A 52,565-nucleotide genomic window follows, 5' to 3' on the forward strand; every position below is an offset into this window, starting at 1 on the left:
GCTCTGCTCCTCCCCATCCATCCTGGGGAGAGGGAGGCAGGTGTCTCCCTGGGGAGTTTGGATAAATCAGATTCCAGCAAACACAGCAGGACAAATACTTACAGATGATCAAATATTGGTTCAAAGAACCCCGGGTGGTAAACAACACCCCACACCAAGCCTTGCTTTCTAACAGAACAGCCATGCCCTACAGGGCCACAGTATGCAGCCAGCCTGGGCCAGGGGAATGGAGGTGGCTGCAGCCTGAGCTTATCCACCCTCTGTGCCCCCTGCTTGTCACATAGACAGATCCCTGGCTCACTGCTGGAGCCTGAGCGTCCCACACCACAAGCAGCAAGGTACCAGCAAGCAGTGCCTGGTGGGATGCCCATATAAGAGCAAACTCGAGCTCCAGATCATACGCAAAACTCCTCTTTCATTTACTCATTTAACCTGGCGGTGCTGGAGCTGATAGTGCTGGCTTCCTTTCAAGCAGACGCCAGTTATAAGTAAAATAAACCAGGCGAGCTTCGTGCTTCCACCGTGCCGCCTTTCATCCCGACTCCTCAAAGGGAAGAGGGAAGTCCCGATGAGGGAGCAGGAGGCCTTGGCCTCAGCTGCACTCCCACAGTGCATGGCACAGTGAGGAGTGGCACTGCCATGCACAGAGAGGCAGAGATTTGTGCCATCGCTCACGTACCTGCAAACAGGAGCTCATCATCAAGAGCTGCAGCCACACTGGAGGAGCACCACTTCCCTTCCCCAGACAAGAGGACCGTGGGACACACTGCCACTACGCCAAGGCACAGATAAACAGACACAGGGTGGGACCCAACACCTCAGCAGCTCGTTAGGGCCGGTGCTGGAGCTGACACTTCACAGGGCCGGGCACAGGCAGCGTGTGCCGGTGGGTGTGAACTTTCCCGTGTCTCCTGTCACCTTGCAGGGTGTGAAGTTTTTCTTTCCTTGTGATATTTGTAGGCTGAGCTCGCTCTGCAGGGCGCTTTCAGAGAGACAGCGGTCTCTTTAAGGAGTTGCAAGGAGAGGTACGGGCTGCAGAGCACAGCACACCCTGCAGCAGAGGCACAGAGGTGTTGCATCAGGCTGCGCTGGCATCAGACTCGTGCACTGTTTGTCTGACGGTTATCATCCATCTCAGGGATCTGCCCGGAGTCTCCAGCCCTCTTCTGGCAGGTCCTACAAATTGCAATGTGGAGAGAGCAGAAACACTGCGGTAGCAGAGGCTGTAAAGCAAGCAATAGGGTGGAGATGCTCTAAGCACAGTTATCCCCAACCACACGGCTGCCAGCACAGGGAGGACACAACCCCAGCCCTGACACGGCTACTGGCTCATTGGACAGAATAAGAAATGAAAAAGGAGACATGAGATGCTACCTATTTGGTGGAGCAAATATGGCCACACCTGGCCTGCTGCATCCACCCGTATCAAAAAATACACAATTCCTAGGTTAACTGTTGCTCATTCCTTAAGGCTTCAGGCCTGGAGGCCCCTGTGCTAATAACTTCATGGGAGTTACTAAGCTTGGCTCCCAACTTTCCCCATCCCTGAGCAGCAATGGGACAGAGGAGCACGGCTCTGGCTGCAGCCCAGCACCACATACCAAAGCAGCCCTGCATTCACCAGACCAGTGCATACACCTCGTTGGTGTATTTTGGACATGTGGGCTGATCTGCGAGCCACCAGTAGGTGTGTATCACTGAGGTTTCCCAGCTGCTATATATATATATGTGTGTGTGTGTGTGTATATATATATACATATATATATATATATGCATGAGTACACATAGAGTTGGATGTTAATAGGACATAGGGCCACACAATAGCAGTCGAGGGCATACACGCATTATAAGAGGTGTGGGCACAGCCAGGTCAGCATGATGCAGTTTCTGGCTGGCAGGACAAAGTAAATACAGAACAATCTCCATCACTGCAGGGAGAGTAGGCCTCATGTTGGGGCACAACTCAGTTAATCATGGGATGGACACCACAGTCCTACAGGAGCTGGCAGTAAAATCCAAGCAGGTATCAGAAACCAAAGCATCATCTGCAGGGCAGTCTGTGTGAGCAGAGGAAAATCGGTGTATGGAGCGTAGTGGCAAGGAATGCACTCAGGTCCTGAAAGTGCATCCTGTGCTTCTGGAGACCTCTACAGACTAATGTAGATAACTGCACCTGCAGACACGCAATCGGTTTCTCACAGGGGAGATTTGTGTGAAAATCCCCGTGGGAAGCACAGCGCAGGGCTCCACGCTGAGCACTTCTGTCACTCCATGAACAGCAGGAGAAGGGCCTGGGGACAAATGACCGAGAGCAGGACAAGGATTGTAACGGCTTAGGGATAGGTGCAAACACTGCCTGTTGTACAACCAAATGGCTGACAAATGCGTGAGCAGGTCTGCTAATAAGAGATTTGATAATCACCACAATGTCACGCTAACGAAGAGCCCCTGCAGCTAACCAAGCTGTCAGACCATCAGCTCACTGTCTGTGCCATGTTTTTCTTTGCCATAACCCAGCAGCACACAGTCAGTGTGCCTGGGAAAAGCGATGCCACTGAGGGCCAACCACCCACCTCCAACAGCTGGCTTTAGACGTGTTCCCACTCCCTTCCCCCTTGCTAAGCAGAGGTAATGATTGCTCCCAGGAATGGCACAACAGGCAGAAGGCAAACAAGGCACACCTGTACAACCAGCCCCTATTTGGGCATCATTTGCTGTGTTTGCTCTTTCCCAAAGCCTTTCCTGCTCTCACCAAAAGGAGTCAAACTGAATTTCAGGGAGCACTGAGCATCTCCAAAGTTGCTACCCCCAAAAGCAGAGCAGTCAGAACCCTCTCCATCCTCAAGAGTTCACCCATCTCTCCAAAAATATTTCTTCTGCTTTTTGTTCTCCTGCAGGGCAGCCCTGCAGAAAGCCACAACTCCAGCACTTCTTGGCCAAGCATCACTGTGAGCAGCAGGGCAGTGAGCTCAGCACTTGATGCTGCTGCTGCTAGCTTCAGCAGTTGCAGTGGGAGCTGTCACAGGGCTCAGCTGGGACATCACCCAGAACAGCTGCAGATCTGTGGGCAGTGCTTGGTTTCAAAAGACAAAACCAAAGCTTTGACTCATGCTGGTGCCTGAGCTGGAGGGATGAGGTGGGCACTGGGCACAGAAAGGAGCTGCTATTTGCTCTGCTGCTGTCTCTCTGTACAGCATCCTCTGCCTCCTCACCACTTCATTGAATCATAAAATAGAATCATTACGATTGGAAAACAACTCTAAGATTGCCAACTCCAAATCCAACCCATCCCCACTGTGACACCAAGCCATGTCCCTCAGCACTTCCCAGCGCTGCCATCTGAAGTGCAGAGCTCTGCTCCAGCACTGCCAGCACATTTCCTCACCACTAGCACTTTGCTTTTGCAGGAGACCAAAGGGGCAAAACAGCCTGAGACTTGGTTTTTCAGCCCCAGGAGAGGCTCTTGGCTTAGATGCCTGTTGGACTGAGTCTTAAGTCATCTGCCAAGGGCACTGGGGCCTGGGATAGCAGCTCTCATTCTGCTTATCTGCTGGAAACAAAGCAAACAGATTAAATAACATCAGCAACATGGCTGATAGCACGAGGAGTTTCAACCACAAAAGCCAGGGATTCCTGTAGGACCATCCAGGGAGAACCACAGCCTCCCAGGCTGGAAGGGGTGACCAAGACATGCTTTCGGTGCATTGACCCTGTGAAGATGGGTGCACAGCAACCCTTCCCTTCCCTGGCACAGCTTTGCCCAACCATACACTAACACATGCTGATGCAAACTCCCATCTCTACTATCTATCAACTTTCATTTCATTACAGCCTGCTTTTTGGTGCCTTTCCACATCAGGAAATATCCAACAAAAGCTCTCTCATCCCACTACCAGATCCCTACTTTGTTTTCAGCAGGGAACATCTCTGAGCTCAGCACAGTGGCATCCCAAACCTGCTGGCCCCACACAGGGTGGAACAGAGCTGCCACCAGCTCCTTTCAGCCTGGAGCTCTGGGGTGCAAATAAATAAAACAAAATAAAAGCTTAAAAAAGAAAAAGCTGGTACAGACTTCGCAGCAGACAGGGCTGCTGTTATCTCCTCCAGCTTTGGGACCCCCCACCCTATTCTTGCTTTGTGCCCTGTTGCTCCCACCCTGCCTCTTATCACGCCACAGCTCAGGATGCTCAGTGGATGAGTGGGGCTGGATAAGCCTTGCATGCCTGAGTGGGCTGACCCTGTCTGGGGAACAGGATTTGCTGCTCCCCATCACCCAGTACTAAAAAATGACCTCAGCCTGCTGCCTCCACTAATCCCTGGCTGACAGCCCTATATAGACACCCCCCCCCCTCCACCCGTGGCTGCACACTCACATCCGTGGCACGGATCAGGAGAGCAGGATGGCACTGCGGGTAAGTGCTGGGGATGTGCTTAACCTGCACAACCCAAAAATGCACTGGAAATGGAAAATGGCGACAGAGAAAGGGGAGGGGTGTGAAAGCTCTGAGCCATGGGAAGAGAAAGCCCACAAAGGAGCTGCCAAAGCTGGGGAGATTTTTTCTAGTGAGTTTAGGAGAGGACAATGCTCAGAAATGCAAGATCATAAGGAGTGCTAAGAAAAGTGGGATGAAATGGCAAGCCCTTCTTATTAAGATGAGTTATTAAATAAAACTATGAATTATTCAACAAGGAACATTTTCTAGCTCGGTTCTATGCACATTTAACATTGAAGGTTGGGGGGGGGGGGGGGAAGCTGGTGGGATGGGATCAGACAGATCTTGGGAAGTCGTCCATATAACACTGATGGGGATGGGCTGGATGCCACATTACCCTGCTCCTCTGTCAGTCCCTGCCTTTCACATGCTGCTTCAAAGCATCACAAAGTTTCCTGCTGAGGTTTCCACAGATGTCCAGGCAGGGAGAAGAAACAGGTGGCTTTGTGCCAGGTAGGATTTCTGCCCTGAGGTCTCCTATAAAGAGCTGGGTGGCAAATAGAAAAGAAAATCCTGAAAAGAAGGGAAGATCTTGAGGCTCAGAGCTCACTTAGGAGTGAAAAAAAAGGCTGGAGCAGAGGGTGTGTGAGAAGGGGGATGGAGGGGAAGAGGATAAGAGATATGGAGCAGTGGCTGGGAATAGGTTCTGATGTTCTATTCCCCACTGTGCCCTGCTTTGCTATCACCTCCGGGCTGCAGTTCGAGGCTCTGTACCCAGAGGGGATGTGTCCTGGCTGGAGCATCGTGGTCAAGGGTGAAACCAGCTCCAGCACCAGCATGTGAGTACAGCTATGCTCGCAGCCCCCCTAGGACAGCAGCACTGCTCCACGGCTCTCTGCATCCCTGTCTCTCACTGTTATAGGTTTGAAATTAATTTCCTCAGTCATCCTGGAGATCAGATCGCTTTCCACTTCAACCCCCGCTTCGCCAGCTCCAGAATTGTCTGCAACTCCTTCCTTGCCAACCACTGGGGGAAGGAGGAGGTGAACAAAACCTTCCCCTTCGAAGCCAAGGAACCCTTCCAGGTAGCCCTGGGTCACCCTATGGACATCCTTGGGTGGGGTAGGAATGTCCCAGCCAATATCAGGGTGGTCCTCAAGGATCTGCCTTCACCTTTCCAGCCATTACTGTACCAAGTGAGGTCCCCTTTCTGAATCTGCCTCCTGTCAGTATTTCTTTTGTCCCCATTATGTTGCTGATTTATAGCCAGCTCTGGTGCAGACACCCACAGCTCCAGCAGTAATCCCTGGTTTAAAGCATTGCATTGTCACCAATTTCTGCTATCACAAAGCAAAAAATTCCATTATTCTTTTCTTTCGCCCAAACAAAAGATGACCTGTGCATGTGTCGGCTGGGGGAGGATTTGGGTGCACACTGCTGGATCTGAGTGCTCACCAATGTGACAGCAGCGAGGTCTGGGAAGGATGTGTCCACCTCATGAATGTAACACAGTCTCTCCTTCAGGTTGAAATCTATTCTGACCAGGACTATTTCCACATTTTCATTGATGAAAACAAAATCCTGCAGTACAAGCATCGTCAAAAACAGCTTTCAGCCATCACCAAGCTGCAGATTCTCAATGATATTGACATTTCTTCAGTGGAAATCATCAAAAGAGGCCTTTACTAGCAAAGAGAGTTGGAACAGCCCCACCAGCAACCCCCCCTTAAGATCCTAGTCCAGCTGGGGGCCACATCCCCACCCACACCATGCCACCACCAGCCAGCCAGAGAGCTGCACATCCATGCAGTGGAAATGATGGTTACAGCCATTGCATGCCACAGCACTATAGCAGCACCCAGCCATGCTGTTAGCTGTAGCCCAGATCACTGAAGACCTGCCCCTATGCCCTAAAGTGCACAATATTCTTATCTTTGCTGTTAGAGAGACTGACAGATTACTGCTGCACATTGAAATCTGCCTCGAATAGCCTGGATATTTTAATACTGCCCTAGAAATTGCATTTGTCTAAGAGTAGGAGGCAAATTAGTGCTATTCCTCAGCTAGCCTCATGGCAAGGGATGCAATGAGTATGGATGTTACCAATGCAAAGGGACAGCTCGCTGCAGGAGCAGGGTTAAAATGACACTGTATTTGCCAATAAAATCCAACAAGGAAATCCCCGCTGAAACATCCCTCACTGGGCAGATCAATTGAGTTACTTATTCCCTGCAAACCTATAGGCGTGCAGTATGAACAACAGCTAGTGCCTGGGGCAGGAGGACACAGGTTGGGGGTTGGTTTACTCTGCGCTGGGAAAACACTGCCCTTTTGCTCTGAGGGCTAATGAAGTTCTAACTACGTAGGCCAAAGTGATAAGATGCAACTTGTAAGATATTTCCAGAAGATACGTTCCACAGGGATGCTTGCTCAGCCTGCGTCCTGCCAACCCCAGCCTTGTTAGACAGACCCTGGGAGTGGTGTAGTGAGTCAGAAAAGGGTAAAGCTCATCAGGACACTACAAGGAACATGGGCCTCTCAGCACGCAACAGAGACGCAGCTGGACTCCAAAAACAAAACAACACCCTCAGAAGCCAGTGTCTAGAAACCTGTGAGTTCACAATGAACAAACTGCCACTTTTCCTGTTGATGTTCTGATTTTTCCCTTTGCCCTGCCTTCATTTTCTCCTCTTTTTCAGTTGCCTTTCAATACAGTCCACTTCTGCCTTACACCCTGTTCTTTTTACTGTTCCCTCTTCCTAGAAAAGGGAAATATTCTGTTTTCTTGACCAAGCCACTGCGTGCAAAGATTATGTTATTTTTACTGTTTTAATTGCACACACTGAAAGCTTAATGTCACAGTGTTAAATCTGAACAGGAACTCGTTCCAAAAACGCAATTACAGCTGCCCCCAAATCTCTCCTTTGTTTCTCAGAAGCAAGACAGACCACATTCCTGATGGCAAGCAATAACACAGACGGTCCAACCTTGCCAGTCCCTTCCTTCAGGACAATGACACTAGGTAACAAAGCAGCCCTGACCCATCCTTGTCTTTGGATGGGATCACCAAAGGCCATAGATGCACTTCAGTGCTTAAATTGGCCATTCCCAACTCTTTCCTCTATTTATAGTCTCAAGGACTTAGAAAGAAGAGGTGACCACATAGCCAACCACAACACAGGATGCCACAAGGCTGACATTTATGAGTCTGCTGAAGAGTTCATAATTTTCTTCCAGACCATAAAAAAAGAACACCAACTGGAACTGGGCCTGTTCTCACGGTGGAGAGTACAATACTCTCCAACTCAAAATAGTCCCAGTCAGTACCTCTTCCCCCCAAAGAGAGCAGAAATTACCATCTGGAAATGACAAGTGTCTTGGTGGCAATTTGGGAGAGCTTGGAGATGGTGAGACTTCCTTTGGAATAAATCCATCACCACTGAGGCAAAATGGTTGCCAGGATCTGGTTTAAATTGTAGTTGTGATGCTGCTCAAGGGCTCTACACACTTCACTCCTACAGCCATCCCTTCAGTAAGACAGACACAAATGCAGGCAAAAATAGTCCTGTTGGGATCTCTGTGTCATACTTCTGATAATGCTGAACTGCAGTTGAAGGAAATTGTTCTTTTTATTCACACCTGTTTGGGGGTTGATAGACAGATCATTTTTCACAGAGGAAAAGTGATGAAACAATTTATGAGGCTAATACTTTGTTCCTACATAGCTGCAAAATCCATTTACAGCCACCGCTGCAGTAATACACCACAATTTCATTTCTCTCCCTAGAAGGAAGCACAAAGGACCTGGGACAAACAGAGCAAAAATATTTCAAGTACAAACAAATCAAGAGATGCCACACCAAATCAGGCGGCAGCAGCGACTGTGCCACATCTGCAAGCACCTTCCCCACAGCTGGTGCCGGCAGCAGCTCTCACTGTGTTACCATCCATACTGAACAAGACCAATCTCTCCTGACACATCCTCAGCACTACTGCAGGGCTTTTATCTGCTGCCTCCGCCAGTCATAACAGTCCCAAGGGCAAAGGGGTCTTTGGAGCAATGAGGTTCTAGGGAGATACAGAGCATCTCTGCGAGGAAAGCTGCAGGTTGGGGGAAGTGTTGTCCAGTTCCCTCACCCTCATCTGCCCCTTAAGAAAAAACTCCATGGGAAAAAAAAACAAAGCCACACCATTAGGATGATCAGTTAAACTCTTAGGAGGGGGTTGATACATCAGCACCACACAAAGGCACTGTTTGATGGGATTGAGCTGATCAGAGAGAACCAGCTCGTCCTCCTCCCACATCGTAACCTGGAGCCCAGTATAAAGTCCAAGCTCAGTACTTTTGTTTGGGCCAAGTAGCACAGGTTTATATGCTTCCAGAGAGAGAAGTTACTGCAGGAGGGGATGGGGACTGTCTTATTGGTGGTTCTTATAAAGCAGAAGCTGCTGCCCTTACTGCTTACAGCAACCAGGGAGGGCCACCGGGGAGAGATGCCCCTCAGGAGGCAAAGTCAGGAGAGGCTGTGACCCCATAGATGAGCTCTCCCATTCCCAATGATGTTCCTCATTTGGGCTGGATTTGCAGAGCTCAGTGAACTGCTCTGGCCTGTCCCCAGATCAATAGGAGGGAAAATAGGCTCATAATCCCTCGTGCTTGAGCTCCACCAGAACTCCCAGGGCCAAGGCCTCCTCTGGCAGCGTCTCAGGGCTGCAGATCTCCTGTGGAGCATCTGATGGTGCACAATTAGTGAGCACTCCTCAGTGCTGCTGACACTGTTGGCAATTGTCACATACCCTGGCAGCAGCACCAGTGATTTCCTCATGGGCTGGTGAGCAAAAGGCTCCCACGTCAGTGACAGTCACATTGAATCAGCAGGGCAGCAGCCTGGACACATCAGGCTGAGTGATGCTGTCTCTGTCAACCTTAGCAAAGGACACGCAAATATTAGACACTGAGTCCTGCCCCAGGATGAGGCAGAGTGCCAGTACAGCAAGAAAGATGTCTAGGAAAGAATGAAAAGGGAAAAAGCCGTGCAGGTTGCATCTGCTTCCCATTTGCTTTCTGACTTAATGCCCACGTTTATACAAAAACCAACTTCGGGGCTGGTGGTTTAACTATGTAGCTGTGGCTGGAGGGCAGCCCTAGTGAAGAGAGGCAGAAGGGTTGTTGAGAACTGTTTAGTTGACAGGTAAGTTTTCTGCCATTTCAGTGCTTCCATGAGCATCCCCTGAAGGAGGGCAGAGCTGTGCGGAGTGTTGCTCCTTGCCACTGATTCAGTGCAGTTGTGCAGTGGTGCAGCTCAATGACCAACCCACATCTACAGCACTTTTTACCTCCCCAAGGCATCAGTTCTCCCAGCATATTGCCACACATACAGCCGCTAGCAAGAGCAGAATTACGAGGCACGACTTTCTTCTTCACGTCTCTGAGCCCTTAACTAAGAGAGTGCTTATTCAACACGTGGGCTGTCAAACTCCTTGAACGCACAGGAATCATAGATGTGTGCCAGAAGGGCTGGGGAACACAGAGAGCAAGCATTCAGTTTTCCTGAAGAGTTCATAACAAATAAACAGAACAAGAAGAAAGGAGGAATAGCAGCTTTGTTCTAACTGGGAGAGAGAACTCTAATGCACTGTGCAGGCCCAGACCACAGGAAAACAGAGAAATGTTTCTTGTACCACATTAAAAGAGCTTCATGAAATCACTAACTCGCACCACCTCCATACAGAACCAGCTCAGACATGAGCGCATCTCAGCTCTGGATCTTGCACGCATAGCAGCAGGTATCGAGTTGCAGACATTAAATTCAGGCTGCAAAGAGTTTATTTCCTGGAAGAAAGGATCTGCTGTAGAGGTTAAAGTATAGGAAGATGATGGTATTGCTTTACTTGACAGATGTGTTATTGTATAACTTCTGCTGCATGAGAAAAGGGTGACAGAAATTAACCCTACTTATGAATTTGCTGACCTTCCTGTTCTGCAGTCTGTTCGAGACCCTCTTGCTAGAGCTGAATGCAATTTATCATGTTATGCCTTCAAGCTGCAAGAATATAGCCAGTCAAAACTCTGACTCCCCCAGAGCACAAGAGCCAATGGAGATCAGATGGCTTTCCCTGCAGCATCTCAACCTGTGTTGCATGGCTGGGTCTCATAGAGCACTTTGCAACTGTAGGGATTCAACTAGAAAGAGAATGATGTGTCATAACACCCTTATAGAGGTGAGGAAACCAAGGCATGTGGTGGGAAAAGAGCAGGGAGGTAAAGGGATCAACCAGGTGCTTTTGCCTCCAGCGAAGTGCTCTCACTCACAGCTCATGGCCTAGCCATGTAGCTTATGTCTTAGCTTGGCTGGGACTTTCTGTGACATGTGAGAATCTGCCTTAATACAGTAACAAACTCCACACTGGACCCCCCTATGATCCGCAGCACAGCCCAGGTTGTACAGACAAGCCAGCCCCTTGTCTTAATGAGTCTTCCATTCACCTGTATGTAGGTATCACTGCTATTGTCTAAGCTGCTAATCAGTATTTCTCTAACTTCTTTACTTCCTGCTTCATCCTAAACCATGGCCAAAGAGCCATAAGCATCCCTTCATTCTTCCCCCTCCTTGATAAGCCACCTCTCCTAAGCAAGGTTTAGCAATTGCTGTGTGATTTATTGCACATGAGCTTGCTGGTTTTGTAGAATGGGAGTAAGACTGAGGTGCAGCTATTTCACCTCCTGACCTCAGCCTCTGCACTAAGCTCCATCTACTGTCATAATTCATTTCCTGAAGTCACTTTGTGCTGTGAGCACGCACTGGAATCAGAGAGACAAACGTGGTCAGTGGTGGTGAGGGAGCAGTGAATTGCCCAAGTCGTTCCAGATGAGTCACTGCACAATGAAAGGTTATGCATTATTACTAGAGAGCAAAAAAGTATGCAGCTGATCCTGACAGAGCTTAACCAATGCTCAGAGCCTCTGACTGATTTTGCACGACTCTAGCAGTGATGTTCCTCTAAAAGGCTGCCCAAGATAAATAGAAGCTCGCAGATTTTTTTCTTACCTTGTCAGAATGTCAGAGCAGACTGCTGGAGAGGATTCAGAGCCACGACGTCACCTCTCCCCTCTTCCCAGCTCATCTCCCTCTGAATCCACACAGCAGGAATCCTAAGAGCTTCCTAGCTATGAACACAAAGTAGAGGAAAGCTTATTTTCACGCACACGACCTGATGGCCGAGCCCATATTGCGAAAGTGCTCAAGCTCTTAATCTCCCTGAAACCTGATCCCAGCCACACCAGCCAAGAGTGAATCCCCGTGCTCAGACAGACAAGCTCCCCGCTATTGTGCTCTCTAAAACCTGTACCTGCTCTGCTGGCAGCTGTGAGCCCTGCGAGTGCTTTTCTCAGTGCCTTTCCTTCCTGCCCCCATACTTTTCTCCTTTGCTTTTGTAAGCAGCTGCAGCTGAGAAAGGCAAACTGTGGCAAATTTAAAGCCTTTGTCAGACTTCTCCCAGCTGGCAATCAGCTGATGGGGCCAAGAAAGCTTTGTCATGTAAAGAGCTCTTTCTTATCTTGTTGTACCCAGCTACTGATCACTGGGAAAGCAGTGTTTTTGTGCAGCTCTGGCAGCATTCAGGTGTAAGGACAGACTGTCTCAGCAGCCTCTGCTCTGGTATGGTTTTTATCTGCCTATCCTCTCAGCAGCTGCACTGGCAAACTGCTTTGACCAAAACAGGCTGAAATGGAGACTCACAAACCTGATCAGATCAGCAGGTTTCCACAATTAGCCCAATCTGCTTAATTTGAGTTTTGCTTTCAGGCTGATCCTAATTTTTCCTAAGGACTGATGTTGTCTTTAATGAGCAAAAGAAAAAGACCTCAACAGAAAACGTGAGCAGGGAGAAAATTCCCTGGGCTATGAGATTCACTGCAATGATCTCCCATAAAAAACACTTTGCTGTGCAGTACTTAGAATCACAGAATCGTTTGAGCTGGAAGGGACCCTAAAGGCCATTTGGTCCTACTCCCTGCAATGCACAAGGACACCCACATCTCCAACAGTGCTCAGATCCCATCCCCTGACCTTGGGTGCCTGCAGAGATGGGGCACCACCACTGCTCTGGGGTAGCGGCAGCGCCTCACATCTCTTATCTCCATTCATTGGCACTCCTTTTAATGAGACAGGGTTTTATTTTAAACAGGGTCCCATCAGGGGTACATTCAGCTCTGTACTCCCCAGTTTGTTGCTTGTCTGTCCTTCTGTACAAATCAAAAGCAAAGATATCAGAAAGATGGATTTTCAGTCACACGCCAAAATGGTGTTTCATTGTTCCTGAGTGAGCACACATCATATCAGACAAATTCTTCTGTACAAAATTATCTTTTCATTTCAGCCACTACATTTCTGAAGCACTCAATCTAAGAGGCTTCCAATAACAAGAACAGAAGATAAAGAAGTTGGCACGTATCTGTTTATGAAAACAGACAGCAGTGAATATTCCCAGGCAGAAAAATGCACACATTCCTCATTTAAAATCCTCAAAAGGACCCTAGAAATAGCTTAAACATTTCATTCTTTGATTGAGGGGGGAAGAACAATGAGACAAGAAAGGTTTTCTCTCTCCTTAGAGTAATTACAAACAATAAACATCAATTCCCAGTTGTTCTTATTTGTTTTGCAATTGTAGTTTCAAACGTTCTGAAGTGCACTTGACACCTTTTGTGCCTTGTCTTGGTGCCTCTTATCTTTTCCTGCCTCTACACCCACGTCAACGCGCTGACACCAGTGAACTCCACGTCAGAGCGACGCTGAGGACCTGGGCCACGGCGCCTGAAAAGCGTGTGCCCACCAAAAATGGGATGCTGGAGCAGCTTTGCCACTGGTTCAGAGCAGCCACCAGCAGAGGGAGCGGCAATCTCGGCTCACATGTCCCCAAAATTCTGTGATTCAGTGAAAACTGACAGTGCTGGGGATCTGGGGAGTTGTTTTGTTGGAATAAAGTGTGCCAGAGGAGGATGGACACATTTTTGTCTAATATACGGTAGCAAACAGTGACACTGTTACATCTGCACAAGCAGGTGTAAGGGCTCCTTTCCACATAGTGCTCCCATCTCTCTGTGCCAGAGTTACAGATGGGAGGAGCAAGTGACGGAGATGAATCACTCTGGGTTTTATCCAGTGCTTTTCATGAGCAATCCAACCAGCTCCTTCCAGTAAAACGAAATGGAATCGATTTCACTGGCACTAGCATTTCCCAGCTCATTGTCTTTTCTCAAAGCCAGTGGCCCAGCTGCCCAAACACCCTCCCTGTACTCAGCAGGGAGAAAGGTTTACATGAGGAAGGCACATGAGCTGCTGTGGAATTCCTCCATTTTCACACTCTCAAGGAGCCAATCCATCTGATCACCAGCACGAGCTGGAAACACCTCAGGATTTCTCTAATATACACCAGTTCTGAGGCCTGGCACAGTCAGAACATATCAGCACAGATCCTGCTCATGCTGCAGTGGGAGCAGGGAGGTTTGTGCTGAGACAGCTATGCTAAATTTACCCCACTCTGGGACTGTGACGTGGAATGAGCAGAGCAGGTTTGGGCAGACGTGCCAGGCCTGGGAGCTGCTGTGAGTTTTTCTGAGATTCTGGCAAAGCCCCAGAGTGGCTGACTCACTCCTCCTCTCAGGTCAGATCTTCACAGCTGTAACTCTGGTGAGACCAATGGGTTATTTCTGATGCACTCTGCTGTACTATCAGAGTCCAGTCCGTTGCCCTTGCTGCTGAAGGATGGCTTCTGTTTCCAGTGGGCTTCCTTTAGCTTTTACTCCAAGCCATTCTGTAAGAGGGGAACCAGCATGAAAAGATTATGGCATTTCCTTTTTGCTGGAGATTCCTCATCTTGAGCTATTTGGTGACTTTGAACTTCTGGTAGTCAATGAACTTGTTATAATTAATGACCTTGTCCTCTCTAACTTCTGTATACAGCATATAGATTTGTGATTTGCTGTTAGAGATGACTTGGCACTTGTGAGCTGTGCCAATGGATGCAAAAGCAGATTTATCCTAATTATATTGAACCACTGATTAACTCAGTAATCTAGCCTAGAGGTTCCTTAGCAGTAAATCATGCAGGTTACAAATAAAGTGCATGGGGGAAAAGAACAGTAATGTTACCTGCATTTATTAGATTGAACAATTGCAAAGCAATAACCTTAACAAAAGATGTTTAAAGAGTCCCAGTACCTTTCTTTGCTCTCTTCTCTTGCAATCTGTTAAAACCCTTCTAAAACTGTTGACTTAAACACCTCCATTCTGTTGTTTTCTGCATGTAATGACAAGTCTGCTTTAGAAGGCTGGTCAGCGGCAGGCAAGGAATTGGGTGCATGGAGGTTTCCAATTGCTAGCTTCAACCTGGCCTCTATTGTTGCCTGTTTGCAATAGATCAATTTGGTTGTGGAGCAGCTGTGAAATTGCAGCTGATTTTTGGTATCCATGTGAGTATCTGGACAATTCACTGCATAGAATAATGTGTACCTTGTGCTCTGGGCAACACGCTGTAATTAGTTTATAGAAGTTGTTTGTCTCTGAAGATCTATAAATACACATACATAAAACTATAAGGGAATAAACAGTCACATGCCTAAAGCAAATGCATTCTAATGCAGAAGAGCTTTATATGCTGATCACATTCCCCCACCCAATGTTGTTCCACTGCTGATCTTTCTTTCACTTCACGTCAGGCTGACCAAAAATATTTACTTTCTTCATTCATATAAATAGACTAAAATGGATGGAGAATTTCCCACTGAAATCAAGGGCATTCACCACTCAGTGACAAACATCCTCCACTCGGCCTGCGTTTGTTACCTTGTCCTCTATCGGAGAAAGCAATGAAAGAAAACACAAAATAAACTCCTTAGGCAGAAGTATTGGTTCCTCTTGTCAAACATTTTCTTCAGTGATTCACTGGCATCATCTGATTAACCTCCAAGTCTAAAGCTTCATTTAACAAACTTTGTCCCCCAGCCTAGCCCTTCAACTTTTTCAGGTGATGTTTTCTATGGAATATTCTTCCAGTGCAAGAAAAAGACACAAGGCTGTGTATCTTCCTGTGTGCTCGTTGCTCAAGTGGTTTCCCACCAAGACGTGATACAGTGTTAACTACAGGCTGTTGGCTTCTGTGGGAGTGTGCAGAAGGAGCGTGGATTTGGTCTTATGTTAGAAGTAGGTGCAGAAGTGCCTGGGTGCATCGCTGCCTTGTTCTGAAGGCCAAGGAGCACACGGGAGAGGAGAAGGTCCCGGGGGAGACGGTCCGCGCCCGCCCCTGACCCCTCGGGCGGAGCTGTCCCTTCAGCACCACGGCCCGGGCACCGGGAGTCCGGCAGAAGGGGCGGCTGGCACTGCTCGGCTCGGCGTAAGTTAGCACGGCGTGGCATTGCTTGGCTCGGCACGGCCCAGGACAGCACGGCCTGGCACAACTCGGACCCAGCCAGGAATCGTAGCAGAGGACGTGGAAATGTCCGTGCAAGAGGGGGTGCACAGGATGAGCGTGTGTGGGTGCGAAGAGGGAGTGCAAAGGGTGAGCAGTGCTTGCATGAGCAAAGGGAGGAGGTGTGCAGGCAGGGGTGCGCAGGGCAATACGTGTGTGCAGAGATTGTACGTGCAAAGAGGGTTGTGAGGTACCTGTAGAAAGGTGCATGCGGGGAAGTGTGACAAGGTGCATCGTATGCATGTAGAGTGTCTGTATAAGTGCAGGGGATCTATAAACCTGCGTGAGTGCTGGGAGTGCATGTGATGGATGAGGAGTCTGCAGAAGGGTCTGCACGCAGGGTGGTGTGCAACAACGCAGAAGTGTGCGGGGGGGAGGTGGGGTGTTGCAGCTTGCAGGACGGACTGAAGGAGGGCTGCGTGTGCTCCGTGCGTGTGCAGGGCTCCGTGTGTGCGTGTCAGCGCAGAGAGACGCGGGTGCCGCCGTGCGCGGAGCGGGCGCCGGGAGCGCAGTGCCGCTGGTGCGTGTGTCCGGGTGCGTGTGTATGCGAGCGAGAGTGAGTGTGTGTGTGTGTGAGCCCTCGGGTTCTGTGCTGCCAGCACACGGCGGAACGGCCGGCTGAGCGGGAGGATCCCGGCCCGCCGCTGCCTGCCCTACGCTCGGTGAGTGCCACCGCACCGCGACGCGGGACCGGGGCAGAACCAAGAGGGGAGGACAGGGAGATTCGCGGGGCAGAGGGGCTGCAGGGACAGCCCGTGATTGGGGCCGGTAGCGCGGGGCGTGCAACTTTGCCTGGAGGGCGAGCGGGTACCGGTGCGGCTGGGGCTGCTCCCCGGGGGGATGCGGTGCCCGCCGTCCTCGTCCCGTCCCCCTGCGGCCAAGCACGGAGCCGATGCCCGCAGAGCCGCGCTGCGCTACCCGGGCCGTCTGCTCATAACGGCTCAACTAAGTTACCGAGAAGCCATCTCTGACAGGCAATTTCCCCGGGAAAGGAAAATATCGGGGCAGCAGCTCGCTCACCCCTTTTCTATGCACCCTCTCTTGCAGGCGTGGTCCCAGGTAAACATGCCCGGAGTGCTCAGAGCAGCGTGGCAGGCTCTGCCCTGTTAGCCCCCGGGGGGGCTCAGACATGAATTCCTCTTCCCCTACCCCCGGTGCCCCCCCCAGCCTACTCCAACTGCGGCAGGAAGAGAACCTGACCCAGGGCGGGCTCTGGAATGGGAGCCAGGAGCTGGGCTGGGAAGAGCTGGAGGAGATGCTGTTCCTCTTCGCCAAGGAGCCCATCACCATCAGCCTGACTGCTATGTACCTCGTGTCCTTCGTGGTGGGCTTTGTGGGGAACATCATGTCCATCAGGGTGCTGACACGAAAGCGCCAGAGCCGGGTGTCCAGCCTGAGTGCCACCCGCAGCCTCCTCATCAACCTGGCAGTGTGCGACCTCATGGTGGTGTGTGTCTGCATGCCCATCACCGTGGGCAACCTCATCTACAAAGCCTGGGTGTACGGGGACTTCCTCTGCCGGGCTGTGCCCTTCATCCAGGCTGTTTCTGTCTCTGCCAGCGTCCTCAGTCTGACCGTCATCAGCGTGAACCGCTACTACAGTGTGCACAACCCACTCAATGCCCGCTCCTTCTTCACCCAGAAGAGGATCCTCAGCGCCATCCTGGTGGTGTGGTTGCTGTCCTCAGGAATATGCATGCCTCTCATCTTCATGAACAGACGGGATGAGATTGGGGTAGTGGAGGGCTTGCCCCTGGTGTTCTCCATATGCAGGGAGATTTGGCCTCAGGAGAGGCTCAAGCAAGCCTATAACTTTCTGCTTTTCTGTGCCCTTTACTGCCTGCCGGTCCTGTTCAACATGGTCATCTGCTTCCTGACAGTACGCCGGCTGTGGAGCCGCAGCAGCCAGCTGAAGGAGAGCAGTGCCCTGAACCGCTCGCTGCCAGCCTCCAGGCTGAAGATTCGCAAGAAGGTGGCTCAGATGGTGGTGGCCCTGGTCCTGCTGTTCGCCATCTCCTGGCTGCCTGTTTACCTGATGGACATCTGGATCGATTTCAACATCCCCAAGTCTTTGCAGGATGTGAGTCCTTCTCCTTGGATCCTGCAGCTCAGACCTTTCGCCCAGTGGCTTGGCCTCAACAATTCCAGCCTCAACCCTATATGCTATTGTTTTGTTGGGAACCTCTACAGATCAGCCAAGGAAATGAAGAGCAAATACCACCAAAGAATGATCTCTCTCTTTAACTTCTCTCTGTCCGAAGGGACAACCCGTTCCTCAGTCCCAGAGATGTTCTCTTACCAGAGCCCAACAGAGCCTGCCAGGAAAGGGCGCTCTGCCACACCTACCATGGGCAGAAGGGCCCAGGGAGACCCTGGCACTAAGAACAAGTGTGGGCACTTGAAGCCTTGCCAGCACCCACCTCTGAACACTGTCTCTAGTGAGAACACTTCCTTATGATTCTGCTCAGGAAGTGCACCTCATTTCCTCCTCTGCATTTAAGGACTCTTAAAAGGTCTTTATGAACCAGATACTTCAATGATAGGAACAAAAAAAAACAACTTTCTTCTAAGCACTCTCACCACCAGCTCAAAAATCCAGGCAGGGAAAGAAGAGAAGAACATGTGGAAAATATAACATATTTTAATACAGATCGAGTTTTAAGACAAACAATTTCCACTGAGGACAACCAGCTGCACAACCTGTTGCCCAACAGGCAGAGCAGCTCCCTGATGGGGGGCTCTCCTCTGCAGCTCCATCTCCGAACAAAACAAAAGAGGCATTGGGATACAGCAGTGATTTGATTGCTTGCTGCTGCTCGTCCTGTGCTGATAGCAAGCAGCCAGAGCAGGCACTCTGCTGCAAAGATGTCAGTTGTCATCACAAATAGAGAAGAAACGCTAGGAACAGTATCATAAAAAAATTAGTGAGGGATTTCACACGCTTTGTCACTTGAGATTTCATTGCCTGACCATATTGTTTCACTATACCATGCAAATAAATTCTCCTGATGTGAAGAGACGGTGCCAGAAGTGCTGAAGCAACCATTGCCACTCCACGTTTGGAAATTCAGAAGGGAGAATGTAGCCTTGGAGGTGACGTAGAAAATGCAGTAGGAAAATATTTGTTGGGTATTGGCTCTCTTTTTCTTACAGCTATGTTCCTGTGCACGGAGTGGAAAGAACTGGGCTTCTATTAACATGATTTGCACTTGAAAAACCAGCTCTTTCTCAGCTATGTCCATACCAAACAAAGTCACTGGCATGTGAAAATAAAAATAGAAAGCGTTTCATAGCTAATAAAATCAGAAGCAAATAATGCAATGCTATTTGTCTGGGAAGGAGAGAATCAAAGTTCTTTTCTCTTCCTGAGGATCAGAAGTAGGTTAAAACCTATTTCTTCTATCATGTCTTTTGAAAAAGGTCTTCATAAATAAACGCTGTATTTTTATTAGGTTAGCATTGAAAGACCTCACTAAAGCTTAGGAACTCTATTGCAACAAACATCTGTATTTGTAAGGAAATCTTTCTCCCGAAGATCTCAGAATGAAAACACACCAGGCCAGGCAACAGGTGAGAGGGAAAAGGAGTGAGCTGTGACCCACAAGGATGGAAGGAACACAGATCAGCCCCTGCTCTGTGTCTACACAGGGCTGTGCATAAGGGGTTGTGAAAACATCGGTGCCGCGGTGCTGAGCTCCAGGTGGGAGCTGCAGGGAGAAGGCATTGGGCAGCCCAGGATGGGGTCTGCATCTCATGGGAGTTTGTAGGACCGTGAGCTTTCTTACTGCTGAAAAATGGAATGATGTCTGGAGAAATACAGGTCACAGAGCAAATCCTCCTGCCTTTTAGGGCGCCTTGTGCTCACACAAAAGAATTAAATAACAGAGGTCAAAAATAGCCATTCTAGCCAGCAGGATTTCCACCTCTTTAATGATTGTTAACAAACATGTTACATTGCTAATTATCTGCTCAGAAAACAAGAGATTCCTTTTTAATGCAGCACCATCCGCAATTTGTATTCCCTCTTTGTGTGAAGGAGAAAGAAATTACAACAGCCAGCTTTACTTTGCGTGAGGAATGTCTTTTACGTGTTCTGGCAGATGAGATCATCTGCATTTCTGCAGGTGATATAGGAGCGTACCCCCTGCTCGGTGTTTTAGCAGCTGTGGAGGAAAACCTGTGAAGATTTTATTTCCTCTTTCAAGGCACATTTTTAGGGCTGGCATAATGTGCTGGGCTGAGGAGCACTGTCAGCTTGATGCAGGTCCTGGGGACAGATGTCTGCTGCCCACAGACCAGATGTGATGGTGCTGAGACCTTCCCACCTTGCCCTGACCAATGTGTTTAATTCTGTCCTAAAGAAATTGCAGTGAAAGGGACATGGAAATGCTGGCCTGGCTGCACCCTATGTGGCAGGCAGCTCTGAGAATGGCTGGACCAAATGATGCCATCAGAGATGCAAGAAACTCACACTGACAAAGCTTCCCACTGGAATTTTGTTGCCCCCTCAGCTCATGATCTGTCTCCTTGGTCCTGCTCTGGAGGTCTCTCTGCCCTCCATGGAGACCCATTGGGGCTGTAGGTTCTCCTGAAGGTTCCTGTGCCTTTCTCTCCTGACAGCAAATGCCCAGGCCCTTTTCCAACCACACAGACCTCCAAGACACACCGTGACAAATACCCCTCCTGCTGCACAGGGTTATCTCTTCACACTCTTCAATGTACTGTTTTTCAGTCTCGTTTGGTGTTCCTTTTCCTATAATAAAGACAAACTGCTCTGTTGAACTCCTCTTGGTCTCCTTCTGTCACCCCTTCTCCAGCTGCTTCCCCCCTGTTTGTTCTGCAGAGAAATGTCCCCAGACCCCTCCACTGTCCCTGCCCAGTGGTCAGTTTCCCCCAGCCTATTTCCTATTCCCTTCTCTGATGCCAGTCCCAATGCAATCTGCCCCTTTGTGCAGAACCACCCATTGCTCAGAGAGCCCTGGCTCCTTTTACCCAGTAGCTGACAGGTAGTGACGGATTTTGGCTGCCATCACCTTGGGTAAATGGGGAGTGGTGACGTCAATGTAAAAGATGCTGCATCCCATGAGCTGCTCCGGTGGTGATTCCATTAACCTGAGCCAGGCTGTGCAGCACAGCAGTGCCTGTGTGTCTCATGCGCGCTGAAATCTCTGCTCCTTGGGAATCAACTTCCCCCCACTCCCATCTGATAAAACACCCTCTGTTTGTGCCTGAAAAGACATGGAAGGTCCTCCAGGCCATGCATGCACCTCGTTCCGGATGTACTCATAGGCATTCAAGGTCTCGTGGCCCTCTGGGGAATGGGAGCAGACACAGATCTGGGTGGTGAACGAGGATGATTTCCTCAAAGGAGCCCAAGGCAAAAGCCTCACACTTGGTGTGCAGTTGAGGAAATGTGTTTCTCTCTAAATGCACCCAGACAGACTGGAAATGGGAATTTGAGATGTCTTGAGGACAGTGCCTTCCCGCAGCAATGCTGCTAATGCATCTCAGTCCCACGCTTACCCCCATGGGTCCTCCTTTTCTTCTTTGCCATCTGAGTCAATACAGGCGTTTTACCACTCCACCAAAATAGCGTATTTAAAACAGCTTCACTCGAATCCTCTTGCTGCTGTAGGGACTTACAGATAGCCACAGCTTTCTAACTCTCGCTGGGAATATCCCGCAGTCTCCTCTTTTACTGTCAGTATTGTCTCAATAATGCTATGGATTTATTCTCCACCTGTGAACCACTGGAGAGAGAAATAAATAAATAGAGCCTTTCATATGAGGCATCACAGAGGCATGTAAAATCATGACTGGTATGTAGCACTCATATGGAGAATGATGAATCACTCCTTGTAATAACACACCCCGGGAAGCCGATGGAAAGATGAGATGCATGCAGAAGGGCAGGGCAGCACCACTGCCAGTAGGGCTTGTGCTGAGTTAGGAGCAATGTGAGGAGCTCAAAAGGAGACAGGAGAGTTCCCAGCAAAGAGGGCCACTGGGGGCTATGACAAGCAGTGACGCAATATGTGGCAGTGAGGTTGTTGGGTCTATAACCTATAGCTTACAATCTAAGTCCTTCCCAACACTGCTCCTGATGTAGCATGGGAAGCAGGATGCTGGGCTCCCTGCAAGTTAAGATCATAGAATCAGAAAGGTTGGAAAAGACCTCTGAGATCATCTAGTCCAGCCATCAACTCATCACCACCATGACCAGCGTTGGACTGTTCTGTGCAGTTATTCCTACATCCCTATGAAAATAAAATAAAATAAAATAAAATAAAATAAAATAAAATAAAATAAAATAAAATAAAATAAAATAAAATAAAATAAAATAAAATAAAATAAAATAAAATAAAATAAAAAAGACCTGCATTAACCTGAGTCCTGTTTCAAAGAACAGGAGGGCAGAGGCTGATTTCAGACCTGGCATAAATCGATCAAGAGTAAAACTTCACAGGACTCAGCCACCCGGAGGGAGGACACATTCCTGCTGACACAACACTGCAAAATGCTCACGCAGCCGCTTGCAGAGCAGCACCCGAGGAGTCCCAGCGGACACACACAGAGCCTTCTCCGGTGCAACAAACCAGCAAGAGCAGCTTCAGCCTGATTTTAGCTTCCATCAATCCTTTCAGTGGGTCAGCACTTTGTTGCAACAATCCTGAGCATCCCAGAGAGAAGAATCTCCTCCGAAGGGGAACTCCTGCCTGTTGGTGCCTTGCATATCCCCTTTTTAATAAGGGTGGTGAGGCAGTGACACAAAGTGCCAAGACAGGGGATGGTGCTCCAACCCTGGAGACACCCAAGGCTGGGTGCGATGGGGCTCTGAGCACCTGATGGAGCTGTGGGTGTCCTGGTTCACTGCAGGGGAGTTGGAGTAGATAACTTTTAAAAGTCCCTTCCAACTCAAACCATGTTGTGATGCTATGATTCTATCACTTATACTGGGACTCAACATAGGTTGGAATCTGGCTATTGAGTTATCCACACCACCAGCAGCCCCAGGCACAGCTCCACTGCCTCCTTCCACACCACAGCACATCCCATACAGCAACACCAGAGCTGTCCTGGCTCAAAATAAGTAAAGGAACTGGGAGAGCACAGGAGCTGTGTGGGTTTCCATCATACTGCAATGTCCTTGTAGTAGAGAAGCAGAGAGTGGAAGTTTTCCAGGGAAATTCAGCATAGCTCAGTTAACTTTTGTGATTATATTCAGCATAAAAATAAGTTCTGGAGGCTGCTGGAAAACAAAATGAGGACAACTATGAGCAGGCACAGCTGAGGAGACCACCAAAGCCCTGCAGGAAAGAGGCAGCACACACAACAGCACTGCTTGCCTGGCAGACACAAGGCTCAAGGAAGGCTTTCCAAACTCTCTAACAATGAATGGTGAGGTCAGCCCTGAGCACAGGGGCTGCAGTGGGTTTTTATTCCACCTGCTGAAGGTCTTCAGGCAAAACCCCAGCACTCAGAGCCAGCATGAGGCCACGCGAGGTCAGCACAGCGCTGCTGCTGCTCCCAGCCATCCCTTACAGCCCACAACAGAGGCTTCAGGTACCCTAGTTTAGGGACTGAACTCTCAGCTTCAGTCAGGTGGGAAAACCTGATCTGGGGCTGAGGGGGTAGCAAACATTATGTTTGGAGAGGAAAGGTTGATGCTTTCTGCCTTACAGGGATACCGCTGGCTAAAGGTCGTCTCATAACTATTATTGCATTCATATTTTATTAAAGTAATAATTAAAGAATTATTTCAGCAATGAGGGTGGATTTAGCACTTGCAAGGAGCATTTTTTTGATGGGAGGAATTCGGAGCAAAGCCCTCCTGCTTGCTGTCTGTGGCTGATGGCAGCAAAGCCCTTGAAGCAGTCAGAGCCCACAGTGTGGCTGTGGAGGTGGCTCAGTGCTGGCAGAGGATGGGCTCATTGTCACTGCCTGGGAAGGGGACACCCCATGGAGATGCAGTGTGACTCTTCATTTCAGCTGTTTCCTATGCCTGGTATTTTCCTCTTGCATCCTTCTACACTGAAGGGAGCTGTTGGCTTTTGTTGCCGGCTGGGGGAAATGTAATCCAAGGAGAATGTATTTCTTAAAATACAGATGGAATTTCTGCACCTGAGCTTTGAACAAACCCAGGCAGGATCAATGTGTCCTCATGTGCCTCGCTGTGTCTCTCTGAGCTTTTACGACAACAGCCAGACAGTGCAGAGCACAGAACGCCGTGTGCAGGGCAGGATAGAATAGCCAGGCCTCAATCATTCCTTAATCAGACATGCCTTTCTCAATTGCAGGCCTGTGCCAGGCTCTCTGGGTCCGGTCTGCAGAGAAGTGAGCAGACAGCACTGCTGCTGCTCTGGCTGTACTACAGAAGCATCCCGGGGTGTTGGTGGCTGTCTGAGCAGCACCCCCAGCTCCACGCCTCCAGCACGGAGGAGGATGGAAGGATTGAAGCAGCCATTTCGGATCCTCAGCAAGGCTGGGCATGAGAAGAGCAGGGTAACCACAAGCTGGAGATGCCCCAGCACCTCTAGGTGGCTTCACAGCTTGTTCCTGTCCCACGTGCTGCCCACTCTTTGCCTTTTTCCATTTTCCACTTGAGGTTTTTGCAGTCAATCACCGCTTTCCTCTCCTCAGCCACTCACTAACAAGACTGGGGCTGATGAATTAAAGATCTGTGCAGAGAGATGTTTAGGCAGATGTATCCCTCATCTGGTGTTTGCGAGGCACGAGTCGTTATCTCGCAGTGTGAGGTAGGAAAAGGTGGGAAAACATTCAGGAAATAACCAAAAGAATAAAAAAGGGAATGTAAGAGAAGCAAATCCAGACAGCGAGATGAAACTATCTTTAGGCAATTACTGGGGAAGAAATAGAGCTGCCAAGGATATTAGAGCTCTCATGCACCTGCTAATCTGTTCTGATAAAGGTCTGACCAGCTCAGCTAAGAACACCATTAAATCTGCAGTAATCGGTGCCAGAGGCAGCCCAAGGGCTCAGCAGCTGCGTGCCCCAGGAAGGCCATTTCCAGCAGGGATGTGCACAGCCCACAGCAGGTACGTGCTACCTGCCCCTGGGATGGCAGCACATCACCCAAGTCGCAGTGAGTCAGTAACCTCTCCCTCATTGCCTTTACACTGCATTTCTTAAGGCTCCATCCAACACTTCTGACTTCTAACACTGTTCTTTCGGGTTCTGTAGCTTAGGGGAAAACAAGAAGTTCCTACATGGCTTCACAGCATGGATCAGTGATCAGTATTTAGAGCTGACTCACAAAGTGTCCACAAAAGCTGCCATGTCATGAAGTCTCTCCAAAAGCTTCCAAAGCCAATGACCTGGTGAGGTCCCTGGCAGAAATACATTGAGAACATACAGCAGGAAGAGAACGGGAGCAAAAATTCTCCTAAATCCTGCGAAGCTTCAGCCTGCCCCTTGCAGAGCCAGAGTGGGACAGGCATCACGAGTCTGCATGTAGCCTGGAGCCTGTGGCAGGACAGGTCGGGGCTGTCAGCCTGGCACAGATGTGAGTGCCTGACAAGGCGATGGGAGGCTGCCTCCCCCGCAGCGTGTCCGAGCCTCCTTTGTGACTGGAGACGTTATCTGCTGCCTGAAAGCACACAGACTGCCTTCCTTTTCATTGCCTCTCCACCAGTGTTGACTTCAGCCGCATTTCTTCTGATTTATACCAGCAGAAGCTCAAAGCGAAGCCCACAGCGAGCAAAGTGCTGTCAAGGTGAGGTTCCTGTCACATCAGCTGCCATAATTCCAACGACTTAATGAATCTACTCCTAATTTACAAGTCAGAGCCGGATCCAGCACCAGCGGCTGAGTACAACGGTGCCATTTTTATATATTCAAATTTATACCTGAAATAAACATCATGTTAGATCTTTCCAACAGGTCTGAACTGCAGAGTGTTCCTATTTCTCCCTGCAGAAGGGTGAAATCCTCTTTAATGTTTTGAGGTAGCCTTCATGTCTCAATGCTGGAGGCTTTTCAGAGTCCCAGATAGGAAACTGTGTCCTACAGCCATGGGCTGTGGGGGCTGGGGGCCCTTCCTATGGAGGTGTGTTCCTGGGCCCAGCCCAGCTGCCTGATGAGGTGCAGTGAAAATTAAGATAAAGTAGAGGAATTAATGCATTTCCCTCCATACAGGCTTCTCTTGTGTACTCCAGGAATAAGCAGAGGTGTGTGATATACCTCCCTGCCAATAAAGGGGCATAGATTGAGATGGCTCAGTCCCGTGTGATCACAGGTTTTGAACAGAAATTCGTGGATTAACCAATATTACACCACAAGGACAGACACTTCCAGACCACAGGATAGTGGGACGGATCCATACTGACCTGCATCCCCAAAGAGAAACCATCCATAGCATGCAGCCTCGTGCCTGTATCTGTGAGCACAGTACAGGAAGGCTATGTAGGGTGGGAAAGTCTCTGCTATCAAGTGAAATAACAAAATTCTCTTCTTGATCTCATCTCCCAAATTCCCTTTCTAGGCAGGATGGCCCAGAAGCCAGAAAGCTGACATAATTGTCATGGAAACAGCAAAACTTGTGTGCGCAGCACGATGCCAGAACTGGAAGCCAGAACTCCTAGCAACGGCAAACAACTCATTCCTGAACCTTTCACTCCATCGAGCAACCAATGAAACCTTGGAAAGCATGGGTGGTGGGGAAGCGGGGGTCTAAGCACTGGTAATGGAGCAGCTCCATCTCCTTGACCTCCTCCCTGCCCTCTGCCAAGAGAGATCCCGCTGTGACATGGGGAAAGCTCTCACTCCCACTTTGGTTGGCTGTGAGCATGCAATGCAACCCAACAGACAGGTCTTGAATTTCCTACCTGCAGACCCAAAGTTGTAAAACAAAGCACAAAAACAGAGAGGCGGCCAGAGGCATCATTTGCTGCCTGATCTTGTAGCATAAAGATATGGCCAATAACCCTCACGCTGCTTTCTTCATATGGAAGTGGCTGGAGGAAAGCCCCGGGGCACAGAACTTCATGGGGAAGGTCTCTACCCTGGTCGGTGGGAGCAGAGATGTGCTCTGCTGGTGAGAAGGGCTTCAGAGGAGTGAGAAAAGCAATGCTTCGTTTCTGTTGGTAAGTCTGAGTGTGCTCAATCAAGAAGATTTTGCCCATGGGAAATGTTTTGATAGATTATTGCTGCTCATGTTTTTCTCCTCCAAGTCCTTTCTCAACTGTGAGAAAAGTTAAGCATTACATTTTTATTATCCCTTGGCAAGCTGTGCTGGAATAAAAGAAATCTGCAAATAAAGGGGAGAGACTATAGAGTGTGACCATAAATTGGACACATGCAGAGCTGAGAACAGCTTGGATGCTGAAGTAGCGAGAAAGAATGTAAAAGAAGTATCCATACGTGAGCATACGTGTGGTAGGAGTAGCTCCAAGATCCAGATAACCAACCTGGGAACTACATGAATTGCCTTATCCTTTCATAGAACTGCTGAAGTTGGAAAAGACCACTAAGATCATCTTGTCCAGCCATCAACCCATCTTACCCTTCGTCATCCTCAGTGCATGAGGTCTGATGTCCACCCAGTGCAGGGGAGGACAGTGGGTTTTGACATTCCCCGCTGTTCCTTCCACAGCCCTTGTAAAGGGAAAACACCGACTCCCCATGCCCCTCTCATACACCAACATGAGCTTGAGTTGACTTGCCCCATTCCTTCCACCCCTGAGCAGGTGCTACATCCCACAGCACCGCAGGGCTTTGGTCTGAAAAGGGTTGGGCTGGAGCTGTAGGACTCCCCTGCAAGGACTGGGCCCTCAGAGGAAAGCTATCTGCATACATCTGTAAGTGCAGAGATGTAATTTGTCCTTTCTTTGCTGCTTAAATTATACAAATGAGATGGCGTTCCTTTTTCTTGCCTTATCCCCAGAGAGTCAATGCATTAAACAAAACATTAAAATATACTCATAATCACGGAAATTCTCTCATATATATTTATAATCTCCGAATAACTGGCATTAATGCAGAAGAGGTTCCTATGTGCTTATCTCTTCTAACCGCTTATATGCCCAAAATATACAGCACAAGAAAGATAAACACATTGAAACTACCCATCCATTAACACATCTGCCACCCAGAAACAAACGCCAGGGACGCGTTTTCAAAGGGAAGCAGAGAAGGAGACAAAAGGAGACAAACACAATTACAGGGACGTGTCTCCACCACTGTCAGATAGTTAGGGACAACAATAAGGGAATTAAACATCACTCCAAAGACTCTGGTGGATGTTTCCAACGTAAGAACCACTAAGAACAGAGAAAGGGCAAGGTGAGAAGTGGGCACACGGGCTGTGTGCAGGGTAGGGCTCCCCAGTGGTGTTGGGGACAGCTTTCCCCTAAACGTTTCTGAACTTTAAGGCAGCGGATGCTCTCCACCATGCTGCCTCAATGACCTGGCCTATTAAGAAGAGCTCAGCCTCCACCTCCTACTTCATGCTGATGCTCTGCACTGAGAGCTGTGTGCGACCAGCTTGATTTGTGGGCACCCCCACAGCACTCAGCCTCGCTGGTAAATTCAATCAACCTCCCTCGCAGGAATCACTCCCACAGCCACACAGAGTGTGAGGGATGTTATTAGAGTGGCCAGTTGTGAAAACCTGACCTTCATCCTCAGTAGCTTAGTGCTGTGAAAGCCGACTCCTCCGACATCAGTGAGACCAACTGCTGCTTCCCCAAGATGCATCGATGCCAAGCGCACCTTGAGTGTGTATTAGCAATAAGTTATTGGAGGTGCCTCTCGGTTTCTTCAATCAAAAAGCAATCACCCTCCTCCCTTCCCCATGGCAACTGGGGTTCAGTAATCACCTCATCATCTATTCCAAATTGATGCTGAAACACACGTTCCCAAAGATGGAGAGCTCTGGTCTCTACTAAACTGCAAATATTTGTTACTGCTCAGACAAAGCACCTTCCAGTCTGCCTCCAGATAGACGTCCCCTTCTCTGCTTTGAAGGATGGTGGGATGGAAAGTGCGGAGGAGGTCAATATTTAAACAGCCTGCTAAAGGAAAACTGCTCTGAGAGCCAGAAAGCCAAATGTTCTGCAGGTGGAACTTCCAACAAAACAAACAAACAAAGGATGGGGAATGAAGCATTGTGCTTTGGCAATCGGGAGGCCTCCTTTTGTTTTCTGGCTTTGGCAGGCAGGTTGACAGCCTGAATTGCCAAAGCATTTATGCTACACAGAAGGTATCTTAATTTTGAAGCCAGTGCAACAGAAGACATCTAAGCCAGAAATGAAGGCCACCATTTGTTCTTCTGCTGTCGTTTCCAATGGCAAGAAAGCAGCTGTCCTGACAGCCAGCTGAGCCAGAGGAAAAGCCAGGGCAGGTCCTGGTGCTCACAGATACTGTGAGATCCAGGATGTGACCTCTGGGTGTGAGCAATGATGCTGAGTGCTCACGACTTTCCTTCTCCAAAACCATTTGCTCTGTACAGTCTTTCCAAGACATACAGACAGGACAGAATCGAGGCTCTGCATTTTGCTCCAAATGTAAGAGAATAAAGAAATTCAGGGTGATCATGTGAATTCAAAACTGAAGGATATGAATTTCAGGCTTTTTTCCTAAACGCTTGTACTGTAAAAGTCATACTAGTTTGAAGGCATATAGGGAAATATAGGAAAACAGGGGAAATCAAGGTATAGATCAAGACTTGGAGGAAAAGCAACAGCTCTTTGAAGAGGGGCAAGGCTGGGCATTCTGTTGGACACGGAGGTGTGTGCAGCTCCTGAAGGGAATATAAAAAACCTCCGGATAAGAAACCACGCACACAAACACGTTGCTTCGTGGCACCATCTGCTGGGAGAGAGCACGAACAGCCGAGAGGAGGAGGGATGGAGGCCGTATCATTTGTTGCTTCCAAGAGGATCAGTCTGAGAATGGCATGAAGTTACACGCAGCCGTAACGAGGAGGGGCAGGACTGGGGCTGGTCAATTGCTTGCCGAAGTTTTTTGCAAGGCTGCTTTCAGTTCCGTGCTTTGTACATTTGATATCTGGATTTAACCTCCTGGGCCACGTGTTGCTGTGGCTCTTGGGGAAGCAATAATCTTTTCCTTGACGCTATCAGTGCAAAGATCCCGAGGATGATATGAATTTAAGAGGAAGTCCTGTGTCTTCCAACAACAGCTCAGAGTTCCATCCCATCCCATCCAATCGTGAGACACAGCCACTGGGTTAGCATCTCCACTTAAAGAGCAATGGCAAATTAAAAATGTTCTTGAAAAGAATCCAGCATTCAAATCAGTCCCTGGACTCTCTCAAGAAAGGCCATTAGGTTTAATTCCCATTCTTCTGCAGCATACATTAGATAGACAAATGGAGAGGGCTGTTTTTAGAACTCAGCTATGAAAACCTGCTGATGTCTCAGCAGAACCAGTCAGTGCTCCACATCCCCAACTGACAGAGACTATAGCAGTGCGTCTTGAGGAGGAGAAAGGGGATTTTCTCTGGGGTTTTTGATGAACAAAAGTGAATTGCTTTCACCAACCTAATGACAGAACCTCCATTCCAACTAAATAGAACTTAAATTATTTATAGATGGGCCACTTTGGCCACTATTTCTGCAAGGAAATTCTAGATCCCAACCCATTTCCCAGCTGGAGAAAAAGGCAATTTGGTGACGTTCCCATGACTTCGTGGTGATTTTGTACAGCATCTCCTGCAGGTCAGAGATGTGGATTCCGTTTCTGCTGTCCGCTTCCATCCATGGGGAAAAAGACCACATCTCTGCTGTGAGCTGCACTCTCTGATATCAGAGCTCATAAAGCAAACAGCAGAACTGCACATTGCACCACCTCATAAACTGCAGAATAATGCTGGAATTGAGTGTAGCAATGGCTCTGTTTTGGCTGCAGCCACCACTGAGGATCATGCTTTGCAGTTTTGTTATTTCTGTTTCTAAGAGCATCAGAAAGGTACTACTGGAGATTATTTGTGTATCTGTTACAGTGGTGTTTTGATACTTTGCTTTTAATAGAGAGGCACAAGCCAAACTCCATAGCACTGCATTTTGCAAACTAGAGGAATATAAATGAAGGGCTTGTAACAATGCTTTGCCAAGGATGCAGGGCCACTGCACAGTGAGGTTTAGTGACATATACTTCATTGTGCCAATCGATAAAGTAATTGGAATATTTCAGGTACTCCTTTCAGGTTTTCCTTTTCATTAGACGTGAATATTAGGCACATACTTTCAAAACACTTGAAGGTTGCAGCTCTTAAAATGACAAAAAGCCCTGAGCCTTCTCAGCCCCTTTGTTCATCTCGGGTCTGTTGGGGCACTTAGAAGCCATTAGTCACCCACTGCACATTTAGGGAGCTAATGGCTTTGAAAACCTGATTCTTGTGAGCAGAAAGCATTTGGTCATATGGGATGTGTGAAGCATCAGAACGTCAGGCTGTGCAAATACACAGCGGCAAGAGGACATGTACACAACTGCCTGTCCTTGTTGTGTGTGATACCATGATGGTGTTCACCACTGATGGTTCCCCAGCTCCCAGTGAGCCTCACACTCTGCAGTCCCAGAATCTGGGCTCCTGAACCACTCAGCCCTCCGAAAACCCCACTGCTCTTCCCAAGAAGTCCCCCTGCAGGCTGCGGCTGGGATTCTCCGGCCGGGCACTAGATGGCAAAACATCCTGAGAACGGGGATTTCACGCCTCCGTTGTCCCCTTCAGAAGGATCTATGGGAGGTTTGGGGAGTGTTGTAAACTCCGTTCCAAATAAGGGATTTGCAAATGTAAATACACGGAGCCCAGGAGGGATGCGATTGAATTTGTATTCCCGTCCTACCTCCAAGCTGAGGAATTTGCTTACAAACGTCCGAAGCTGTTTCTGTCGTGGCTGCTCTCCCACTGACAGACAGTGGCCACAGTGCTTCAAACGTGCAAACACTGCACTGCTGCAGGAGAGCCTTGCTGCTAAGGAAGGCACGCTGCTCCCAGCAATGGGCACTAGACGAGTGTATGTGCAGCATGTGAGTCCCAGTGCCCACAAAATTAAGTAGGAACCATTGTGCCACTGGGGTTGCTATACAGGGCATAGAGATGTGGAACTCAGCCCTAGGTGACCTCCCCAAATCCCTGGAAGGTCTGCCCAACCCACAGTGCTTTTCACACAGAGGGAAATTCCCACTGCTCCCCTTTGCATATGGGGGATACAGCAGATCTAGGGCCAAGCAAGTGACAGATCCCCACTATTCACTCACCAGTTTGTTGTGCCAAATCCCACCTCAGCACACCGCTGCATGGCTTTGGTGCTTATGCAGAACAGCTACTTCTGCTGGGACAGGGGCTGATGTCGTGTGACAGCAGCATGCTAGGTACGACGGCATAGGGCATCCTGCATTTCCCAGAGGTGCTTGTTGCCACCATCCTTATGACAGCAAGCCAAAAGGAGCAGCATCACCACTCTACCTATGGACAGCATCACATGGTGATTCTGGATCTCAGAAGCCCTCCAGCCACATATTTCAGGTGCAGAGGTCCCACCTGTGCACACCTGGACCTCACCTGGGATGCTGTGAGCTCTCCTCTCCCCCCCCAGGGTCAGCATCTTTTGATCACCAGGTGCTGTGCCTGGTGGAGAGGTTTAGTCCTACGTGAAGTCATTGCAAAGGGATCCCAGTGCCAACCGCACTGCTTGGCAAACAGAGGGGAAAATGTGTTAAAAAATGAGACTTCCGTGCATGTTCTCCGTCTGGAATCTGCCCGCAGAGCAACTCACATTTCTCAAAGGGATCCATTATTTAAAACTATGTGCTGAATAACATCAGAGTGTAATTGCAGGGCTGAAACTCTCCTGCAAACAATTCCTGAGGACATCCGGGGGGCTACAGCTGTGCTCAGCCCTCTCTCTGTGCTCTTTAGCTGTGTGTGGGTAAGCTCCGAGTCAGGCAGGAAAGGCAAATAAACCTGTTTACAAAATCCTGAGAGATAGAACCTTAAAATTCCATGCTTCTAACATAAATGTAGCTGAAATAGCCTGACAGAGAGAACTGGGCAGCTCTGGACTCCCACACACCTGATGCACGGCTCTGTTTGGGACATGTATTTCCAGTTACCATTCATTAGGTCAAATAAAGGGTCCTCCAGCTGCCCCGGTGTCCAAATAGAACTGGGTGATGGGAGGAGCTGCCTATGGAAGAGCTGGGCTGGATACCAAAGTCATCACCCAGGCCCCATTTTGTGCTGAAATCATGAAATAATAGATGTCCAATTAACCAGCAAAGCAAGATGCAAAGAGAAGTATTGCTTACAGAGAGCTGGCATAGCGCCCACTGAGTTGTAATGGGAATATTTTACGTGCCTGGGCTTTAGATAACCTATTTCTATTCTCTCCTTTGCTGCCCTTGGGGTTCCTGAAAGAACGTCAGCTTCTTGGAATGACTTTTCTCCTCCAACATCTCAATTCCTCTCCCTGCTTCACCAGGGCAAACAACCACAACTGCTGCTAGACCAAGCACAGGCCAAATAGATGGAGTGAGAGGCCAGGTTATCTGATACAGGCTGCAGCCCTGAGGCATGGATGTCCTGCTGTGATCTCCACAAGGTGCCTGTGTGGAAAGTGAGGAAACAGCACAAGGAACAAACATCTCTACATGACACGTGCAGCAAGTGCAGGTGCTCAATGGCTCAAGCACCTCCTTGCTTCACAGTTCATTTAACCTGCCATGTAACCACAGCCCGAGGCAGCAAACAATACAAACCACTGAACTGTTGCAGCTGATAACCTACAACGTGCTTCCCATGTTCCTGGCACCTGTCTGGCCCAAGACCATTCCCAATGCTCAGGAAGGAGCCATCACCCCGGGAGGACCAGCAGCACACAGAGCAGTGACTCACTGAGCACTGGGGCATGACCAGGAAAGGAAAACCCTTTGTGTTGATTTCTGAGAACAGAGAGAAATGCAAATGCTCAGGAAAGGCATCGCAGAGGCAGCCCCGCAAACTGCCATGTGTGGAGCTCAATGGATCAGATGCTGCCGAAACAGTCCAGGTCCACAATCAACAAAGGATTTCCTCTTCCTTCTCTTTTGTTTTAAAACCTCTCATTTTTGAGAAGCCTCTCTTTTATTTGCAGAGAGCTTTGCTGGGGACAAGAGTGGATTTTATCACTAATGGAAAAGGAGCCTTAAAAGCTGCTGAAGGAGGCACTGATTTTCCATCTCTTAATTCAGCTCCAGTGCCCGGACCTTAAGTGCTGTTTTTGTAGCATGAGCAAAAACAGCCCCGTGCTCCCTGCGGAAAGGGAAATGATGCAAGCTGTGGGGCTGCAGCTCCAAGCAAGAAAAATCCTGCTCAAATCTCACACCTCCAGCACACCACGATGGAACTGCAGTGGCACTGCGGTGTTATCTCCCAGTGGGAGCTGCTGCAGGGAGCTCACAGGGATGCAGGCAGCCCTGGGTCTGGTTCTGGAGGTGATGACAAAGCCCAGGGCACAGTGGGGTGAGGATGTTTGCCTTCCCCTCTGGAGCTGCCCTGGGAGCATGGCACAACCCCAGTTCTCAGCAATGGGAGCCTGGTGCAGGTGCAGCACTGCAGTGAACAACCAAAAACACAGCGGGACAGCCTCTTCCTGCCCCTTCCTGACCTCATCCTCTCTCAAAGCAAACATGCTGCTCTTCCAGGGGGGAGGTATCCCCTGTTGCTTTGGACCAAACAAGAAAAGGAGAAAAACAAACACAGCCCCAGATCCTGCTATCTCTGGGAAGCTGTCTGAGAAAGGGTTGGGAAAAGCAATGTCTGTGCCACATCCTGCAGCTGGGCATCAGAGAGCTGCAGCACAACACCAGCAGTGCCTCACCAGGTGAAAAAAAATGGGTCTCTTTCCCACTTTATAGGGAAAACATCGACTTGGCATCCAGGCTCAGTGCTGTGCAAAGATGCAGGATCATAGAATTGTTCAGGCTGGAAAAGACCATCAAGATCACCAACACATCACCAACATACCACATCATGAGACACCACGTGACATCCTGGAGGTCAATACAGACAGCCACCCTCCCAGGAGGCAGAAGCTCAGATGATAAGAGAGGAGCAGGTTGCACTCGTTAGTCCTCCAACATGTGGCCCCCATCCCAGCGGGACTCCTGCACCACACAGGTCTACGTGGAGCCACGATGGGGCTGGGAGAGCACTTTGCCTGCAGACACACAGCAGGGATCACTGCTGCAGAGCGGTAACGGCTTTGTCCAAAGCAAACACCAGCAAGAAAAATACATGGCGAAAACACCAAGCTCAGAGCCGAAAACAAAGCAGCCACTTTCCGTGTGTTCTCTCATTAAACGGCAGTACTGTGAGGAGCGAGCTGGGATATTGAACCAATACAGGATCTGTCTCTGGCAGCTGGGCTGTATTGGAAATTTCCTTCCAATAGGCACTGCCAGAAAGAAGCTGACACTGACAACAGCAACCCAACCTGTGCTGAAACCTCTTTCATATATAAAAGGGAAACGAATCAACAAAACACACCACCCTGTTGTCTCTAGTTGCCTTTTCAGATTAAGATGATGAACCCAAGAGCCAGATTTTAGCTGGTGTCTCAATTCCAAAGGCAAGCTCCACGAGCAGGCTGTTTCCCTATTACAAATAACAGCAATACTTCCAAACCTGCACTTTCCAAAAGTGAGGAACTGCATCCAAGCACGCTGACCTTTTTCTAAGCTCTAAAAAATGTAATAAATGCAAACTGCAACAGCATCTGGAGCAGCCCCAGCATCTCGAATCCACGTTCTTGTTTGCTGATGACAAATGCTTTGCATTTTTCTTATCTTTTTATTTTAACAGATTTGCTCTCAGAAACCACTGTGTAGAGCAATGGTTGCTCTGGGGGACCCGGTGTGGGGGTGTGAAGGGGCCCATAATGCAGCAGCTTCATCTCGCTGCTGTGGGGTGGAACGGAAGCACAGCTTGCCCTTGTCTTACAAAGGGTTTTTGGTTACAGAGTGGCTCCTGGCACCTTGACTTACCCCAGGAAAACCTGAGCACATGAGGCAACATTAACTCCAGAAACACAGTACCTGTGTGATAACTCTGAGCATTCCTCCCTCTGCTGCAGTCTTGGATGAAACAAATGATTATACCTCAGAAAAGGGCCAGAACGTTCAGATTTAAGGACTGAAAAGGAAAAACCGATACAGTTCTGATTCCATCATGTTGAAACAGGGATTAGTAGCAGCTCCCAGTCCCGCTAACTGGGTACCTGCTACAGAGCCCAGACCCACTCTATAAGGACCAGAACACACAGCAATTGTGTCTGCAGTGCCTCAGCTCAGTCCTTGGCTGCTGACAGCATCTGGAAAAGGAACACAGCAAGCTGCTGGCCTGGGGACATGGAGCTGGAGGGACACCCACAGCTGCTGATGGAGCCTGGCTGTCCCACACCCACTGCAACAACCACGTGGAAGTTGCACAGCATGAGCATCCCCGAGACAACAGCAGAGGAAGGAACTGTGTTACAGGGGCAGCAGCTGGTCTGGGGGTGAACTGGTATTGGATACCTGAGTGATGCTACATTGGGTCCTCACTATGCACCGCATTACCCACCGCTTGGGAAACACTGCCTACACTTCATTCATCGATTCTCTGTTAGCTAAAGGTCACTGAAGTCTTTGTTAAAAAAAGCTTTACACTCTCAGCATGATTATTCTAGATGACAAAAATACTTTTGATTTACCCAGGAGACAAAATATAGACATAGTCTGAAATCAATAAGGCACGCAAAGGTTGAGAGAAGGGAAATAGAGATGGATAGAGGTACCCGACACCACTGAAGGGTCAGGGGCAGCACCCCTCCTGCCCACCCATCCCCTCCCTTGGTCACGCTGCCTTGACAAAATAATTCCTCATGGCCTTTCATCCCAGTTAGAGCTGCTGCTTTAAAGAAGAGAGCCAGTCTGTCCCTGCTCTGGTTAGTGACCTGGGGATGGCTTGATGTGGGCATCACCTTCCCACAGAGCTCAGGGCTCTGACCCTGCACCTCATGTCAGAATTCCTCACACTCTCCCTGCTCACCTCAGCCCCCACAGCCCTTCCACCCCCGGCAGCACATCCCAGCTCCCTCCCCTCCCTGCTGACCACACTTTTGGCCATGCTGCCTCTCTGACACACACCACGCTGGCTCATCCCTATCCTCACTCCTCCCATTTTTCCACAGAGAACTGTCCAGGATCCAACCAAAACAAGAGACGATCCTGGGCACATTCTCTTCCACCCATTTTGAATTCTTGCAGTGACAGACAAAAATACTGAAGCTACAGCCTCCCTGCCTCAAAATGCAGCCCTGCCAGGGCTGGGTGTCATCCATCCACCCCAAGCACCAAACACAGCAAAGGCACAGGACACCTCACTTGATCAACACACGGGTCAGATGGGGCTGGAGGTACGCTGGCGTCAGTCTGGCACTCAGATTCAGCACAGACTGAGGATAAGAACCTGAGACATAACTATGAAACTCTTCACTGGGGGAAAAGCAATGCCTCAGTGCTCAGGGACACTGCAGCTGGCTGAGCCCCTCCGCTCTGTCCAGCCCCAGGGACACCCAAGGACACCAAGCATCACAGACAGCCCTGAGACATGCATTGCACCTGGAGGCTGGCCAGGGACAGAGCTGTGACCTCTGAGCCATCCCCCAGCTGGGTTTTGCTCATTTCACAGCTGCACATGGAAAACATGCCCTCACCTCGACATCATGGTGTGAAGAGGATGTAGGCCATGGTGGGAGCTCCGGGGCTTGGCATGTAGTCACACAGAAACATTTGAGGTGGAAGGGACCTTCAAGGGAAATTCCTGCTGCTCCACATTCCTTGGGATCACCAGGTCTCACAGATGGAAAGCTGAAGCAATGAGCAACAGACTTAAGGTGTAAAGCAGTGAGCAAAGAGCAGTGAGCCACACACCAGCACAGCTGCCCCCAGCACAGCTGCTAGCAACACCACGCTGTTCTGCTGGCATTGCTCCACGTGCACCTATAGGTTAAGCTGTAAATGACCTCCTTCCACACAGCTCTCAGAGCCTCTGATATTTGGTAGCAGCAATTAATTTGTCAAGCCTAGGGAAAGGCTCATCAAAAAGCCAACAGAAATGTGACTGGAAACTTCCTTTCCACCCCACCCCCCCCAAGTTCTTGCTGCTCCCAACAGGAACCAAGCTCAGCTGCCACAGCTCCTCCACTTCCTTCTTTTTTATTTTTAATTACTTTATTTTAAGCCATTTCTGAAAGACGCACAAAAGCCAAACCACAGCAGGGCTGGGAAGATGCTGGGCTGTGACACCAGCACTGCAGGGAGGCAGCACAGCATGCAGGGGGATGCAGCAGCTGGAAGGGCCCTGCTGCTGTGGGAGCCAGGCTGGGAGCAGCAGCCCACCCAGCAGCAGCAAAGCCAGGAGCAGCAAATGGGTTCCAGCTCAGCCTCTGCAGAGCTGCCACATTGCAGGCAGACCCGGACCCACTGCCCAACATCACTGCTTAGCTCTTCTGAAGCCCCTGCAGGGACAAGTGTCAACCTCCACAGCCCAAACCGTATCCTTGATTAAAGCAAACAGGACTTCAGACCATGCACTGTCCACTTCCATTTCTCCCCCAAACAGGCATCACTGTCTTCATTAAATGCCATCTTTCTTTTTTCCCCCCTTCCCTGATGAGGTTTCTTAGCGTGGACAAGCCTTTACCTTGGAGCCACCTCGCTTGCCTGTCCCGCCATCACACCCCGCACCCTTCCTGGCACTGCTCAGCACCACGGCCACACGCAGCCCTGCCAAGTCACCGGCCTTCCCCGTGCTCCAGCTTACATAAGGAGGAACAAGCTGGCTTTTCTTCGCCACCCCTTCAATGCTGCCATTCATCCCCTGCCCTCCACCCTCCCAGTGCCACCTTGAGGGATTCAAAGCACACGGCCAAAAGCCTTCAAGCATGAGCCGAGGGCAACGTTTTACCCCATGATGATTTGTCCGCTCTTGGTGGCTCTACAATTTTGTCACCAGAAATGAGTGAAAGGGTTAAAGCGAAAATGACTGAGATTGAAAGGAACCCACATGGTTAAGGACACCACATACCCTGGCAAAGCCGTGCCACTGCTCAGAAAGCAAAGAGCTCTGGAGCCTGACAGCCCTTCCCTGCAGCACGCAGGGGCTGGGTTGCAAACCTCATGCCATAGCAGTGAGTGAGGGACCCCATCTGTCTCATAGCTGCAAAAAGACTTTGGCTGCAACGCTGAGCAAGCACTAAAGCTGGTCTCAGATCCACCTGGAAACATCTCAGTCAAACCCCTGGATATTTTTGCATCCACATATCGGTTCTGCCTCATTGGGCACCAGGCTGGCTTCGGCCAAGTGGTCAAAAGCAAGCCAGAGGGAGAACAGGATGTAATTTTGCAGGCTGAGCATGAAACAGCAGAGCCAGGTTTATTTAGACACAAATAGGCCACTTCAAAGCATTTTTCTACCTCTTATAAAATCAGCACTAGCATCACAACCACCTAAACTCACAATTTTTAGCTCTCTTCTGACTTCAGGCCAGCATGCACACTATGCACACTGCCTGCCCTCACCAGTCATTCTGCCATTGACAAACACTGAATTCCAGCTCCTTCAGAAAACTCGGGGGGAGGAAGCATGGCTGGTTTAAACCCTTTGTCCTTCTCTCCCCCCTACACACTCTTTTGCATCATCAGAACAGCAAGAAACCCACAGGAAAAAAAAAAGCACATTCCTAAAGCCGAGGGCTCTGTCCCAGTCCCCCCCAGTGGCCTCACCACAAAGCTCAGCACTGCCTGGGTCGCCTTTGGCTCCTTCATGATACATTCACAACAGCAGCAGGGTGGGGAGGAAGGCTTCAAAAGGAGGAAGCAGCAGCACAGCGAGACTTCTCCATGTGAGCCTCACTGCTCCTCTGTGCAGGCACTTGGGAGAACGGCTTTGGCCAGGTATGGGTCTGTAGACATTGAAATGGCTTAAATCAAATGCAGGCTGAGCTTGACAAGGCGACAGCTCCCTCCCACCACCACCCTTACCACTCAAGCTCTCCTGAGGGTGAAGCCATAAAATATGCTCTGCCTGGGACAAGCTGCAGCCATGGCTCATAGGGTGATGCAGGTGAGGATGCAGCTGCAGCCAGTTTTCAGGATGAGCATCACAGGGCCCTGCAACTGAGCACGGTTTAGAGGGGCAGGATTTGGTCAAGAGGAACAGGGGAAGCAGCTGGGAGGAAGTTTGCACAGCTCGGGCGATGCGGTGCTCATCAGCACATCTGCGCTGCATTCCCAGCTGCCCACGTCTGCAAATACTAAACGCCAATTAAATGGAAATTAGAAGAGGAAAAAAGAAAAACAAAACAAAAACAAAACAACAAACACGTTGTAAAGACAACAGCCGAAAACATCCAGGCTGTAACTTTGAAGAGCGGGATGAACCTACCCTGAAGAAATGTAAATACTGCAGGAACCAACAGACTCCAGGGATTACTCATTACAGCAGATGAGAGTCTCAACATCTCTCTGTTTTGCAGCAATTAGCTCGTAATCGGGAAAAAAACAAATGGAAGAGATCAACGCTTCTCTATTATTAGTTTTAAATAATGACTCATAAACAAGCACTTCCTTTTTCCCCCCAAGCTGTGAAGATCTAAGCACTAAAAATCAGATCATGGCTTCAGGCTCATTTAAACTGCAAACCTCTCTGCAGCAATGGCAGGAGGGTGCTGTGAATACAATCAGAGGCAGATTCTTTGCTCCCAGCATAACTGCTAGCTGTTGCCTTTTGCTTAAAGATTCAAAAGCTTGGTGCAGCACATTCACCAGGAGCACACAATGCTGAGAGAACACACACGTACAGAGGTTGGAGAAATGAGGAGATGGAGGGGGAACATCACCTCAGTCTTTGAGCAGGACAAGGAGACCAGCTCCAAAGCAGATGCCCAGAACACAAGAGTGCTTCCTGAGAGGTTTGGACCTTCATGGTTTGCACAGCTCTGAAAAGTAATCAAGCACTTCAGCTCTCCGCCTGATCACAGAGCAATTCAGAGAGAAGCAGATTCAGCTGATGAGACACGAAGCCATTCTCTAAAAGCTGCATCCTATGGGAAGCAGCCCGCAGGTGCAGAGCACAATGGGCCACCATCACTGCTGCAGCAAAGCCCAGCAAGGCAGGTGATTAAATCTGCATCAGTCGGTTGGTACAAACAGAAATACAGCAGGTGAGGGCACGGCATCACAAGCAGTGGCTGGCACTCTGAGAAAGAAATGAATGTAGAGATCGCCTCGGTGCACACCAACTGAAAGAAATCCTTCAGCTTTTCTTCACCCAGGGCTAAATATCCACACCCTGCCACGTCCCCCTAAAGCACTGGGAGTTGTGCTACATCCCCATTGCTGCAAGTGATCTGCGCTGAGCACAGCAGGCACCACATCACAGAAGATTCTCCACGCTAGCAATGCAGAGGCTGCACGAACACAGTGTTTTGTACAGCAGAGCTCCTCCACCACGCTGCTGGAAGTGGAAGCAGTGCAGAAGCACTGGAAGCACTCTGCACATCCTGAATCACCCCGTGGGCCTCAACCACTGCCCTCCTGTGATGCTGGCTGTGAGCTGCATTCCTCACCGCTGTATGGGCTACTCAGGCACTGACTGACCCACCTGCTGGGCTCCCAGCTCTGGAGAGATTCGAGTGCTCTGCAACATCACAAAGAGCCCTGAGACAACACACAGAGGCAAATGCATCAGCGCCTTTTAGGTTTTTCCTTCACTTCTTTTTTCTTTTTTTTATTCCTTCCTTCCCTTTGCCACAACACACACTTCGTATTAAATATCTTAAATATATTACTTTTAAAAAAACGTTATTAATAAAAAGCTACTGAAGGACACAGCTGGCAGAGTGACCATGGGCAGCGACCCACTGCAAAACATGGGGACACTGGAATCCAAAAGGAAACCCAGAAAACAATGAGAAAAATACTGGCATTTTTTTTTCCATATGCACAGCTGGATGGAAATATCCTGAACTGGGCGTTACTGCAAAAATGGAGGGGGAAGCGGTAGAAAAAATATATTCCATTGTGCCAACCTGTGTGGAGAAGGGAGGTAAGAGCAAAACAATGAGGAGGCTTTAAACATTTTTGGTATTTCTGATGTTCCCTCCCACACCCGCAGCCCAATCACTTTTAGTCTTTAAGCAAGTTCTCTGGCTTGGGGTAGCCAAAGAGTACAAAGTCTGCCTCATAAAGCTTATAGAGCTGCTGCCTCCAAGCCAGGGGGATTTTAGCAAACCAGTCATCCTCCCAGCTGCTGGCAGTCCTGTTCCTGTAGCTGGGGGGGAAGCGGAGCAGCCTGTCCACTTTGAGGAGCTGCAAGAGATAAGCAGCATCCTCATCCAGCGTCTCCAGCTTCCCAATGAAGTCATAGTCTATCTGGCACGGGTGGCACAGCCGGTACACCTGCCGCCAGTGCTCATTGAAAGGGGCCATCTTCTCTGTCCTGGGATCCAGTAAGTACTGGATGAAGTCAGAAAAAGAGACTTTGAGGCCCGCCCCGAAGGCCTCGCTAACAGAGGTGGGAAGGTTGGTATGGTTGGAGTACAGCTTTAGCATGGGGATGGCGAAACGCCGGTAGAACTCCTCGTTCTCCAGCTCAAATTTACTGCGAAAGGCAGAGATGAGGCGGACAAAAGGGTCCCTCACAAAGAGGAACTTTGTGTATTTCTTCAATTTGATCTTCATGAGATGCCGGGAGAATTTCCCGTATCGACGCCAGAATTTGTTGAAAGTCAAATGGGTGCTGGTGTTGTGGACGTGCTCACGTGGGATGTCCAAGGGGTTCCGGTATGGGACCCCTTGGTCCAGCAGGCTCTCACTCAGCACAATCATCACCCGTTTCCAGTTGGTGCATGCTACCTTGGGGACGTAGCAGTAGATGATGCCGTGGCGGTCATCCACAATCAGGTGGTTGAGCTCATAGTTTGGAATGTCATCGAAGGAGCGCTCTTTGGTGGGGAAGGCAAAGCTGGAATTGGCACAAAACTCGCGCAGTGTTCTCTGTCTCTCTATCTGCAGCTTCTCTTGGTCCAAACTGTTTCTGGCATTGTGTGTCGACCAGTCGTAGCCTCGTATGTTCTCCTCCAAATTGCTCACCACAGGCTTGTTGGAGCCCTGGACGAGCAGCTGCTCTGCCTTTCGGGAAGTAGAGCTGTTCTGTTTCAGGCTTGAACTAAGCAGCTTTGCCAAAAACTCATCCACCTCTGGCAAGGCTTCCCAGTCCCCACCTGCAGTGATACCGGGGATGGCCTCTGGGGAATGAGGCCTAGAAAAGGACGTATGCAGGTAGAAGTGAGCTGTTCCTACGTTGTCCCAGTAGACGATGATCAGGAGGATCATGAAGATGGAGACCAGCACCACAGAGAGACGGAGGAGCCGTGCTTTGGTCATCCTGACAGCTACCACAATAGCTGGCCTTCCCATGGATTCACCTCCGACTCGCAGAGTGAGGGCTGGGATCCTGCATGGTGCTGCAGACCATGAGCCTGGAAAGGAACCAGAAATAAAGTTAGTCGATCTCTTAACTACTCTGGTTTAGAGAGAATGACTTTGCATGATCAAGGCTGTGCACAGGGCTGACCATCCCACGGTCTTGCACAGGAAGAGCTGTGTGCTCCCCAAGTACCTACAATGACTAGACGGAGAAGCACCAATTCTCTTGTAGGCAAAGCCTAACCTTTCCTCCCACTGCTCCTCCATTGGCAGTTTTAATGGCATCTGGTTCTGCAACCGAACAGGAGGGTTATCAGATCCCAAAGTATCCCAGGGACAGACCACAGCCTTCAGCTTCTGCTCCAGCTCTCACTAGCTCCTCTCCTCGAGGAGGAAAAACTGCACTTGTCCTATCAGAGAAATCAGAGGACACTGTCAGGAGGGGACATTTGGGCTCCCAGAGGCCAGCCTGGAATTGAGAGCTCTGATTTTCTGTCCAAAAGGAGACATAACACATTACAAATTTACTCATTTCCATAGCAACAAAGGTTTGTTCATCAATCTCCAGCTTCTTGAATCACACGATTTCATCAGAAGTTCTGTTTCCATTTAAAAATAAATAAAAATATTAACATTTCAGACCTCAAGTTGTCAGAGGGAACTATGCACAGAAAGTACACAGAACCAACCACCGTGCAGATCTCCTTGGTTTTTAAGCCTATCTAACACACCAAGCAAGAGGGCTCAATTCATGACACCAGCTTTTGGTTTCACACTGTGGTCTCATCACCCCCATAAAGACGCTCTGAGCCGCTGTGCTAAAAACAAAAGCCTGATCAGAGTTGTAAACACGGAGGCACATTGCCTTAGTGGCTAAAGAAAGCTCGTGCTGACAGAACATCATTGACTGAACACACTGCATCATCTAATCTGTGTGAAGGTACCCAGAGGACGTCACCTCCACCACCTTTCTTGGTAACTGCTTCATTTTGTCAAGGGCAGCAACGATACAAACAGTTTTCCTGTGAAAACCCACAGGGACACAACCCTGATAACAGCCAAGCGTCAATGAGAAACATGAAAGAATGATCATTTTTAAACCAAATTGTTTCCGAGATTAAGGATGCTCTGGTAGATCTCTGTCCTCTTCTGGACTGTGTGCAAGTCAGCAACTCTTTCCCAACTTAACATAATGTTTCTGTCACCGTTACCCCTAACAGCTCCCAACCTTCAAAGGCAGGTGAGAAATCACTGTTACATGATCCTTCCTGGAGGGTGCTGAGATTCCTTCACGTGCCTGTCAGATGAACACAAAGACGTTCACTCTTCTCCACCGGGTGTGAGGTTCAACAGTCCCAGTAGTCCTACAGCACTCCAGAATCGAGGAGCAAAGACTGACAGCTGTGAAAGAATAACGCAGTAAAGTGTGGAGCAGCTCTATCACATTTTGAGAGAGAATCCAAGGTCTGCTGTTTCACGTAGACTAACTGTGAAGGTCAGAACCAAGCACAGAAGTGGGCAACCCACAGTCTTGGAAAGATTACTCCCTAGCCAGTTCAGTTCACACACAGTTCTTGGGCAGCACCAACCCTATGCTGTACATGGATGCAAAGAACCCCAGAGTCCAGATATGCAGAAGTACTGAGCCCCATTGCTCCCTCTGGGCAATGTGCTCAGCAGCTTTGAAAGCTACAGAAGCCTTAAATCGAGTCACTTGTCTAAAGGGCCACCTGCACGGCTGTGTTTATGCCTCAGACACACCACATTTTAACAAGCAAAGTCCTGATTTCAAACCCTAGACCAAAAGCATTAGACCAGAGTTATCTAATGAACAGGAACAATATCAAAGTATTAGCCCAGTTTGTCCCCAAAAACATAAAATGCAGAACTGCGGGTTTGGGAATTTTCCACCAACATATTTATTTGCATTTTGGAGGTAGGGAGAGCCAGAAATTCAGTGTGGCCGTAACCTACCACGTGGCTTCACACTGCAACGCCAACAGCTGTGCTACTTGGAGTCAGACTCTTATCCTGCATCTCAAAAGGAGCTGGAAGAACCATGCAGGCGCAACACACAGCACTCCGCAGAGCAAGGAGCAGGCACTACTCAGCAGTAATTCTCTATGTTTGGCTCATTTAGGAAGAGGAAAGGATCAAACCTAAGAAGAAGCACCCAGAGATGAGCACAGAGTTAAGGAAGGGGAAAATTCCATGTGTGCGTCAGCACTCCAGGCCAACATCTCAGCCCAACAACAGAAGATAATGGAGTGATGCTGCCAAGCCTACTGCTTGGCACATCTCTGCTTGTACGTTTTGCCTGAATCTGCTCTTGCTTTTGAGACAGTTAGCTGTTCAGGACAGGGAATGCTTCCTATTCTGGATGAATACAGCGCCTGCTGTGTACACAACCCCTACCATGCTGGGTTTCAGGGTGGCTGGAATGCAGCAAGTCTGGAAAGCTGCAAGGAGCATCCATCCTTTCTTGCCATCTCCCCATGCTCAGCAGCTCCCACAGCTCCAGGCTGCACAGCAGCCTGCCAGCATTTCTACAGAGCTATCCCACCCAGTGCAGACAGATTATGCTCTCAACACCAACAGAAGCAGCCCAGCAGTGTGTGTGGCACGGCAAGCACACACATTCCTCTGGGTAAATGGAAGGATGCTCCTCGTTAGAGCCACCCCAATCACATCCAGAAGCCCAAGGGGTTCACGCCTGCTTTCCAGGACACAGCACACAGCCACAGCATTTGGCTTTCCCAAGGCACACAGCAGAGAGCAGCACAGAATTGAAATGACTCCGCTTCCATTGACTCTGTCAGCGACTGAGAGGAACCCTGCAAAAGAACAGTAGTGCAACTTCATTTCTTCTCCTGAGAAAGCTGCTGCAAAACACAAGAGTTACTCTATTGACTATGATACATCCTCTTTCTGAGCACTTCATAAAGGAGGCCAGGCTGAAAGCACAAATTAGAGGTCTCTGAGCACATCAGAGGGAATGTGCCTTCATTCTCCCCTTGCCAGAATCAAGAGGAAAACCTCCAGGAGAAGCCAAGAATTTACATTCAAGTTTAACCCAAAGTCACCAGCCAACAAGAATGTGCACCAGGATCCATACAAAGCTGCTTCTGTGACACGATGCCGGCAAACTGGGAAACGGACCAAGTGCTATAATCATCCCACACAGCCTCCTGAACAGCCCTCACGGGATTATCTCCAACCTGAACCTGGCCTGGGGGGCAAAGCAGCGGCTTTTCTCCCAGCCTCAGTCATGAAAGACACCAAGGTGCAAAGTCACCGCTCCCATCCCCTCCTGTCACAAGGTGCCACGTCAAATAACCATCTCTCCAGATGGCTCAAAAGCCACTTAAAACCAAAAACGACGGGGAGGCCTCCCCAGCACTTATTGCAAAAGCTATTGCAGATCTGGCTCCTCGGGGAGTTGGAAACCTTACTTGCACTTCGCAGCCAGTTCATAACCGTTTGTTCTGAGGGCAAACATCAGCTTAAGCAACTCCTGTCTCTTTCTTCCTGTTCTCTTTACAATGTATCTGCGCAGCGATGTTCTCTCATTGCAGAAAGTAACTCCAGCAATACTTGTTCCTTTGCTGGAGCAATAAAGTCTACAGAAAATAAGAGCTTACATACAGATCCACGCCGGAGACAATGGACATAACCCCACCGCTAACAGCACTGTGCTGCCAAAGGTTTAGTGCAGCTTGCATTACTCCTCACTTTGCATCCCCCCAGGTTTACCCCTGGCTCCCCCCTGGGAATGCACAGAGGCAGCTCAGGCACTGAGCACCAGCTCACCTGCTGCACAGCCTGCCTGCCCACACGTGGGGAGCTGCAGGTCATCACGCGTCTTGTTCAGCATTCACAGGTGGAAAGCAGCAGAGTGGCAACTTGACTCACCAGCAATCACCGCCCAACCCATGCAGCTCTCTTCTCCCACGTGCAGAGGAGCAGCACACCTGCTGCAGGTGAGGCTCAGGGGAGTCAGCAGGCTGCAGAGCACTCAAACCAAACTCCCCTCATCCACAGCTAATGGGCAATGCACCGATAACCAGAACAAACTTCACATCTGGCCATCGCTCAACAGATTGCTTCTCCTCACACCAAAACCCAGCGTGCTTTGTAGAGCAAGGAAGTTTTAACCTAGGTAACGATGTCCAGCATTTACTGAGTCACATAAACGCATGGTGTAAAGGGAAAAAATAAAAGAGCATCTTAATTGACACAGCCGTGCCATCACAAAGGAGGGTTTGTACAGCCGTGGCAGTGCCAGCCTCCTCTCTCTTAACACCCATCCTGGGAGGTCGCCTCGATCAGCCTATTTCCAACCTTCCAGGAGGAAACAGCCCAAGGGCAGCGTGCTCTGCTCGCTCCTCACCTCCATCCCGAGCTCCGAGCACAGCAGGAGCTCAGCGTGTCCCGGTGCCCGCAGCCAACACAAACCTGGAAATCAGCCTCGAAATCAGTGCCCTGCGGCTCACACCGGCTGCATTCACCTCGGAAACGCTTTATTTAAGCGCAGACTTGCAGCTCCATCTGAAGTTCCGTCTTTAAAGTTTTAAAGCCACCCACCGCGCTCCGGGTATCCCCGCTTTGCAGCGCTGGCTCAGCAGCTTAAAGCCACGCACCTCGCCGGGACGGAAACCGCTCTGCACGGGCACCGCTCTGCAGCTTTGAGCAGCACGGGGAGCACACACAGAACTCCGCAGAGCCCACCCGAGGGGCTGGTTAAAGGCCCAGCACCCCCAGCCGGGAGGGACGGCACGGGACGCGGCTGAAGCCTTCACGCAGCCCCCGGGGTCGCAGGGCGGATAAGGACGCGGCCGTGCGCTGCCATTACCTGCTGCCACCGGGAGGTCCCGGCCGCCCTCGGGACCGCCGCCTTCCTCAGCCCCCGGCCCGACAACGAAGCGAAGCAGCGGCCGCTCCCGCCGGCTCTCCTCGGCGCAGGGCCGCGATGCTGATAGCCGCGGGCACCGGCCCGGCCCCGCCCCGCCGTGGGCGGCCCCGCGCTCACCTCCCGCGCGGGCAGCGGGGCCGGCGGCAGCGCCTTCCTCCCCCTCCGCCTCCCTCCTTCCCCCGTCCCGCCCGTCCCGTCCCGCCGCCCCCGCTGCTGCCGCCTCTCGCGAGACGCCGACACGGGCAGCTCGGCGGGGCCGCGGCGCAGGCGCTTTGCTGCCCGTCGGGGGGAGGCCCGGCCCGGGGCGGCGGGGTGGGAGCGGGGCCGGACGGCGCTTCTGCCGGCACTCAGCCCCTGCGGGAGCGAGGCTCGGGTACCGCGGAGCCGGCCATCTTCCAGCCTGTTGGGGAGCTGTGCCGATAGACCGTGTTAGGAGCAGGGTGGGACTGGGGACACAGCACGGCCAAAGGCTGCTGATGGCAAAGCAGCTGTGGCCGACGGTCCGGCTGGTGACACAGCCTCCCCCTGCAGAGATGCGGCTTCAAAGCAGTGCATCAGACTGCAGCGTCCCAGCCTGTGCTTTAAATAGCTCTGAACACTGCAAGTTTTCATGGTGATTCAGCCCGAAGTTACGCAGCGGAGATGTACGCACTCGGAAAACTCGAGTTTTCCCCTCACTTTTGGTCCTTGAGCGCTTGCAAGTCACGCGAGGTTTCATAAACAGAGGCTTGGCTCAGGTTTGTTTTACAGACACACGGTGCTTATTTGATCTTTTTTCTTCTAACTCCGTTTATGTGAAAGAATCCACCCAAGGAACAAGTTTTCCTGACCTCTCTGCTTCACAGTTGCAGCTCTTCCAATTTAATAAGTAAAAGTGGTTGCATCCTTATGGCCATTCACATGTTTGTGTTGCATCCCAACGCAAGAGCTTGAGGCACGTTACATATAAACATGATTTGTGCTTCCTTAAACTACCCTTCATCTTCCTGCCAGCCTGCAAAGGAATGCATGAACCTACAGGTGAAGGTCATCTTCAGATGCGTGGTGGCAAAGCCAGGAGAGCAGCCAGTTCTACTTTGGCATAGGAGTCATTGTTCATTGGAATGAGCAGAACGACTTTATTTGAAACATATTCAAAAGGCTGGAAAAAGAACAATTGAAAAAGCCTGCTGGCTGGAGTTGGTATGTTCCCAAAACAAAAGCCTCATTCCCGCTGTTAAGGTCCAGGCTAACTCTTATCAAGGTCTTCACGTATCACCACACTCCTGGCTGCAGTCAGACCTGAAATGCGTGTCAGCTGGAAAAGAGCTTGCAGCAGTCTCTGCTCCCATAGCCAAACATCTGCTCACCCAAAGAGCATTCCAGGAGTGCTTCACACCTCCCAGCTCTGCAGCAACACGAAGGAATGGCAGGCGAGAGAATTTCTCGGGCTTTTCCATTTGGATCCAACAGTCAGGGAGCCTGTTGGATGTGTGGCATCCACACATTTGCCCCGAGGAAAAGGTGGCGTGGGCTCCATCCTGTAGGAGAGCACTGGTGGGAAAATGAGGTTTGCTTCTTCTCTTGCACTCTGTGATCACCTTGTTGGTTCTGAAGTGAAACTAATACCTAACTCACACAGAAGAAGTAGGGTAGAAAGAGTCATATAGAAAATGTATGTTCCCATTCCCTGCTGCTTTACAACACAGAAGCTAAAATACACACTAAGGCACTTTCCCCCCCCAGACCCACTTCCCCTGCTCTCAGCAATGCCAGTATTACAGTCTCTTGGTGCCAGAGAGTACCTGCACCTCCTGGACCTGTATTCCATCACTCCTTCCCCAGGTGGGGACCAGTACCAACAGCTGGAAAAAGGAGCATCATCTGCAGGCCCTGCACAGGACGGGAGATGAACAACAGTCACATTTCTCACACTTCATTTTAAGTCTCGCTGCTGGTTGGAATGGGGAAGAGGCTGCGAAGAGGTGAGATTTGCAAAGGCACACGGTTTGCACATTGTCACCTTGAGAGAAGCCCAAGGCAACACAGGCAGTGGAAGCATCACGTCACACACTCCCCCTCTATTTGTTTCTGTAGGGCCCATCCTTGAACGTGTGCTGCTCACAGGAGCATCGACTTGTAGCAGAGCGGCTCTTTGAGAGCGTGCCGTGTTGCAGGGACATCTTTTCCCCTTCTGACCACCAGAGAGAAAAAGCAATGTTTTCTGACCTTGTCTGGAAATGACTGTGGGTAGTGGTAGCAGAGGGGCCTCATTTGTTACAGAACTTGCCTATTTCTGCTTCATTCCCTTGCCAGATTCGCTGACAAAAGAAACAACCCTCAGAGCAGAACAATCAGTGTTTTAAAAGTTTCGCCCCACCTCTCTCCTTAATGAAGTGTAATAACCCATAGAGCAGAGCTCTGTGTCCAAACACAGCATCAGAGCCCATGATGACCCAAGCTATGGACTCCATCACCGCTCTGAGAGTCAGAATATTTCACACAGCCAAAGCCGTTCCTCAAGGCTCTTTTTCAGGGGGCAAATTATGTGAAATTTATGTGCAATTTCAATTTATGTGAAAATCATCAGCTTTTAATGTTGGGGAAGATGGTGAAAAGACTGCATTGTCCCTGATCAAAACCTGAAGGCAATGCAGAGAGGGCAGGGGGATCTTGCGTCCAAACAGGGGAAAACACTGAGGGATCCACAAAGAGAGAAAATGCATCACAGATCATTGCTCATCTTCCAAATCACTGCCTTCCATCCATCATACCTTACGTTCTGCATCCCAGTCCATACCAGGCACCTCATCCTCTGCCTTTCCATTAACCTGCCCTCTTATCTTGTCCCTCATATTCCTCTTCTCACCCCCCACCCTCACACTGCTTTCAGCTCTTCTTTGCAATCATAACAGCCCTGCTGTTACTCCAATGAGTCCTGGAGGGATGGATGCAGCTTTGCTGTGGTTCCAATGGAGGTGATGGGGACTGCTCAAAGCTGGGTTCCTGCAAGTCAATCAGTGAGACTTTAGTGGAGAAGCTGTTAGGTGTGAAGGACGTGCTGGTAAAGGCCCATTCTTTAGGCCCTCTTTCCATCAACAGCAAGATCAATAAGTAATCAGCTTTCTACAATAGAAGAACTTTGGCAAGAGAAATCACAGTTCCCACAGAAACACCATCAGCTTCTCAATTCTGCCCACAACACAAACCTTCTATTTCTCTCCATCCCTTCTCCTCCTCTGGAAAACACATCTGTCAGGCAGCACAGCAGTAACTCAGCCCCAAGGCCTGAGGTAAGGTTCATAAACAGAGCTGTAAAGAACCCACAAAATAACCATGGCAGCAAAAAAAAAGTGTGCCTGGGATCTTTTTGATTTCCTAGGGGAGAGACGACTTATGACAGCACCATCGCTCTCAGTTACAATTCCTCCTGCCCCAATAACACCCAAATTTATTGGCCAATTTTAGGCCAAACCTTACAGAAGGGATGAAACACTCCCAGGCAGTGAGTCTATGGAAAGGCCTGGTACACTGACTGCATAGCAAAGCCTGCACAAAGCCCCTGAGGAGTGTTCCATGCATGGAGATATTCTCTTTACTTTTGAGGTTTTTTTTCCCCTGGACTCTGAACATGAAATGCTTTGTTTATTCTTTCTACCTGCTGAAGAAAGGAGTAAATTCCTTCCCTGACCTTATCCTTTCTAGTCAAAGTACCAGCAAGGCTCCAAAAATGTGCCTTATGAGGGTGCTGCACCAGAAATTTCCCATGAAAGGAAATGAATTATCTGAATTGCTTTCCAGAAGCAAGGCTGCAGGCACAAAATACTGAGCGAAATCACAAATACTAGCTTGAAAACTAGCAACCGTGGCAAGATACATGGGAAACATTATTGGGTCAGTGCAGGGGCCATGGTGACATTGCACCCAACTCATCCCCATGCAGGTAGGAGGGGCACAGGACCTCTGAGCTCTGTTTTCAGCCAAGATGCAGACAGAAGAACTCCGAGAGAAAATAATTAAGATCTTTGAGAGTAGAAGTGCCCAAGGTCACCTTTCAAAGCCTCTTCTGCAGAAGGACTGCTAGAAACTCCTGCACTGCTCAAGGACTGATGTGTCGTTCCATTTGCAGCTCTTACCAGGGGGAAAAAACAACAACAAAGGATAGGGGGGGGGGGAAGAAAAAAGAGGGACTTGCACCAGGTTACAGACCAATTCTGTTTCTTCAGACCTTGAAGGAAGGGACCAAGAACCCTGAACCTTGTATCCAGAGCACCTCTCAG

The 52,565-nt window shown here is 49.7% G+C and overlaps 3 protein-coding genes and 1 long non-coding RNA gene across 7 annotated transcripts; 2 read left to right on the forward strand and 2 right to left on the reverse strand.

Annotated features, from left to right (window-relative positions):
• Positions 1-254: 254 nt before the first annotated feature.
• LOC140258849 (uncharacterized) lies at positions 255-11,879 on the reverse strand. The gene is made up of 3 exons (XR_011905305.1): positions 11,784-11,879; positions 11,483-11,601; positions 255-1,176 (listed from the first exon to the last, which is right to left on the reverse strand). It is a non-coding gene; the product is annotated as an uncharacterized lncRNA (long non-coding RNA).
• Positions 4,396-6,122, forward strand: GRIFIN (galectin-related inter-fiber protein). Its single transcript, XM_072349645.1, has 4 exons — positions 4,396-4,412; positions 5,193-5,272; positions 5,356-5,518; positions 5,958-6,122. The coding sequence occupies exons 1-4, from the start codon at positions 4,401-4,403 to the stop codon at positions 6,120-6,122; spliced, it is 420 nt and encodes a 139-aa protein (XP_072205746.1). The 5' UTR covers positions 4,396-4,400.
• Positions 11,880-16,433: 4,554 nt separating the features above from the next.
• On the forward strand, positions 16,434-18,446 carry LOC140258874 (galanin receptor type 1-like). The gene is made up of 2 exons (XM_072349583.1): positions 16,434-16,564; positions 16,950-18,446. The coding sequence occupies exon 2, from the start codon at positions 17,032-17,034 to the stop codon at positions 18,358-18,360; it is 1,329 nt and encodes a 442-aa protein (XP_072205684.1). The 5' UTR covers positions 16,434-16,564; positions 16,950-17,031; the 3' UTR covers positions 18,361-18,446.
• A 23,085-nt stretch (positions 18,447-41,531) lies between these two features.
• CHST12 (carbohydrate sulfotransferase 12) lies at positions 41,532-48,461 on the reverse strand. Of its 4 annotated transcripts, none has more exons than XM_072349286.1 (2): positions 48,035-48,167; positions 41,532-43,447 (listed from the first exon to the last, which is right to left on the reverse strand). In XM_072349286.1, exon 2 carries the CDS (start codon positions 43,383-43,385, stop codon positions 42,093-42,095), a length of 1,293 nt encoding a protein of 430 aa, XP_072205387.1. In that variant the 5' UTR covers positions 43,386-43,447; positions 48,035-48,167; the 3' UTR covers positions 41,532-42,092. The 4 variants fall into 4 exon arrangements, with proteins under 4 accessions (XP_072205387.1, XP_072205386.1, XP_072205388.1 ...); XM_072349285.1 differs by lacking the exon at positions 48,035-48,167 and adding an exon at positions 47,785-48,010; XM_072349287.1 differs by lacking the exon at positions 48,035-48,167 and adding an exon at positions 47,205-47,262.
• Positions 48,462-52,565: the final 4,104 nt, after the last annotated feature.

Source organism: Excalfactoria chinensis, chromosome 14 (assembly GCF_039878825.1).
Source record: "Excalfactoria chinensis isolate bCotChi1 chromosome 14, bCotChi1.hap2, whole genome shotgun sequence".
Lineage (NCBI taxonomy): Eukaryota > Metazoa > Chordata > Aves > Galliformes > Phasianidae > Excalfactoria > Excalfactoria chinensis.

Excerpts from the sequence above, each read along its gene's own strand:
- GRIFIN (XM_072349645.1), top strand. Across the intron at positions 5,273-5,355 it reads ACCAGCTCCAGCACCAGCAT|GTTTGAAATTAATTTCCTCA; the intron begins GTGAGTACAGCT and ends TCACTGTTATAG. Across the intron at positions 5,519-5,957 it reads AAGCCAAGGAACCCTTCCAG|GTTGAAATCTATTCTGACCA; the intron begins GTAGCCCTGGGT and ends TCTCTCCTTCAG.
- CHST12 (XM_072349286.1), bottom strand. The coding sequence starts at position 43,385 with ATGGGAAGGCCAGCTATTGTGGTAGCTGTCAGGATGACCAAAGCACGG.
- LOC140258874 (XM_072349583.1), top strand. The coding sequence starts at position 17,032 with ATGAATTCCTCTTCCCCTACCCCCGGTGCCCCCCCCAGCCTACTCCAA.